Below are 72,089 nucleotides of genomic sequence, written 5' to 3'. Positions count from 1 at the left end.
TTTCACAACATGTGTAAAACACAAAAGACTGAACAACAATTGAGCAATGAGCAATTTATGAAAGCTGGGATGATGAATGGGGAAAAATTCCGGCAAACCGAGCTATTAATAGGCATTACTATCTCTAGAGTTTTCTTACTTATCTAAGCTTATAGAATATCAAGCGAACATCGTTTATAAGCTCAGTTTTGTGATTTATGATGCTGAAGTACTCTGCAGAGGTGATACTAAAAATGACTCAGAGTATTTACTGGCAGCCCTTAATGGTGTAAAATTAAAGGTGTAACACAAAGAAAAATGATGGGAGATAGCTTCTTGTAACTACAATCGTGAAAGTTAATTTTTACCCTGAGTGGTTCATTTTCTATGTCAGAAAGTTTTTTTTTTCCATTCATCCTAAAAAGGAGAAAATTAATGGAAAATTTCTATATCTATTTCAAAAGAAAAAATCTTACTTACTGCAGTCGAACTCGTTTAAAAAACCCGTTTAAGTTCTTGTTTTGGTATTTATTTAGGTTAACATTGCGACACTTGCCGGAAGTAAAGTATATTTAGTAAGATATATAATTAAGGTTTTTATTTGTATTGATGTTTAAGTCGACAACATTTAAACTCACTATATGAAGTTACATAAAGCTTTAAATTGGATTTCTTTAAGGTTAGAAAAAAACTTCGAAACATGTTTTAATATGTAGAAGCTACTTGAAATATTATGTGACTTACTTGAAGTTGAGGAAACAGAAAGTTTCTTCTAATGCGTATTTAAGAAGGGAAAATTAATAAAATATGTCATTTTCTATTTTAAAGGAAACTTGATACGCTACTTAAAAACAGCTTTCGTAGGTTTTTATTTTAGATCATAATTACAACTTTCTTTAAGTATTTGTATTTAGAGACATAATTTAGGTTTTGTACAATAAGTAAATGTTTGCGATCTTTAAGCAGTCATTATTTTCTTCATTTCATGATACAAATCTAGAACAGCACCTGAGTTAAATACTGTAAATATTTTTTTAAATATTTGCCCTAACCATTGCAAAATACAATATAGTGGCAGATCATTTGTTTTATATCAAATTATAGGTTTACAAAGCTCGAAGCTGCATATTATAAAAGTATCAATAATAGGGAACATTAGTTTGTTAAATATATAGACAAGAAATAACTTGGACACTCGTGATATAATATAAATTTAATGGTAGTGAAAATATAACGACAAAACTTAAAAATAGATATTTTTCAATTTTTCAAAGTAACTATTGTTAGCTTTAATACTTTAAACGATTTAATGCTTTTAAACGTGTCACAAATTTTTCGGCTATGAGCTGCAACTAATTTACTGATATTTTATTCCTTTCCTTGGATAAGAATTTCTTAAGAGATGCTCAAGTTTTACAAGTCTTAGCACACATACTTGTCTCCAAGATGAACAAAACATAATAACCCATAGGGATTAAATCTGGGGAATACAGGGACCATTCATGAGTTTCAATGAAGTCCGAAAAATTTGACTTGCTCCTATCTTGAATGCCTTCAGCTCTGTGCGTAGATGTGGAATCCTGTTGGAAGGTCCATCTCTTGTATTTATAGAGATTTTGTGACCAAAGTAAGACAACAACTTCCAAAATGAGTTAGCGATATGATACTTGATTAATCTGAATCTCTTGATCAATGAAAACAAGTTGTGTTTTCCCACTAGCGTATATCCAACCCCAAACCATTATAGATTAGAGACGTTGACGGCATTTAACAATGCAAGAAGGTCTAGCAGACAAGGGTGTGTGCTTAACCTCATAAACTTTTGGAATTTTTCTAGAAATCCTCATGCACGGAATGGGATAAAATATCAGTAAGTGAGTTGTGGCCCATAGCCGAAATATTTTAATTTTGTGACACGTTTAAATGCTCTATTAAAGTTAAAGGTAGCCATATTGAAAATATGTAAATATATTTGAGAAACGTTTCATCTCAAATAAATATTAAAACGAGAAAACCTTAAAGTAAAATAAAATAAATAGTGTCTCCCCAATTTGGCCGACGCATATTCCCCCTCCCCCCGTTCCCTGAGGCCGAGATGGGGACAAACTAAATAAAAAGATGGTTTCGCGATTACAATACTTAAAAATGGCAATTTAGAATACATTCATACTTAGGTTAATTTCATAGTAGCCAAAAAGAGTCAAATTGAACGTTGAAATTTTGACGAAACAAATAGGCGATATACAGATTTATACGAATAGCTTTTACTATACAGCTACAATTTCTTATTGTCTTAAACTGCAATTAAACATTTATTGGCTTCTTCAAAAATAAGCTAAATATGAAGATATTAAGATTAACTGCAACTTTCGAGTATTCTAATCCAAAAATCATATATTTATTTTATTTCCTACATTTTAGTGCAAACCAAGCTTAGAGAAAGCCTTTAAATTTAAAACGCATGATTTTTTTCTACATCATATTTAAATTACAATTGAAATCGCTACAAGAAATTCCGAAATTAGCTCCATCGTCATGTAAGACGTTTACAGCTAAAATGAATCAAGTCGCTCTTGTACTTGATCCACTTTGGCTCTGAACGCCTCTTATAATGAATCTTAATGTTCGTCACAATGAAGATAGCATTCGATAAATATTGTACGTACACTGTAAGGAAGCATAAAATTTTTCTTTCGTAATGTCATCGTAATTTTAATTAATTATACATTTTTTATCCCGCCGCTTTCTTAATGAACAGTATTAGTTTTTAATTAATAAGAAGGCTAAAAAATTACCCACGCGTTGGAAGTAATTTAACTCCCTCATGGGAAAACTACTTGAGCTCTCTGCAAGTATATTATTTTTGCGTGCCATTTTAATCTTTCAGACCAAACTGTTTTTGCACATTTTTTTTGTGCGAAAAAAGACAAATACTTGATTTATGAACAGTAATTTGATACTAATCAGTTAATGATTTTTATTTCCATTAATCTCATAAACTATTAAAGCCCATTTTCATATGAATTTACAACATATCGTTTTTTTATGTAATTTTGCTTAGGAAATTTTGCGTTTGATACATTTTTCATCAGTTCAACTTTTGTTTATTTTTATATGAATGAAATATATATATAAAAGTGATAGATATTGTAATTGAAACATGAGTTGTACTACTTATTAACTCCCCTTTTCCTTATTATATTAAACGTACAGTCAATACTCGATAATTCTAAGCCGTATTAATCAAATATTCCTTTTCTCAAAGTTTTTATTCAGCCTCAAAATTATTTAGTGTTTTTCAATTCAAAGTTGTCTTCCAAATTTGCGCATAGTGTTTCAAAATTAAGTGAAAAAGTGTGGATAGGTTTTTTTTTTTTTTTTTGCTTTTGCTGACGACCCAAATTTTCATTGCCGGCTATCTTTGAAAAACTTAAAATGTTGTCCAAAATTTTTAAAAAAAGTAGGCTTGATTTTCTGGATGACTCAAGTAACCGTGCTTTAACGAGAGAATTTGTCTACGAGCGAAAAAGTAGCTAAAAACTGCTTTAAGAATTGTGGTTTCATAAACAGCAAAGGTAACGAATGACGAATGGGACCATTTTGAAATCTTCCTCTGGGCAAATTTTTTACTGCAGTGCTTAGAAAATTCCGATAGCGTGGCTATGTCGAATTGTGTTCAGAAACTTAATGATATTTTAAGATGATATTTGTGTTTTTTCTATGCAAGCAGTGCAAAATAACTTACTTTTTCGAAGTACTCTGATTAAATATACTCTCAACAGAGATATTTGAATGACACTAAATTTTATCCGAACTATAAGTGTTATAGTCGATCTATAATACACTATTTTTGCGAAATTAAAACAAAAATTATTCTTAAGATGGCCAGGAAAACAACTTCCGATAACTCGAATTACCGATTACCTGAAGGTTTTAGCCGGTCCCTTGGAATTTCGAGTTAATGAGAGTGAATAAAGTGTGGATATTACAGTGATAAATTTTGTAAGTAAAGTATACGTTTGACTGCTTATTAACGTCCATTTTAATATTCATCTCCAACACATACTTTTTTATGTAATTTTGCTAAAGAAATCTTTTTAATACGTGTCTAATCAGCTTTATGTCTGTTTTTATATGAATGAAATACACACATTAAAGTGATAGATATTGTAACTAGAACATGAGTGTGAACTGATTTAATTTATCGATTTAAGTTCGCATGCATCCGGAAAATCTCTGAAATGAACTTAATACTTTGAAAGTGTTTTTCATATTATTATTCTAAACCTCGAAAATTACGTAAAAATATTTTTTTAGAGGGGCTTTAAAGCTTCATTCTTCCTAATTTTTTAGACAAACTCATTGTAATGGGATTTATTTTGCCATTTTAAACGAAGCGTAAGTGCGTTTTATAACACATTTTCACTTTCTTTTTTACGGAATAGCAAGACGCTTAATGAATAATTCAAAGTATCGCTTTGATGTTAAATAAAGGAAAAACTAAATCTGTCGTACATAATGCATAAACATATTACTTAATCATAACAAAGCAACGGAACTCGATTTTCACTTTCCTATGTTTTGTATTTTTCCTGTCTTGGTTATTAATTCAATAAACCACATATTTTAAGACATTGAGCTGTTTTGATGTTTAGATAATGCAATAGTTTTCTCTCTTTACACGTTACGTGTCAGATTATTTGTTATTAGAAATGTCATCCGACCTAAATCTTGAAAATAGAGCAGCTTTTAATAACATTTACCGCAGAAGTGTGGTGATATTTTCTAATAATTTTAGTTTAGGAGTTAGACGAAGAATCTCGCGAAGAAAATGATGTTTCAGAGACGCACATGACGTTAAATTCTCAAAACGTTTAATTTGCACGAAAAATAGAAATTGATTTTCCTTTCAAGAAACATAAATCACAAAGTGAAAATTCCTTAATAAGTGTAACTGCCGTACGCGAAAGAGACTTTATAAGAGATTCAGCTGACAAATAAAAATGCAAAGCTCTTGCTCAATTTCATACATTTTTTAAGAATTATAAAACATATAGGTACACTTGAGTGGTTCAAAAAGTCGATTTCTTTATTTTGGAATCGCATTACCTCTTAAAAGTTGTAGTTCAGTATTCTAAATTGGGAAAAAATAATTTTAAAAAGATCTAAATTGACATCTTTATTCGTGCATGAGGCTGAAATTTAAAAAAAAAAAAAGCTAAAAATTGATTTTTCAAAAAATGATAAAATTAGTGTTTTTTTATATTTTTATAACGCAACAGGCATAATTTGTGAGCATATAGTGTAGTTTGAACCAAAAAAAAATTTTTATAGCTTTTACATAGGATCTTTCGTTTGCGCATAACGCCTTAAACTGGGCTAAAACTCCTGCCCAATCCAAGGCGTATACTCAAACTAAAGATCTTATGTTAAAGCTATAAAATATTTTTTTGGTTCAAACTACGCTATATGCTGACAATTTATGGCTGATGCATTATGAAAAAAAAATAATTTTATTAAATTCTGAAATTTTCACAATTTTTAACTTTTTTTTTTTCTTCAAAATTTCGGCCTTATGCGCGAACTGAAGATTAGGATGGAGTGAAAAAAATCAAAATCTGATAAACGTTAAGCAATAGTGCGGAAACGTTGCCTTTTGTAGAGATATTTAGTCATACGAAAGGATTTCAACAGAAAAAAATATCTTGAGGGTTAGCCCATGCCTTGAAGTTGAGCATTATTGCATAAAAACTGGGAAAAGTTACAATAATTTCATCAAAACTAAAAATTTGATAAATATAATGTAATATCACTTAAGAGTAGGTGTTATGTGTAGATTACACACTGCATAAGATCTTATAATAATAAACTATACTCGAAAGTTCCATATATACCTTGAATTTGACGAATATAGCGTCGGAGTTGACTAACATCGTAAGGCTCCGTATATTGAGGAAAACGTATTAGAAGTTATTATTTGCAAAAAATTGCTTCCATATGAATTAAATCTTACACAGATACGGAAAAAAAAGCAATACAAGCATTTCTTATCCAGTAAAAAAATATATATAATTCTACACTTAGTCAATAACTTTAGCTCAAAAATTAAAAGTTGCCTACGATAGAGATGTTATAAACAAAAATTACAACCTGATTAAGGCTTTAATGCACAAAACTACTCTAATATACAAGAACAAGATAAGAGCCGTTATTAAAACGGAAGAAAAGGGAAATCGACTGAGTTGCCATCGAGCCAACAGAAACTTACAAACATAATTATACGACAGTCACTCTTCCCTAAAAATTAATGACATAGTCAGAAAAAAAATGAGATTTTCATTTTAGGGAACAGGACGGGGAGTGAGAGATGAACCTTCGACTGGTTCAGAATGAGGAGCATCTGGATTCGAATACGGTAAGTAAGGTAACTGTAATAATGCATTGTCTTCTTAGATTCTGTTTTCAGCAACTTTTGTTGGCAATAGGGAAGTATTCGATTTTCTAATTTTATTTTTATATGATAGAGTAACATACATGAACATCATCTGCGAAAACATTTTTACGATACGACTAATACTTTTTTTTTAAATAATTTTTTAAAGTTCACACGCGAGTGACGTCATTTGCTTGTTCACGAAATCAGTCCTTTGACTGACGTCACTGCCGCGCTGTGAGGCGGTGGGGTTGGCTAGGACAAAGAAGTGCTTGGCGATCTTTTGGGGAAGGCGCGGGAAAACAAGAGCCTTCTAACAGCGCGCATAAAAGGGTAGTGAAAATCCTTTGCTGTCTGTAGAGTTTAATGCATTCTGCGATTGTTTTTAATTTAATTTTCTTTGTCATGGCTAGTAGAATCAATTACAAGTATTGCTTCGTTCTTGGATGCGTATCTACATCTAAAAAAACTCCTCACAAGCGATTTGTTATTGTTCCGTCCAGCAGGATCTTCGAAAGAAGTGTTTTCAAGTGTGTTTATTAATTAAAATTTGAAAATATTGCACTGCATTTTAATTAAAAACTATGTCAAGTGAGAAATACAATTTGAAATATATGTTCACAACTGTTCATAAATAAATGTTTAACAAGCATATGATATATTTTTTAAAAAATGCAAGTAAACAAAGGAATTTAAACCCTGCAAATTAAACTTAAATAGAAAGTAATAGATGCATTACTATTAGCATTTTAATAACAATGCAAAAACTATTAATACTTTCTTTTTAACATTCAAACTATCTTCAAATTTTAACTAATACAAATTGATAATTTAAAAATACATTTTCAGTTTATCACCTAGAAGCGTTTCTATATTTACAAGACCTTTCTCACATGCAAAAAGATACTGATTTTATGAAACGAACACCATTTTCAAATTTATTATTTTGATCAAAAGTGCAAAAAAATATTTTTTTCCTTTTTTTGCTAAGTTGCACAAAAACTCAAGGATAATAAACATGCATTAATGGATTTAAAACAATTTTCCACACACACACACACACACACAAAAAGGGAGATCAACTTTTATCGCCAACAAAGCGAAAAATTTTCATGCGAAAACTGCTCTAAAACTTAGTACTGGAATCACTCGCACTAGGGTTGTTACAAAATGCCAGGGCCGATCCTAGCAGGTGTGCAGAGTGTGCACCGCACAAGGGCGGCCAAAGCAAGGGGCGGCCGCTGGCCGCATCATATAGTTCTTTTAATCGAACAAAATTCCTCAAGAATTTCTCACAAGATAATTTATAATAAGTCGAATAAATATGCTGAATTTTAAATGTTCAATTATCAAAGTAAGTGTTGATTTCCTGACAGCATCCCAGTAAGCAAAATATCTTGCCTCAGTATTGCATAAAGGTTGACATGCAAGAAAAATCATCTTGCATTAATTCTGCCTCAATATTGTTATGTTACTCCCTTTATGCTCTCAGGAGGCTGCCACAATATTGACTGACAAGGTGTATGCAGCATAATATCAGGAAAATATCAAGGTAGGCAGCTTTTGTAATATTGCATACGTATTGATATGACAGGATAATATCAAGATGTTGTCATGACAGCATGAAATCAAGGTCTAAGCAAGATGATCTTGCTTTTGTAATCTTGCATACGTATTGATATGACAGGATAATATCAAGATGTTGTCATGACAGCATGAAATCAAGGTCTAGGCAAGATGATCTTGCTTTTGTAATATTGCATACGTATTGATATGACAGGAAACTGTCAGGATACATTGACATGACAGTATGAAATCAGCACGTTTGCAAGCTGTTTTATCCATTTATTTATTTGTATTATTTTCACTTTAAACTCGAGAAATTTCATTTTTTAATTATTTCTGTTATTCTTCAAGATAGTTTTCTAGACTGATAATATTTTCTTAAAGCTGACATCTGATCGGAAATTCATATAAAGGTATTAATAGTACTCGCAATTTAATTTAAAAAATGAAAGTTTCCCTGTTTTGCGTAATACTTGTTTTTTTTTTAAATTCATGCTTCTAATTGTATTATAAAGACATAAAATGCATAGTTAGGAATAATTGTGGAAGTTTTTATAGCATATTTAAGTGTAAAGATAGCAAAATAATAAATAAATAATTAAATAAATACAATAAAGTACATTTTCAAATGGATGTCAGCATTGAAAATATCCCATGGACAAAACATGTGAATTTTTCTTAAAGAATAACATAAATAACCATTGAATAAAATTAATCTTACGTGAGATTGAAGTGATAATACGAAATTCTGGGCTTCGTGTCCTTTGTTTCAAAGTCTAGGGACGAAAAAAGTTATTTTCGGCCATTTCTAACATTGATCGCACATCGTCTGCGATATGACTTGTTTAGTACTATATTATTAAACAAATGCAGTTATCAGTCATTCATAAGTTTTTCCTAAAGCAATACTTTTCCACACTAATAACTAAGCAACCAACTTAACGAAGCCTAAAAGAATGCAACGCCACGTGCAGCTCCTCTGAACCGACTGAATCGCAGGTCGACGCAGGAAGATGTGCCAACAATGCGAGGGACGCTGGGTAGAAAGAACTGTGCGCATGCGCAAGTATCAACGAAGGTCCACCTGTTCTATTGTGTACTAATTACCTTGACGGCGACAGCATGAAATCAATATCATCCTGACGGCGTTAACATGCAATGTTGTTATTGTAAGGTAATATCAATATTGATATTTTAAGATGAATGCAATGTTGCATACGTGTTGTTATTGTAATATTGCTTTTTAGTCTTTATGCAAGCTTTATGCAGTATGAAACACGTCAATATTGACGCCGTCAGTATAATATCAAGATCTGTCAAGGTTGATGCAAGAAATTTTGCTAGTAATAGCATAGTTCAAAAAAAATAGATTGTTAGGGAACATTGTGTTGGTTCATTGTCCATTAATATCTACTCTTTACACACATGCTTCATTTGGGTGCAAAATTTATGACAGAACCGGTAATCAGCATGGATACTGGGGAGGGGAGATCAGGGAAATGGCCCCCTCCTAAAGCATGAAAGGGGGGCCTTCTAAAAGGAACACTCAGAGCCCAGGGCGGCCACTAATGCTTACCCCCCAAGTTTTTATAGACCTAAACACAATGAAGACGTATTTTATATATTATATTTTAAAAAAGCTATACTAATTAGATACTCTCGCAAGCATTTCAAACAACAAATTCTGTTTTCAACAATCGCGGCTGCGTGGAGAGACAGTGGAAAATTGCGACTCCCCTGAGAGTCAAACATATATTAATGAACTAAAATTTTGTAATTTTCCCCCTTTACAGCATTTTTTTCGAATTAAAATCACAGATGACTGCCAGGTTGCAAATCAGGGGTAGAAAATTTAAACGTCGTTCCAAAACGAAGATCCAAAAGGATGCCATGACCTCCTTAACGAGACTAAAGAAGGCTTAAAATGGCGTTTTTAGGACTTAAATTTCGGAAAATTTTGCTGCTTGAACCACCGATCTTAAGGACCCAATTAAATCTCTGGTTCACCCCTTCCAACTTAACTTAATCAAACATAGCCTGAAAATGTTGGCTTTAAAATCCAAAATGTGTTTTCCGAGGACAGCCTTTCTTAATGTCATCAAAAATTGCTTAATGACATTTTTCGTATTTCTTTTTCGAAATTTTTGCGATGGAGAGCCCCAAAATCTATTCCCAAACATTACTACCAAAGATAGTTTCAATTAGCGTCTTTAGAGAGGTCCCTAATCCCACCCCCTCAGTTTGAAATTGAGTTCAATTTCAAAAAACAGTTCGTGAGGGCACATTGAACCCCCGCCCGCTTTTTGTCCCGACGTTATCAAACAATGCCTAAAATACGATTTTGGGACTTCAATTTCTAAAAAACTCTAGAGGAGTCTGGCTTATGTAACTTTTCACGGCGCTAGGGCATATACCCATCAATCGTTGAAGTGAGGTGGGCAAAAGTCTATAGTTGTGTTTTTCAGATATTAATATCGAAAAATATCCGAAAGATCCGCCGAAGCTTCCCAGTTTTGTTAGCGTTACCAAAGATAGCATAAAATTGCGCTTTTAGAAATATACGCTTTGGAGCTCCAAAACCCTTCCTTCTCAAAAATAGCCTAAAATGGATTTTAGTTCCGAAAAATATTTCGGTTTCGGAATTTTTTCACGTTTCCCCTATCGTTTTCAAATATAGCCAAAAATGGGTTTTTGAAACAATAGTGCCGAAAAATTACCGGAGGAAAGCCGCCAGATCTCCTACCGTCAATAAAGACAGCCTAAATTTGTGTTTTAAACTTCAATTTCGAAAAAACTTTCAATGAAAGATAATTGAATCTCCCTCTCTCTAGCAACGTTAACAAAGATAACCCAAAACTGCTTGTTTAAAACTTCAGTTTCGGAAAATTTTCGGGAAGAGCGCCGATCTTTCTTAAGCTACGGTCACAAAAAATAGCTTCGAATTGACTTCAATTTTGAAAGAATTTTAGGAGAGAACTCCAACACTACTTTCCCCGTGAAGTCTCGAAAAAGTTCCTAAAATAGCAATATTTGACGTCAATTTCGAAAATTTCTCCATGCACCTTGAATATATCCGACTCTTTTCTCCTTGCAACCAAACACAACCAAATATTACTAAAACTATTTTTCGTACGCCAATTTCGATAATTTTCTGGGAGCAATCCCCCCTCCCCTGATTCCTCCTATTTCGTCCTTTATCTGATGTCACCGAAAACAGACTATAAAATGCGTTTTTACGACTAGTAAATTTTGTTATTTATTACTTTCTTCAAAGATATAAATTGTACCTAAGAAGTTTCTTACTATAAAACTTTTTTTCCTTTTTATAAGTTCATCATTCTTGGTTTTTTTTTTAATTAGATCTTGATGTAGAAATTTGAAGAAATATTTATATGGACGTCAAAGATTAGTCAAAATATGCAAATTATACTTGAGGGGCGGCACATTAGGTCTTTGCACACGGGCGGCCGACACCCTAGGATCGGCGCTGAAAAAAATGCGCGCCTCATTAAAAGCCGCCAAGTAAGAACTGGAATAGCGCTCTTACATTGTAATTTATATATTCAGATAAAAAAAACATCGACACACAAATGAAAATGATCAATCCTTATAAGGGAAACTAATGCGATTAATATGAACTGCAAACATAGACGGATATGTACGTACAATTTTAAAGAATAACAACGGTGAAACTTTGTTGTCTCACTCCCCGTACTTCTAGGACATTAAATCTCTCGTCCTTTCGAAAAAAGTCAAACCCCATGAATGACTTTACTTAAGGAAGGTTATTGGATTGACCTTTCGTGAATCCTAGCTCTATCATGGAAAAAATGCTGGTTAAAGGCTTTAAAAAGGCTGAAAAAGACAGTGCTATTCACCTCCTGGTAGGCGCAACACGGCATGGAAATGGAGCTCTGATCGGAACAGGGAAATGACGTCAGCTGCTGGCTGCTGACGTTTTAGGCCACACCTCTTTTTTGCGCATCGCTCTTTAAAAAATTCATAAAGAATCAATCGTTGGTTTTAAAAATCCGGCCATGGTGAATTTTTGTGTTTTGTAAGCCTGTCAACAATGTGCAATAGTTAAAATAGGAATATTTGATAGGTTGATACTTCCCTATTCCCCACGAGGAGCCAGAAGTCTGGTTGACACGGTAGATTCGCGTCCATAGGGAAAGCGTACATTGGCGTAATCAGGATTAGACTCTATTAGTTGAACCTCTTGCACTAGTGGATCAAATTTACTTGATTATTTTTCATTAGAATTGGATCTTGCTTCATTAACCAAATAGGCTTTGACCTACCGTTTTCTGTTGTTCTGGGGTTGTTGAACATTCGTTCATGAGGTGTTTAATTAGTTGAGGTGCAAAGAAGAGAACGAATGGAGTGAAGAGCTATATCCAAAACACCTTCCCATTGATCGATTTTCATATTATTAGGTCAAAGTGCAAAGGTTATGGTCTTCCATATGATGCCATTATTTCTCTCTGTTTGCCCGTTTCCATGAGGGTTATAGGGAGTAGTTCTACTGGTAGCTACCCCTTTGAAATTTATGAAATTTCTCAGCTCTTGTAGTAGCTATAAATGCAGCATCTCGGACAGTATGTACGTAAGCAGGAATTCCAAAAATATTGAATAAGTATTTTAGATGCTTTATTACATTCGTTGTAGAAAAGTCAGAGCAAAGAAATGCAAACGGAAATCGGGAATACTCATCCACAATAGTCAAGAGATATTGATATCTATTTTGCTTAGGCAAAGGCCCTTTAAAATAAAATTCAGTCTTTCGAACGGAGCCGTTGCTTTAATTAGGTTTCCTCCATTTCTTTGAAATCTGGGTTTTAATTCTGCACACATATGACAAGAATTAGTGATCTTTCGTATGTCTTCAACTGAAAAAGGTAAGTTTTTCGCTCGTATTCAATGAGTCATTCGAGTAATGCCAGGGTGACAAAGAGCGTTATGCAGTGTTTTAAGGTCACTTATAGGGTTTAAAGACGCATATATTCGAGAAAATGTATCAGCAGCTGCATTTTGACTTTCTAGGCGACAAATTGTGTCAAATTTGTAACAAGCGAGTTCCCATCGAATGATCTTTTCATTTTTGATTTTGCCAGAGTGTTGTTGATTAAACATGAACAAAACTGAGAGCTAATCAGTTATTATCATAAAGTATTTTCCAATAAGATAGTGACGCAAATGTCACAGAGATTCCACTTCGGCAAATGCTTCTTTCTCAATCGAAGAATGCCGTCGTCCTGATTTATTTAATATCCGCAAGAAAAAGCCACTGGTCTGCTAGCCTGACTTGGCATTGATGATATCGCGAAATCAGATGCGTCTGTTTCAACTGTGAAAGTAACGTCAACCTTAATAGCAGCCATAGACGCATTACCCATTCTGTTTTCAATGCTTGAAAGGTTGAAATTGCTTCTTCAAATAGAGGAAAGGGTTTTTTCTGAACTAAAGGTCGTATCCGCTCCGAAAATCTGGAAAGCCACTTGCTGGATTATGAAAACATTCCTAGGGCTTTTTGCAGGGAAGCGCTATCTTTGGGAATTAGTAAATCTAGGAGTGGTTGTAAACGGTTTGGATCAGGCTTATGGTTTTGTCAGAAATTATATAGGCAAGTATCTTGACAGTTCGAACAGAAAAAGAGCTTTTAGCATTGTTCAACCTTAAATTATATTTCTTTAATTGCCGATAAGAAATGTTCCAGGTTTTTGCCGTGATCTTCTTGATTTCTCCCGTAAACTGTGACAGCATCGAATATGGAAAAACGCCATTGAGCTCTTCTTTCTGAATTATCTGATCAACAACCCTTTGAAAGCTGGCGACACAGTTAGTGACCCCCCTAGTAGTACACGAGTAAACTCATAAAGTTTCCCAGAGGCATCAAAGGCTACATACGGGTTATCCGTCTCCAAAATTGGTATTTGATGATAAGCGCTCTTTAGAATTTTTACATTAAATATTACAAATTTCTACACTTTAGAAATTATTTCATCGATTCTTGGAAGCGGGTAAGCATCTAACAAGGTGAACTTATTTATAGTTTGAGAATAATCTAGCACCATTCCAGATTTTTCGTTCATTCCTCTCACAACAAAAGTCTGCGCACGCCATGGAGAGTTACTAGTCTCTATAATTTCTTCACACAGGATTCTTTTAATTTCTGCTTCCATATAAGGATTATCGCATTCGAATGTCGTCTAGGCTTAGTTGCTACAGGCATACAATTCTGGGAGACATTGGCAAAAATCGAAGCGGGTATAACCTTTGCAATGGTTGAATTACAGATTTTAAGTGCTGGTTGAGAGCCACTAAATGTAATTTCAACGGCAGAATGATTTTGAAGTACGTCATGTCCAATTAAAACATTCGAACAAAGATTTTTCATAATTAATATAGAAATATTATCGTAGGCATAGCCTTGCATTTTAATATTCACTTTACCCTGACCAACGACATCAGAAAATAAGGATGAATTCGCCATTGTAATTTTTCCATTGAATGGTAAGATCTGAATGCCACATTTTTTTCCCGAAGGTGTAATCAATGAAACTTACAGAAATTCCAGTATCAATTAGAGCATTCGCACTGATACAATTTATTTCGATTTCATTTCCTAAGACAGTAAAGAGATGCACGAGAGACAGATGCGATACCGTTAATTGAGGCAACAGGGCGTTCTTTAGCTGACAAGAGAGACAAACACATTGAAAATGTCCTATTTTCGAGCAAATAATCCCAAGGCATTTTTAGCAGGACGTAGTATTCTGGAATGGCGATTACCGACGAAAAATAACACTGTCTTTTTTTTTTTTTTTTGATAATGTCGCAGCAGTTGTTGTCGCTGTATTTAAGGCTTCAATTCTTTTAACGTGTGCGTTAGTTGCAGAACCATCTAAAGATGAGGACTGACAAGCAGAAATTTGGTTAAACGTGGTAGAATAATCCGCATCTGAATAATTATCCGCTTGTTCCTTCGCCAGTTCTAAGAAACGAGATTGATTGTAAGCACCTACGAAATATATAAAAGTGTTTTTCAACAGCCGTTGACGAATTTGACTTATTTAATGCAGTGATAAATGAATCTCTGATGTAATCGTTTTTATTTTGATTGGCAGTGATGGCTTCAAAATTGCAGTCTTTGCTCAGTTCTATCAAAGCAGATAAATATTGATCATTAGAGTCTCCTGCCAGTTGTCGCCTTGTCACGAAGTCTACTATCTGCTATGTACAAAAAAACGTTTGGAGAGACATAATTTGTAAGAAGTTGCATTTTACCTGTATCGAAACAGCTTTTATATGCTCTAAGAAGTTGTCAAAAGTAGTTTTCCAATGTGTCCATTGTTTATCTGCCGTTGAGCAGGAAGAATCCAAATTGAGCCTTTCGGGTTTTAAATATTTTTCCATTGTACTAGGGGTAGGATTCAAGAGTTCCGATTACGTTGAGCTGGAAGGATTCATGTCTAGCCTTTCAGGTTTTAAATATTTTTCATTGCTCTAGGCATGGGAGGATAGGCATTCAAGAGTTTTGTGTATTGTTATAAAGAAAAATTTGAACCTAGTGAGGCTTTGACACATAAAACTACACTAATATACAATAACAAGATAAGAGCCGTTATTAAAACGGAAAAAAAAAGAAAATCGACTGAGTTGCCATTGAGCAAACAGAAATTTACAAATATAATTATACGACAAGGGAACAATGGTTAAGTGTAAAAACTTAAAAATGTAAATGAAGCTTGAAACAGCCAACATAATCCACACCTCGAAACAGAAGAAGTTGCTAAATAAATTTTAATATTTTTGAGCCCTCAAACTGTATTTACATTGATTACTATAAAATATAGTTTGGCATACTAGTTGGAACTATTTGTCTCCTGTCTCAATTTTCGGTCTTAGTGTTATATTGTGCCTAATTTCTGGATTCTAATTTTACTCAAATAAAGCCTCTTGGTTACAGAACAAACTATAGCTAGCTCTTCTTTATCTAATTTTGCCTATCGTCTCACTGCTGTAGTGTCACATGTAAGGTTTTGAAAACCATAAAATTCAGTAGGTACGTCATCAAGCTCGATTTATTTCAAAGTTTTATCTGAAATTCCCGTTTTGGAAAGTTGAAGTCAAGTTTTCCCACTTACGCTCATCGATGAGCTCATGGTAGTCTCCAGCTTCGAAATTGAAATTTGATAATGTAAATTTTCAATGTCCAGTCGAATTCTTCAAATTTGTTTTCTTAATCCTACGCAAATCAAGTTCTCTGATGACGATCATCTGCATTCTCCAGTGTTATATGTTTTAGATTCTCAAAGTAACCAGTGTACAGAACAACAATATTGTTGTTGATCGAAACATCATCTGAAAACATGGTTTCCGTCAGAGTACGATGGCAAAAATGAAGAATTCGATTGGACAACAAAAATTTATATTTCCAGATTTCAATTTCGATGCTGAGAGACTACATTGAGCTCGTTGATAGATGGGAGTGGAAAAACTCGAATCCTAAACCTGAAATAAGAATTTCAGATAAAACTTTGAAAGAAATGGTACTTGATGGCGTACCTGTATGATTTACAAAACCTCACGGTATTCTAAAACAATGAGACGAGGGAATTAAGATAATAAGTCCGACTCGGCAGCCAAACTATGCTTGTGTGAAATGTAGTAACAGTTAGAGAGTTAAAAATTATTGAAATTTATTTAGCAACTTCTTTTGCTTCAAGGTGCGACTTATGTGGGATGTTGCAAGCTACATATTTATTTTCAAACTTTTAAACTTAACCTACGATTTTTATCACACATAAATTTTACATTTTGAACCAAAGTTATGCTCTTATGTTCTTTTAGAACCCCTATAACTGGAGAGGCGGACGCATCCGCCATCAAATCCTCCACTATAGGGGCCTTGCGTTTCTTGTCACACGAAAGCTTTCCATTTTGTTATGTGCTAATTAGAAAATTAACTTTTTCTTTCTGTATGTAAGAAATGCTTTTATTACGTTTTTTCTAATATCTATGTAATTAATACGAGAGCACATTTTTACAAATAATGACTTCTGATAATTTTTCTCAAAGTACGGAGCCATACGATGTTGGTAAGTTTTGAAGCTTTATTGTTCAAATTCAAAGCATGTATGAAACTTTAAAATATAGTTAATAATTAAAATGATCACATGCGGTGCGTAATCTACACAAAAAGCCTAGTCTTAAGTGATATTACATCAAATTTATCAAAATTTAATATTTGATGAAATTATTGTAACTTTTCCCAGTTTTTATGCAATAACGCACAACTTCAAGGCGCGGGAGAACCCTCGAGGTATTTTTTTTCTATCGAAATCTATTTGCATGTCTAAATATCTTTACAAAAGGCAACTTTTCCGGCCTATTACCTACCGTTTATCATTTTTTTTCCTCCACCCTATTGAAGATGTCAACTAGTTTTATTATTATTATTATTATTTTTTCCCGAATTGTGGACACCAAACTACAATTTTTGAGAGGTAACGCGATTTCGAAATAAATTAATCGATTTTTTCGAACCACCCTAAGGTACACCAATTATACGGATAACAATAATGTGCAGTTCTTTGAAAAGGGTAAGAGCATTGGAAGTTGCGTACAATATAATTTCAGTAGTTTAATTTTTAAAAAAATGATAAATATTCTTTGTGATAAAATATGGTTTTAATGAAAGTTCAACGCAATGAAGTACGCATCGTCAAAAATTAAAAGCAAAAATCTATTTCAAAGATTCAGTGACATATTCTTTATTAATACCAAATTCCAATAAGGATTTATTACGACTTAATTTGCTTGATGTGTGCTGCAGAAACAGCAGCAACGTTTAAACTTGAGAGTAAATATGACTCTAAAATGCTTGTGTTTTAATCGCAAAAAGGTCCAGTTAGAGTGAACCTATGAAGACACAGAGCAAGTGACTAAAAGTGCAAAGCCAATTAACTTTTAAGATATGTAAATGAATCACCTGCGTATTACAAATATAACACAAAGTTAGTCTAGAACTGAAATAGTAATCCAGACATACTGTAATAAAAAAAACGCAGTTTATCATCAGCCATATTTCCTATGCCAGGTGCTCCCAAAGTGGATGCCGCAGCACCCTTAGGGGTTGTACGAAGAGGCAAAGTGTGCCACGAAGAGTGCATGGTATAAATAGAGATAGACTAGAAAATTCTAATTCTTCAAAGGGGCTATGAATCCGAAAATTTTTGGAACCTTAACCCGACGCAATTGAACTAGGCTATTAATTTTTTGTGTAGATAGTAATACTAAGATATATTCTGCCATGGACAGGCAAAAAACAGTAACAGCAAATGTGTGTGTGTGTGTGTTTTTTTTTTTTTTTTTGCTATTTTGCATTTTTATAACTGTAGCTTTATTGAACAAGCTTACTTATTTGGTTTACGCTAAAATTAAGCACCACAAAAACATCCTATTGCAAGTACTTAATTCAAGACGCGTTTCTTGAAACATCTTGAAAACTTATATCTGCAGATACTGCTTTTTACTTGCACGCAGTAGTATTATGTTCCATAAAGAGTTTGGACTGTACTTTTTAATGTGAATAATGCATCAAAAATATTATTAGTAATGTAATATTACTAATAAATCTTTCTAATTCGTTTCTCTTTGGTGGTAGAAACAACTATATCTTATCATTCTAAAAAAATATACATTCATAATAATAAAATAGTAGCTTATTTCTTATTAAACATAAGTTTTTTTAGAAAGGAATTCTGTCACTCAAAGCAGTTGATATTAAGCCTAAATGGGTTTCAGTAAAAGAAAGTATTTTATTTTTTTAGTGCATGCCAGCGATTTCCTACTTGAAATTTGATTGCTTCTCGTGTTGTTCAATGGGTGCAACATCGAACGTAAAAATAAATCAGCGGTTATAGATAAACGCAATTCAGCGGCCATTAGAGAGTTAAAGCGCGCACTGAGATTCGATTGACGTCAAAAGTTACACGATTGCAGAGTGGAAAGATCACCCTATATTTATTGAAACATCCTGCTTAGCAATTAGAATGAATATAAAATGGCGGCAAAATCTGGCAGACCTCCACTTTCGCATACGCACGAATATAATCATGATTTTCCTTGGCGTTCTCTGTGGTATGTTCCTGGTGTTTGGGGAATCACTATCTGCAACCCTAAAAGGTAAGTCTTTGTTGAAAAAAAATATTGTTTCAGAACATATTATGAGTTAACGCAAAATATTTTTTCTGAACTCTTCAGGAACATCAATCCGTTTTTTTTTTTTTTTTTTTTTTTTTTTGCTTTCTTTTTGATCATACGCAAAGGGTTTGAAGAATAAATATCAGCAACAGGTTACTCTGCCAGTTTTTAGATTACAAAAAGAGGACTCTAATTTTATAATTCTTCGAAGTTCTGCTTAAAATTTTATAGAAAAAGCTTACTTTTAATTTTTTAAAAATAGAATATGTTATTATATGTTAATCCCATTGAAGCAATTGGCAATAAAGAATTGGCAACAAAAAACTAGCTGTTATAGTAAATACTGTTTAGAAATTAAAACACTTGTAATGAAAATATTCTTCAATATGTTTGCACCTCAAAATTAGACTAACGCAAGTTACATTATCACAACTTTTCAGGAGAATGTAAAATCATTTGTCTGGTGTATACAAGATTTCCTTTAGCAAATAATTACGAAACCCATTTTTTCTAGCATTACGTTGTCATGACTCAATGTGGAATAGTATTTTGCATTCAATCCAGTAAGATTCTGATAATCGCAATTTTCCAAATTACGTTAGATTGGCGGTGAGAAAGATATGAAAAATTGAAAAGCAAAAAGATATGTTTTGTGTAAAACGCTTGCCGTCCAAACGCTTGTTAGGCTTTCATTCGATATGTTTTATGTATTATTCTGTATAGCAACACCTACAAGATATAACATTGCTATATCTTGCCACAAAACGGAAAAGGATGTATTCTACTATTTTTACCAATTATCACAAAATTTCTAATTTTAGCAATTATACCCTGTTGTTTCTAGGTGCTTCATGTGTAAAATTTTAGATATATGTAGATAACGATAGATAAATAGCCATTTATAAATTAAACCGATTCGAGTCCTGTCTTTAATGTAAAACTTTAAAGCATAGTAACATTTAAACCCGTCTAGGGGTTATTGATTCTTTTATTTTCTTGAGTAAATGATAAACATGGATAGCTTTTTTCTTAAAAATATTACCTTTTTAGAGTTCTACATTTTATTAATTTCTTATATTAACAGCAATTTTACAAATCTTTTTTTCCGTAGTGAAAATTAATTAATGCGAAATTGATAGTTTTTTTTCCGGATAATGAATTTTAAAAACATTACTCTAATTTTCTTTAGAACTTGTTAACATTTGTCGTTTTACTGTTTAAAGTGTAAAACTGAAAAAAAGAGGATAACTACAGTACAATTTCATTTTAAAGTACTTACTTCTCTTAGGTTGAATTGGAAAAAAAAGCTCGATGTTAGTTTTCTATTTCACATATCGATTTAACTATTTGTCGAGAAAAATAATTCGAGAGTAGAGAGAGATTAAGAGAGAGATAAAAGAGTATTTTTTTCTTTTTTAATACTGTAAAATAAACAATCAACACACGTGTGTGTACGAGTAATAGCTGTTTACCTTTAAATAAGTGCATTCAGATTACGGATTTACTAATTTTGACTATTTATCTGAGTATATATTTTTTAAAATCTTGATAATGTGTAATCTTTTCAATTAACTTAGTACTGATATTTATGCATCTCTCTTATAGCATTAGAACGGAGAAATAGCGATAATCAGCTCAACATGGGAAACAAAAATTACTTGATTTCATATACACCAGCAAGCTTTCACGAATGATTGTATCTAAATAACTATTGCATATACAGTATACTTTTTTAAATTTCATTCTAGAACTCAATACTTGTGGCTTAATTGGTAGGTTTGTAGTTTTGAGTTTCGTTTATTGTAACCCGTCCTTTCTTTTTATCGAAATGGCGAAATGTTTTACCCTACATTTCTCCGACCTTTAAAATTTCCTCCCCCCTTAAATATATTAAAAGATAAGGTTGAGACTGAAAAACAGGGGGAAAGAAATTTCGCGATTAAGAAATGTAGGGGACCCCATCAAAATCATTATGTCCCAAAGTGATCACATTCAGCGGAGACTACAGTAATTAAAGCATTAGCAATTTACTAATGTGTGGAGATTTACTACTGTTGCCCATACTGCATAATACAAATCTAAGTATGTTTCATAAACGAAATGTCATGAACATTTTTGTAGATGAAGAGTTTCATGCCAGTGAAAGAGACCTTCGACGGGAAATTTTCGAGAATTATGACAAGCTCGTTCGTCCAGTTAAGTCGCCTTCTACGAGCATACAATTTTCTGTAAATCTGACTCCATTACAAGTAAAAGAAGTGGTACGTATTACTTTCTATTTTATGTTCCAAAAGGTTTTTAAACTAGTTTGTTTTAATTAATTTGTTTTCTTAATTCGTTTAATTTGTTTGATTAATTACATTGTGTGGCAAAAAAAAAAAAAAAAAAAAATGCCTTCAAAACGTTACTGAGATAATTGTTGCTTATTCTTATTTTAAATGACCCCCTGAATCCAACTATAGCCATCATTTTCCCCCTACACAAACCACTTTCTAGAAATGTCCCCCCCCCCCCGGTGATTTTTTTTTCAGTTTTCGACATTTTTATAGCCATTATTTTTATTTGGAGGTGGAGATAGTGTTATATTAGCCATTGAATCTCTTCAAAGAGGAGCAAAGTTTTTAAAAAAATGAATTTTTAGACCAAGTTGGGTGACTCATAGGGGTATTTCCTTCAAAAATATTTCAAAAATCACCAAAACCAATTTCTTTTCCTAGGAGATTGCTTTACAATTTTTTCTCTTTTTTTAAAAATTAAACCCGAATGGAAGACTCACTCTTATGAGTCATATGTCCGAAAATATTTTCACGCTGTATAAAAAAAGAAAAAAAATCAAGAGGTAATAAACAATGGAGCCGCTGTATTTCCACAAGCATAAATATATGTACATTAATGCTACTTTATGAGCATACCTAAGTTAATTTTTAACCATAAATTTATGTGGGAATGCAAATTGAGTAATACGGGAAACTTCTTTACTGAAGATATGTAATGCAAATCTGACTATGCAATTACAAAGCTCCGAAATAAAAATAAAAGCACAAGTACTACGTAAAATTTTGGTGCTGACAGGAGTGAGGGTTATACTCTAGTTTTGTGCCAAAAAATAAGTGAAACAATCGTAAAACAAACCTTGAAAAAAAATATCGATGTTGATGATTTTTGAAATATTTTAGTGGTAACATCCTCGTGAATTTCTTGAATTGATCTAAATAATCATGCTTTTGTACTTCGCAACTCTCTAGCCCCTCAGAAGAGTGGTCAAGGTTAATTTTATACTCTCTTCTCGTCCAAATAAAAATAATGGCTATAAGACTGCCGAAAACTGAAAAAAAATGGTAGGTTCAATTTGCAAAAGATGGGACGTGAAGGGGGGAAACGGTTGTCATACTTGGATTCAGGAGGTCATTTTACGTAAGTATCAAAATGAATTATGTCAGAAAACATTCGATTTTTTTTTTTTTTTTTTTTTTTTTTTTTGCCGCGCGTGTTATTGAAACAATATGAGATTATGAGTTATTGTGTTTAAACTTAAAGATTTGATCAGAAGTAGCGCAAATCTAGAAGAATTGCCGCACCACTTGTATTCTTTTTCTTTTCTTGCTCAAGGGCAGTCAGACAGGCACAGGCTGAATAGAGTCCCAATCACAATTAGATTTCTTAACCAGTGTATAGAGCAAGTGCAAATTCGATGTTTTCTTTTAACTGAACTAACAAAACGTACAGTTGTTACACAGATTTCCATTAAAATTTCGTCGCTCATTTTATTTTATTATAAAAACTCTATTTGCTGTTAAAAATATTGGTGAAAATTTCATCTCTAGTAAACAACAAACTATTTTAACTCAAACTACTTTATGTTTGAAATCTATTGAACTTATAGTTTTAAGGTTATTATTTGGTGTTATAAATAAATTGCAAATCTCAAAACAGGAACTTTATCATTTGTACTAACATTAGGGGAGAAGGGGGCTAATGTGGACAAGGGGTTAGTGTGGATATCTGGAATAACTCTGTTATTTGTTTTTCAAAATTTCAAAAAAATAAGGAGTTAAATATAATGTATTTTGTGTCATTTGCCTGATTACATTAATTTTGACAAGTATGCATTCAGTTACAAAGGATTTTATGTCCTGTTTTTTCATATTTTAGGTTTCATTTACAAATAAAATAGATTCTTGTAAGGTTATGAGTATTTTTACAAATGATTTTATATATTTATTTATCATATTAAATTTTGAGGTTTTATTCTTTATGAATTGCTTCATAAACTGATTTATTGAAAATGATAAAATGATGATATTTAAAAAGGATTCGGTGTGTTTTTGCACATTTTGAAGTCTTTTTTTTTTTAAACTAAATGAGTGTGTTTATTGAAAGATGCTAAATTAATTTACCAAGGAATTCTGTCATTTTCACACATTTTTAATTATTATTTGTTTATAATTCAAATTACCAACGATGATTTTTGCAAGTGATGTTCTTGGCAGAAATTGGGCACATGAGCTGCCCATTAATTTCCAGAAACTTTCTGAATTGTTTTTTCGGTGCATGTTCTGCTCTGTATCTCACATGTAACAATCAATGTTGATATATTTAGTAATAGTGTAAAGAAGAAAAATATTTCTCTTCTGCAAATAAAATAGCCTTTTTTCATCTAAATAAAAGTGATAGCTTTCAAACATTTTAATTTGTCTTTTAAATAGTCTCTTTATTTTAAGACAATTCATAGCTACGAATTAATATCTTAAACCTTTATTATTAATTAAAATATGCTTTGTTAAGGTTAACATTGGCTAGTAATATTCTATGAAGTTAAAACTTATTTATTTATCATTTTAAATTCACTGTTTGCATTGCTTTATTAGTATTCTAGCTTGTCCGAGAGCATCAATGCAGCGTTGACCCGTTCCTTCCAACTATCCCTCAATTTCAATGGAGATTTCTTTAAAGAGAAAATCATAGTCTTAATTATATTTTCGCCGCAGATGACATTTTTTGAAGAAGCAGTGTTATTATTCTGACGGAAATACCTTCCGTAACAAATTAAGCACTTGGGTAGTTGAACTGGGTAAAAAAAAAAAAAATTGAGATCCGTATTCGTATCTGCGGATCTTGACACTAATGATCCGTATCTGCGGATCTACTTTTTTGATGATCCGGCACATCACTATTTAGTATACTTTTTTTCACAAAAATGCTAAATTTGTCCACACTAGCCCAATTTTCCCCCATTAGGTTCCTTTTCATTTTATTTTTAGGAATTTAAACAGCTATTTATCGCTTTGGATTTATGGAATTTTACTTTGTTATAAAATATATTAATTTGTTTTAGGATGAATACAATCAGTTTATTGTACTGGACAGCTGGATGGTTATGGTAATACAGATTTTGTTTTAACATTGTAGTTATGTATCTTTAAAATTTTCTTAAAGATTACTTTTCTGTATTTTTAAATATTAATATTTATGCACTGCATATAAAAAGAAATATTTTTTAAGTTTACTGTAAAAAAGGATGTATTTCATTACGAATTGAAAGTACAATATTCAAATAAAAACGGTTAAACTTCTCAAAATGAAATAAGCAACATGAAACTTTAACGAAGGTGGCCACACTTGAGCATCGATACTCAAAAACAAATACTGAATGAAATAATTTTATTGAACAAGAAATCTGTAGAAACCTCGGTTGCTTAGAAATAGGTCAAACATATGATGTAGTTGAAGAATTCGAAACGAACAACAGAATGAAGAATTTCTCTAATTTGAAGTTATGCTTTCAAAACAGAAAATGTACACCGAAAACAAAGCATTAGCTGATGTAAAAGAAACTTAACGACAAATATAGCTCTTACTTTAAAATCTTTTTTAAAAATGGAAAATTTAGAGTATAAAAACTAAAATTTTAATCTTGAGTTTAAATGTTACAAAATTATTATCATTACAAATTACATCTTAGATAATAAACTTCATAAAAAAAACAATTAAGATAAATACCCCGAAAACAGGGGGCATTTTAAAAAGCAGAATTTGAGAAAGTCAAAGTTTTAACTGATTTAATCTGAAACTATGACATATGCATACGATTTATGATGTTACGCTCACTGATAGGTTTTATAGTTTAAGTCAAAAGTATAAAGTTTATTTGAAGAGATTTTAAAACCGGAATGCTCTGAACCGCAACTTTTCCGGATTTAGGAATTTTCCGAATCTTGGATTCCGACTCCAAAAAAAAAAAAAAAAAAAAAAGAGAGAGAAAAACTCTCCTGTTATGCGGTACTTGTAATGCTTTTCCTGGTTTCGATAATGTTTAAGCGAAATTTCTTTTATTTTGTACATATATATGAATGCATTCATTATGCTAAAGCAAAAGCTGGGGACAATTTGTTGCCCCGTATAATCCACGGATGTTGTTTTTTATTATCATACTGATCGTCCATACAATACAAAAATCACATTTTTACGGGAAAAAATACTGTACTTTTGTCCGATAGGCTTTTTATTGCATACTTATGAGAAGAAAAAGGAAGTGTAGTAAACCGAAAGCGGATGTAAAAAGATTACTGCACAATTACAGCACAACTTATTTATGCATAACACATGCAAGCATAAGCATCGAGAAGACGTTTAATTAACGCTGAACTGAAAACATGGTGTTTTCAACAAGTAAATGCCGTGCGTTAATAATTTTGAACTTTTAAAACTGAAAGAAAAAATGAAAAAAAAATTGAATTTCGATTTTTTACAAATCATTTAAAGAAAAAGTTTCAGATTTCGGGTTTCCGAAAGTGGGGTCTCGTACTGTATTTTCAAATGATGAATTTTTAATGATGAAGCACTTTTGATTATTTTTATGCACCACCAATCACCTTTTAGGTATCGCAGCTTGCCTCCAGACAAATGTACAAAATGTAAGCACAAAAAAAAAAAAAAAAAAAACATGATAAGTATGGATTTCAAATTCATACTTAATACGTTTTTTCATATTATTGAGAGGAACTAACCATTATTGTCACCACTGAACGATGAATGCTTACAGAAAAATTTCCCTTTTTGAAATTTTAATTAGAATTTATGGAATTTGCGTTAATTTCCTGAATTTATTTAAGTTGCAATGCATTGATATATGAAACGTGGTTTTATTTTTTTAACACATCTGTACAATTGAAAAAAAATATTTATTGCTCAAAAATAAAAACGAAAATATTTATGACAATTTCTACAAGAGGACGGATAATATACTTAAAAATAAAGTACTGGATAAGGTAAATTAACTATTTAAAAATGTACCTTTTTTTTAAATTTATGCACTATAAGTAACAAAAAACAACACGTATCTAAACTGGAATTCACAAGAGAATCTACTCTTACGATTTTTATTTCTAGTGCTTATTTATGTATCTATTCATTCTTGAGTGCCTTTGTATTTAATCGAAATATGTTTTTTTATAAAATAGAAATGGACTGATGACTATTTGAAATGGGACTTGGCTGATTACAACATATCCGTTCTTCGACTGCCAGCTTCTGAAGTCTGGAAACCAGATTTATCTCTATACTCTGCGTAAGATTTTATATCGTTCCTTTTCAACTCCTCCGGATTGACTGTTCGTCTTCTAGGCAGAGTCTTGGTCTGTTAAAGAAAATTAATTTACAAAAAAAAAAAAAAAAAATCTAGGATTTAACGTAATTATTTTTTTATCCTTATGTCAAAATTGTTTCCACAACGTTAATACACTTTGAAATGTGCACGTTTCAAAGTTTTAAAAGATTTTAAGTTTCGTGTCAAGCACTAGCACAACCAGAATTTATTTTCTTGGGATCGAAGATTTACTCATAAGTCTTTACATAGCTATGAACTTTCTTATTAGGAATCACAATAGGTGTTAAATCCAAAGGTCTTTAGAGGTTGTGCCTCGAACCTCTCCCCTCTGTCGAGGCATTCCTGGGTTTTTTTTTTTTTTTCTTTCATAGACATAATTTTCAGTTTACGATGTTAGCACTACCTACATTTCTTTACCTATCGTTGAACCGAAGGGGGGAAACTTGATGAGATGAGGATCAAAATAAGGGGGAAAAAAAACGTATATTTATCTTTTTTTAAAAAAACTTTGTGTAAAATTTCATTATCAGTGCGAGGCTGTATGAACAGCAAGTAATTTAGGCTAAGCAGTAGTTGTAGTTGAACAAATTCGTTAAAGTTCAATGGCCTGTTAAAATATAAATTTATCACTTTTTTTTTTTCAAATTTGTCTTAAGGTCACCTAAAAAAACAAAATCTGAAAAGTAGTCTGTCAATTGTAAAAAAAAAAAAGCAACATATCATGTCTTAGAGATGAATATTATTTAACATAAAAAAGTTTTTATATGCTACGTTCCGAGGGTTAGTAATAAAAGAGTTATAATTTAGAAGATTCTTCATTATAGATAATCCAAAAAAACGTTTTTTAAGGGATGCAAGTTAAAACTAGTTGGTTGTAAAAATATATTTGACTTCTTTAGTTTATAGTTCAGCTGAAAATAATGATAGTTAAGTTGCAAATGTACGCATAGATTTTTATTTTTGCCTTGCAAGTTTTAAAGCAACGTTATAAATCTTGAGTTAGGCGTGAAATCGAAATAGTTGCAATCATTTGTAAAAATGTGGTACTACTCTATTTGCTTTTGCAAGTACCATTGAGTATAAAATTGTACTAATTCTTAAGCTACGCAATTTTTGAAAATGTTGCAGAATCAAAACTTGTTTAGACCATTTTTTGGCAAAACAAGGAATCTCGATTAACAGCTTTGGGTTATTATTTTGCAAGAAATACACTACAGCTGAAAAACTTAAACAATATCCCAGTGCATGCTAGCATAAGTAAATCTGTTTTTTCCCCCCATTACTCAAAGCTATATTACTACTAGCGGTACCCGCGCGGCTTTGCCCGTAGTAGAAAATTAAAAGGTCATTTAGTTCGGCTGTATGTTTACAATTAACGTCTACATTACTTTACGTTTTTTTTTTCTTTCATTATATTTTCGTATTTTTAGCATATTCAAAAAACTTAGCATGTAGCTTAACAGAAACTGGCCTCAGAAATATTTTAAAACAATAAGGAAGACATAAGAATCCAAAAACTTACCAACAAAGAAATTTGAAAAACATTATTGCAATCTCAAAACTACTTAAATAGATATTCATTAAATTACCGCCCATTAGCCAGGGCTCAAGCAGAAATACGTGAAATACACCGCCAGCTCAGTCATTTCCATCCGAGGACTGCAGTTTCGTGCTTATTTACTACAGTTAATTATAATTTACTGAATATACCTTGCCTCGCGTTCAATCTTCGAGTTGAACCGAACCATTGCTTCGGTCACTCGTCTGGTCTGCTAATTCTATATTAGCTACCAGTTTGTTTCGCACTCTTGGCTTCCTTAAGAGGTTTTCCATCTCCAGCTCAGTCACTGTCCTGTGCCGGGCTGATGAGTGCTAATAAGCACGAAACTGCAGTCCTCGGCTGGAAATGACTGAGCTGGCGGTGTATTTCACGTATTTCTGCTTTAGCCCTGGCTAATGGGTGGTAATTTACTGAATATACCTTGCCTCGCGTTCAATCTTCAAATAGAACCGAACCATTGATTCGGTCACTCGTCTGGTCTGCTAATTCTATATAGCTACCAGTTTGTTTCGCACTCTTGGCTTCCTTAAGAGGTTTTCCATCTCCAGCTCAGTCACTTTCCTATGCCGGGCTGATGAGTGCTAATAAGCACGAAACTGCAGTCCTCGGCTGGAAATGACTGAGCTGATGGTGTATTTCACGTATTTCTGCTTTAGCCCTGGCTAATGGGCAGTAATTTACTGAATGTACCTTGCCTCGCGTTCAGTCTTCGAGTAGAACCGAACCACTGCTTCGGTCACTCGTCTGGTCTGCTAATTCTATATTAGCTACCAGTTTGTTTCGCACTCTTGGTTTCCTTAAGAGGTTTTCCATCTCCAGCTCAGTCACTTTCCTATGCCGGGCTGATGAGTGCTAATAAGCACGAAATTGCAGTCCTTAGCCAGAAATGACTGAGCTGGCGGTGTATTTCACGTACTTAAATAGAGACTATATGAAAGGAAATAAATATTACAAAAATATATAAATACTATTTATGTTATTACCGCTTAAAATATAGTTTATATGCAATCAATTGAAAGTGCGAAAACGCTCCTTACAGATATTTAGCATTCAATTATCTTTTGAGTAAAGATTTCTTACACAGTTGGTTTGGCTTAGGAAGAATCTAGGAAAGAGAAACGCATATAGGGGACAACAGTATTTCCTAAACATATCATTTAATCATAGATAAGTTTCTTTAAAATTATTATTATAGTCAATTATTATGCTTAGGATCAACAAACGTTCTCATGTAAAATCTTCCCCGTGTCTGAGTTTTGATGCTCGCTTCTTACACACGGAATAATTCTCGATAGAAACTGGTCTTGAAGATCCAGTAAATGAACATTATTGCCCAAACTGCTTAATAATATATATCTATTATTCTTTCGTTAATTGTTGCAACTTCGTGCATAAAAAGCAATCACAGTATTTGTGATTGCTAAACCGCGACTTATGTCGTAGTATTCTGAGATTTCTTAAGAAAATGTTCAGAGTTTAAGTGAGAACGAATATAGTTTCTCTTAGTTGCACAAATAAGGTCGCAGAAAGAGTTGGCATGTTATTTTAAATCATAGTATATAACAGCAATATGTACTGCACTAAGTGTAGATAAGAGTTGTTTTTTTTTTTTTTTCAGCACTCCAGATACTTCGCTCTTCCCTATTACACAAACCCAAGTACTAGTATACAACAATGGAGACGTGCTATGGGTTCCACCGTACACGATCAAGTCAAGATGTCCAATGTCATCCCTGAAAAAGAACCATAAAGGCATCATCGAATGCTGTATTAAATTTGGTTCCTGGACGTACAGTGAAAATGAGCTGGACTTGCAATTGCAAGCAAAAAAGGCAAGTAATATAGTGGGTATACCGCTGTACCTGACTTTAACCTACTTTTTCTTTTATATGTCGAATGCAACTGCACCATGTTACAAAACAATGTAAGATACAGTTGGAAAAAAAAAATGTTAATTGCGATATTCGGCTAACTGAAGTTATTTGATTAGTTTGGTTAAAAAAATTATTTTTAACATTAATGACCAATACGGGACAGAAACTCTACTTTAAAGTACACAATAAGCAATCTTTCAAAGAACTGAATCAGCAGTGTTTTGGTAATTAGGACCGGCTACCGTTTTTAAGTTGCAAGGTTTTAAAGGACTTATGCCCTTTCTGCAATAAATGTCCTGAAAGACTGGTTTAGAGTGATGAAAATGTAAATCAAATGAAACAGATTTGTTTCAAACTGAGTTATGATGAGAAAAAATAATATAACAAAGTGACAAAAATAATTAGTGAAGTCCGTATTCATAAATTCATTATCTTAAGCAGATACAGCGTGCATTTTCTTCTTTCTCTCGCCTTGTTTTAGTGAAGTTATACAGTCTGGTGAAAAAATAATACAAAAATACAAAAACTAATAAACTGAGATAAAAAGCAAAAGTTTCACCCCATGTGTATAAAACTATATTCATATTTATTTCATCCTCCACGGAAATATTTTTTTCTATCCTTCTCTTGTCTAGTTTTGTGTACCAAGTTCGATGTACATAATAGTGTGACTATGTTCACAACTGCACTGACAAATAATTTTGATGTTTGTTATGTCTTCCAACAATATGAAAATTTCCCCTTTATACTCAATATTGGCAAAGATATATCAGCCGACAAGAGTTACTAAGCAATATTCTCTTGAAAACAGTCAATAAAATAGCTAGCCTGAAACCACTCCTTTGATGTTCTATCTAATATTTAGGCATCATGAATGTTGATAATTGAAAACATTTGTCGCCCGGTAGATTCTTTTTCCAAACTCTTAATTTGGGAGATAAGTCCTCTTAAAAAATAAAGACCACCTGTTTTAACAGTTACAGATTTCATTGTTTTCAATAGATGTGATGGTGAATCTTGGTGTAATTTCAGAATTTCAAATGGTAATAATCTGTCACATTTGTTTAACATTCGTTTTGATGTCCTAAAATCCTGATCGCAAATGACAAACAAGGACAAATTGTCCTCTCAGAGGAAAGTCATCAGCAATCTTGTCAAATTTCTTCAGTGATGTTTTCAGAAAACGTCTCCTACAGTGTTGTTCTTATTTACCAGCACATATATCACTGAAAGCATACAGTTTTTTTCGCAGTTCCTGTAGTGATGTTAATAAAAAAACCTTGAGAAAATAACGAACTTCATTCCAATTTCGTGATTTTGAATCCCCCCCCCCTAACCCCCGAGCTGACGAACCTAACATTACCGAAATTATGCTAGATCAAAGGAGTATATTGTTTTTACTATATTACGCAAAAAAATCTAGTTCTTCTATGATCTAGCCATTGCGTCTTACTATTTCTTCTTTTTGCTCTAAACGAAAAATGTGACCCCTAAGTAAAGTTCTTTGTTGTACAAAGATTGACTTCCCTGCTACACTAGTCGATGTCTCTACATACAAATATGGAAAAACCACAGCTAACTCAATTTCGGAAAAAATGTGACTTATGCCCTTTCTGAAATAAACGATTCACGTAGGGGAAACCCAGACAACATGAATACCTTAAGCTTTTCTTGATTATTATCGTTTAGTTGTAACTGGGAAAGTTTAAACAAATGTTTACAATTAGTCCTCATTTAATGAACTTGCGTAATGCAATAACAGTTGTCCTTAATATTAATTAAACTATTGAATATAAGGCCATTTTTCAGCAATGACATGAATATCCACTTTGCTCAACACCCCGAGTAAAGTTTATTCGATACTAGAGCAAAGAGAACTACAGCATTATTTGTCATGAAACTTCTTCTTCTTCATCGGCACAACAGCCTGGTGCAGGCCAAGGCTTTCTCCGTCTGCTTCCTCCAGGCAGTACGACACGTTGCCAGGTTTCTCCACCTGTTCACTCCCAAAATTTTAAGGTCCTTCTCAACACTATCCAGCCACCTTGTTGCTGGTCTTCCCCTTCTCCTTGTACCCTCAATCTTCGAAAAAGTTAGCTTTTTAATCGAATCCAGATCTGCACGCTTAAATACGTGCCCCAGCCATCTGATTCTATTGGCTTTAATTACTCTTAAGATGTTGGGTTGTCTGTATTTACGGTATACTTCAAAGTTATATAAACTTCTCCAAGCTTCATTTTCTTTTACTCCTCCAAAAATTGCCCGAAGGATCTTCCTTTCAAAAATGAGAAGTCTGTTTTCCTCTGTTTTATTAATTGCCCATGTCTCACTACCGTATAAAGTGATCGGTCTTATGAGGGTTTTGTATAGGTTTATTTTTGTATTAATGGAAAGGAGCTTAGATTTTAATTGGCTCTTTAAGCCAAAGTAGCATCTATTTGCCATCAAAATTCGATTTCCAATTTCAACTTTAAACTCATTCTTACTGGTAATAAATGCACCCAAGTATTTAAACTGGGTGACTCCTTCAAAAGTATAGTTTCCAATATTAAACGGCTGCACATCATGTATTCTAGTGCTCGCAACCAAAAACTTAGTTTTTTCCTCATTTACAGCCAAGCCCAACTCCTTGGCAGCGCTCTCAAGGGCAACAAATGCCTCGATCACATCCTGTTTTCTTCGCCCAACGATGTCGATATCGTCCGCGTATGCCAATATCTGTATAGTTCTTTGCAGGATTGTGCCTCTAGTGTTGATACCTGAGTCTCGTATAACCTTTTCAAGGGCTAAATTTAACAAGATGCAAGACAGAGAGTCTTCTTGTCTGAGGCCTTTCTCTGTATAGAAGACCTCCGATACTTCGGACATGGTCTTAGTTCTGCATTTCACGCTTCGCAAAGTCATTTTGACAAGATTGATAAGCTTAGGAGGGATACCGAATTCGTACATCGCCTCGAACAATTTATTCCTGTTGATACAATCATATGCTGCCTTGAAGTCAATGAACAGATAGTAGGTATCAATTCCGTACTCCTTGATCCTTTCCAGGATTTGTCTTATAGAGTGAATATGGTCTATGGTAGACTTCCCCTCCAGGAAGCCACATTGATATTTTCCTACAGCTTTTGAAACATACGGAAGAAGTCTACGAAATAGGATGTTGGAAAAAATCCTAAAAGCCACATTCAGAAGTGTGATACCACGGTAGTTGCGACAGTCCAGCCTGTCTCCTTTTTTGTGGATGGTGAGAATTGAACCCTCTTCCCACTCAATGGGCATCTGTTCCTGGTTCCACAAATCATTAATGATCTTTAAAAGCTCATTGTTCAACTCCGGTGCATTGACAATAAATAGTTCGGCTTTAATGCCATTTGGGCCAGGGGCCCTGTTTCTATTAAGATTTTTTAAGGTATACTCCAATTCCCTTAAGGTAGGTACAGGCATATCTTGTGTTTGTCTAAGAGTACTAGGTGCTTCAAAGGTAACAATTTCATCAACCGGGCTGTCATTACCAAACAGCACCTCTTTAAAATGTTCTCTCCATCTAATCATTGTTTCTGTGTTATTACAAGTCAATTCACCATTTCTCTTTCTGATAGTTGTAGTTCTAGAGTTAAAATCTTTCCTAATATCATTAAGCAATTGATAAAATTTTTGTGCTTCTCTCTGGGTCTTCATATTTTCTATATCTTTGTATTTGTTTTCCATAAAGATTCTTTTATTTTTCTTATGCATCTTTTTTTCTTCCCTTCTCAACTCCTTATATGATTCAGCTGAATTTTTAGTAGAATGTCTTCCAATCATAACTCTGTAAGCTTGTTTTTTTCTATTAGTCAGTTCTTCACACTCCTCATGATACCAGCCATTTTCCCTTTTATTTTTCTTAAGCTCTGGTATGGTCACATTCGCTGCATTGTTAATCACCGTGACGACATCCTTCCATTAGTGTCTTTCATTTTCTACATATTCTCTACTTGTAAAACTTTCCTTTAAACAATTTCTATATCTCTTTAGGGTTTCAGGGTTCTTTAATTCATTGTAATCTAATTTCTTAACCTCCTTGCGCTCCCTCCTTGTGAATAACCTGCTAATCTTAGCTCTCACTTTAGACATCACCAAAAAATGGTCAGAGTCCACATTTGCCCCTCTATAACTGCGCACATCAATTAGACTACTTCGATGTCTTTTGTCCATCAGAATATGATCTATCTGATTAAATGTCAGGCCATCTGGGGCTCTCCAAGTGAGCTTATGCACATTTTTATGAGGAAATATAGTTCCTAAAACAACTTGATCATTTGCAGAAGCAAAATCTGCTAGTCTTGTGCCATTATCGTTGAAATTATCATGAAGGCTATTATTTCCTATAAACTCCTTCAAGCTATGATCTTTCCCAATCTTGGCATTAAAATCTCCAACCACTATTTTGATGTCATTTGAATGACATCCAGAGAAGACATTTTCCAGCCTGTCATAAAAACCATCCTTCTCAACATTATGTTTTTCCTCCGTAGGTGCATTTACACAAATAATACTAATATTGTGTAGCTTTCCCCTCAATCTTAATTTACATATCCGTTCATTCACCGGCACAAAGTCCACTATTCTCTCTCTCTCTCTCTTAACTTTTTGGACACAACAAAACCCGTGCCAAACTGATGTTGCGAGTCATGACAGCTGTAATAAAAGCTATAATTCCTCTTTTCCAGAATACCATGTCCTAACCATCTCATATCCTGCACTGCCAAAAGATCAATATTATAAGAAGTAAACACTTCTATTAGGTTCTTCAGTGCTCCACCCCTATATATTGTACGTAAATTCCATGTCCCAATTTTCAAATCCATATTCATTCCATGTCGTCTCCGTCGATTCCGTCCGGATTTAGCTTCTTGAGATTTCTGAACAAGATTTGTTTTCCGGGGTGAGGTTGTTGGCCTCGCGCCCAGCCCCCAACCTGGAGGACCAGGTGTTCCTTTTAGTCTGGCACCTACCCTTCGACCTGTCCGACTTGGGAGACCCTACCAGTAGCAAAGCTACCGCCGGCATAGCTTTCCGGGTCATCGGTGCACGCAAGCTCCACCACAGGCAGAAACCTTCAAGGCAGAAACACCATCGGGGAGTTGTCATGAAACTAAACATTAAAAATAAAATAACCATCAAAAATTGAAGGAACATATTCAAAAAACATTTTTTTTTTGCTGCAATACTAATTATTGTAGTTATTACAAACAAAAAAAAATGAACTTAAAAATGAAATAAACGTCGAAAACATAGTAGAAAACAATTTTTTGCTACAATGCTAATCAGGGGATGGATACAGGATTTCATTTTAGGGGGGTCATGTTCAAGAATGTAGTCTTACCTGCGACAACTTTCTGAAACATAGGTTTCTTCAAGTGTCAACAAAAGCACAAAATCAGTCATTATTTGGTTGCAAACTTAATTAGTTTTAACTATTGTAAATTAAATACTTAAATTATTATTAATTAAATTTAATTAATAATAATTCAATACATTAAAATCACCTAATTAAGTTGCATTAAAACCTGTTTAGACCACATTATTCACACAGCCAACATAATACAATAAATAAATACCACGAAAATCTAATAAATATTAACTGTTTTATGAACATGATACATTTAGGTATTGATTAAACATTAGCATGATATTCGACACAGGACACACATACATCTTGTATGCAGAAAAATACAATGAACTTCACTAAATAATAGTAAGAAATACGTCGAAAATTTTCTTTAAAATTACATATTTCATGAATATATTTCGGACATTGATGAATATTGATGAATACTCACCGATTCTTTTCGATTGTCGAAAAATCAGAGGCGAATGAAGACGTCGCAGTCTCAGAGTCTGATACAAGAACTCCGGATATGTTTCCATCGGTTTTGGGTTCATCAGTTTTTTTTAACTTTTCAAAAAAGACAATAATGTTCTGTGACTCGAACGCTTCATTATTTTGGTTACAAGAAGTTCTTTTTCTAACAAACGCGGCTTCTTTCAGCATAGATTCCGTCTACTACGATGGGCTAATTACGAAAACCCTCGTATAACGAGGTTTCGGACGAACACGATACTAAATTTTTACATTTCTTGCCCGACACTAAGTCCAAAACACTGATTTATTTTAACTATTTACTGCTCATTTAAAAATAAACTCGGCACGAACAAAAACGAAACTATCTAAAAATCACAACAGAAAAGAATAGTCTACAGAGACTTTACATAAAAAATTTTGACACATTATAATAACTATCGGCGATTAAATTTATTCTATAAAAAACGTTCGGGCGGCAGAATTTTTTTTTTCTTCATTATACTGGCGCCTTAAGACAGCTGCTGCGACGAAGAGACTGTCTCAAGCAGAGTTAATTTATTACCTACATATAAATAGAAAACAGACATGTAATTCCCCCCTCCCCCCAAAAAAAAGGAAATCCAAAAATGATTTACTTTCTCTTGTGGTTTCGGTCAGGTTTTCTTTTCTTTCATTTTCAAGCAGTCATTTTCCCTACTCAAATGCAATGAACCTGATAACAGATTAAGAAGTGCTGTCACAGATGAAGGGGGGGCACGACTCCCACCTGCCCCTCTCACTTTCTTTGTAACCACCACTTCATGCCCAAACAAATTGGATTCAAAAAGATATTTACTATTGCCCATGGTTTCGACATTTTTTTATAATTGACCTGTGACCCCCCACCCCACCCTTGTATCCGCATCTGATGCTAATTATTTTGGTTATTACAAACAAAGAAATTCAACTTAAAAATAAAATAAACATCAAAAATTAAAAGAACATATTAAAACATTTTTGCTACAATACTAATTATTGCAGTTATTACTATGACAAACGAGGAAATTAAACTAAAAAAAAATCAACATCCAAAATTATAGGAGCATATTTGTAAAAAAAAAAAAAAAAAAAAAAAAAAACATTTTCCTGCTACAATACTAATTATTGCAGTTATCACAAACAAAATCATCACCATTTTCAAATGCTGAACAGTCTTCATCACACCACTGAGTACAAATACGACTTTTTTTTCCAGTTTTCCGTTGGGTGATCATCTTCAATGTAAATTTTATCGCAGAAAATGCACATTACATCATTAAATTTCTTTACTTACTTCTTCTTATTATTCTCTTTTTCAGTCCTATGTTTTGTTGCAGAGATTTTTGATTTACAGTCTTTTTGATTGTTTTCTGGGAAGCTTTAATCAAAACATCATCTAATGATTTCATGTTTCTTTCTTGCTTTTTCAAATTTTTGTTTCTGATCTTCCTTTACTGGAATACTTGTCAGGAGTATAGATATTTATATCTTTCGTTTACGTGTTGTTGTGTTGCTATTGGTTTAGCAGGCTGAGGTTTAGGTCGTAAAACTGTAGAACTATAGTATTTCTTGGAATACCAAGGTCTGGGTGAAGTGGCGCGATCATAATTGCCTTAGATTTCTTTTGCTGTTTCAGACTCCATGGGAGTATGAGAACTGTCTGCAATGTTAGCATTGTCTTGAGATCTTAAAATTGAAGGACTTCCAGAATCGGATGAAGTGACTTGTCATGACCGGCTAAAGTGAATATGGTATTCACTTTGCCCTTTAGGTACATTTTTGAGGTTATCCCAAATTACTAAAGAACCAGAGCATCTAAACTCGTCGTCTACGGATAGTTGAAAGCTACATAATCATGCACCAAATCCCACTCAAGAACAAGTGACAAATAGTATTAAAGTAATAAACGAAACACCTTGGTTGCTTATTAAATAGATAGGATCAGCGAGAACACGCCTCTTACTACTAAGAGCTTTCCGGCTGATTCTACCTATTACAAGATATGCAGCCAACCGTCTTGTCTAGTGTCAGAGGAGTCTGACGCCAACAGCGAGGTCCCGGGCTCGAATCCTGGTTCGAGCATGGATGTACTTTCTCTCTCCTGTCCTTTTCCCTTCTTCGTGTGAATGTGTTGTTACTCTGTGAATGGTGGCCTGCCCTATAAACGAGTCCTTATGACATGCGTGTACTGTGGAAGTCGGACTTCACACCAAATTACGGTACAGTTGGAAAAGTGAAGCAGCACATCCCAAATTTACATCCTAACTGGCATAAGACAACAATAACGACAGCAACAAAGAATGCAAATGATGTTTCCGTCTCAAAATAATCCGCATCTTTCCGAGGTAAGGCCTTATCTTACTCGCCAGTGATCAATGAGTTTTTCATCTTGAAATGGTTCTCTACATCCTTAACAGTCATTACAGAATTCAAAAATGAAAAAGCGTCTAATTAAAATATGCTTCACATTAAAAAGATACTCTTTTATGCGTAGGTTGATGTTTCTAACTTCCTTGACATCCATCCTGAGTGGAAGTTAGTTCACGTGCTATCTGAGAGAAAGAATAAAAAGTACCCATGCTGTGTCGAAAAGTATCCTTCTGTTGAGTTCAACATCACCATGCGTCGTAGATCGCCGTATCTTATTGAGAAGAAAATATTTGAATAAATGGACTGTTCGTGATGATCTTGTTGTGAGTATTCTTCTCTAAGAATATCTTTTTAAATGATGGTTTAAAAAAAAAAGACTATTTCTTCATAAAATAGATTTATTCTTAGGTAACCGGTTGCTTCTATGACGCTTCGTGTTCATTAATCTTTGTATGTGTTAAGAAGCCAGTAATGTGCTAGCACTATAAAATAAGTATTCTTTTATGCTAGTTTTAAGTTTTGTAATTTAAATTTGTTAACTTTATAAAGCTGAAAATGTGCTACATTTTTTTTTTTTTTTGCAAAGTGCTATTTTCTCTATAAGTCTCATTTTTCAATTATTTATTTTTGGATTGTCCATTGAAAACTTCTTTAATTGTCTGATTTATTTTTAGAATAGTTTGATGTCTTCAAACACATTTTTCTATTCTGTATAGTCGAGAAATTCTTTTCTCTTAAAGTTCGAAATGTAAGGGATTTTTAAATGCCTTGAATTTTAACTCTTACAGAGCAAGGAGTCAAAATTATGGACTGAAGAGATGTTAAAAAGACCAAATGCCGAATTGATACCAAAATATCAATTAAGCTCCATTTTTTTAGCTTCTTGTGAGCATTTAAGCAAAGCAGCAATTTGACTTTAGATTTTTTTTTTTTTTTAATTTCTCTGAAAATCGTAGTTTATATGCACTTGTCGTTCTGTAAAGAGAACTCTAAGAAATAAAAAACCTAAATAAACAAAATAAAATAACAATATTAAGTGATGATTTATTGTTTGTTTAGAGATTTTTCTTTTCTTTTTCAATTGTAAATCTCACTATCAAATTAATGCAATTGAGAGAAAGCTTTAGAGCTACTATTAAATAGGATAACAGCACCAGTCATAGGCATGCTTAAGACATCGTTTTTAATTAACTAAATTTTCTGACCCTTTTAATGAGTTTTGACTTTTTGAATTATTTTTCTCACATGCAAAAACATCTTATCTATTGTTTGGCTGCTTCTGGACCCTCTGTCTTAATTAATTCTAGTTTTATTTGCATAATTTTGGAAAAACGTCAAAGTAACAGACATCAAAAAATCTGATGATACTCACCAACAGAGAAGATGGGGAAAAGATGAGTAAAGAAAAAAATCCCTTTTTCCCTTCAAAATGTGTAAAAAAATATTTTTTTTATTTTTAGAACTAAAGACTCATTAAATTCAAATGAACATAAAACACCTGCAGACCGCGTGGTGGCTTCCTCAATGCCTCGTAAATACCAACTGACTCATAAAATTCACTCTAATAACACTAAATGGTTGCGTCATATACATGGACAACAGCAACATCAGTTTTACCAGCCGACAATTCTTATTATATAAATCCAAACTTATGACTGCCTGTTACTGGTTACCTTACCCTATATACCATGAGAAAAAAAACAAGTTTGTATTCCTAGATTGTTGTTTTTTCTTACTGCATAAACTTTTTCAACTGGAATAAACTAAAATTGAATTATTATTGCTTTCTTATTCTAAATTTATTGTTTCCAATGTTCGTAAAATATGTATAGCAAGTTTCAGTTACTTATGACTATTAGAAGGAATTCTAAGTAGATCGAAATAGCGTAACTATGATTATAACCAACCTGTGGTTCTTTTTGGAAATGATCAAGACCAAAAATATTGACCAACAGCTCTTAAACGACATCCTGCATATTTTTCACGCTTAAATGCAGTAAATACTCGTATGTTTTGGAAAACTAAGTCAAAACTGAATAGTATGCATTCATTTGTAATGCGGTAATTAGCATTTTATTTAATTATATATTCAAAAAATAGTAGGTAGTACATTACGACATGAGAACACTTTCGTTCATTTTACGCTCTAAAATTGCTGAAAAACCTTTATTTCTTGTTTGCGAGATACTGTTTATGTTTATGACTCTTTATTAGTTTCAGCATCAAAATGTATCAAAAAATATAATAATGAAATAATAAAAAAAATTAAAAACAACTGATAAAACAAAGCACAGTTTCATTTTCGAGTAAAAGATAATACTATAGTATTATCATCATGAATGTAGTTTTAAATAAAGTTTCTTTAAGTCAAAGTAATGAAATGTAACAAAAATAAATTAACTAAAACATAAACATTATTAATGTAAGATTTTTGGTTGTTAGAAATGTAGTTTGTCCGAAACATAATTAAAAAAGATTTATGGTACACACGTTATATGTGCCTAAAGTACAATATTTCTTGATTAAGAGCAAGATAAATGATCTTGCACAAGCAGCTCTAATTTCAAAAGCTTTTAGTTGCTAAAGGGATGCTATACATGTTTTCGAAACTATAGACGAAAAAATAAATAATTTAGGGTACGAAATAAAAAAGAGTTTGTCCTCTTATTGTTTAAAACTTTCAGACGACAGATGTATAAAACGAAAATCTTTTGGTAATTAAGTTCTTAAATGAATGTATTGCTCTATGGAAAGTTTAGAGAACTTGTACGTGCTCATACTACACCACTTACAATTACCACTATTACTACCAAGTGAAGATCAGCTAATTATTTTTAATATAATAATTGTTTTGATAGTTATTAAATTTATGCGGAAAGTACTACCTGTATTCACAACTCCAACAAACTATAGGGTGCATTGCAGCCACTGTCTAATGGTGGATGAAAAAGGTTAAACAAACAAATGCTGTAACTTTCAATTTGCTTTGACGCTTAGTGAATGTCAGTAATATTTCATCGTGTTAGGGGGATGCTTTCTTTTCTATTCTGAAATTTCATCACACCACAAAGTCTCTGAAACCCCAAAGAAAACACATTTACCCCAAAGAAAGCACGTGGAATGGAATGTTATACCTTTTTCGGTAGTATTGTTAATCACCGGATGGTAGCGTATTCGAGCTCTGGAGTTGCGAATAGTATATGAACTTTCCGGTCCCACGCCCTTTACTTGTATGCAAGCATACTACTGCAGTTATGTTTTGCGTAGTTAACTCATTAAATTCAATAGAAAGATAGCTTAACCTCTTTCCACATTACCTAAAGTTTTTTAAATTACATTGGCCAAATTAAAAAGTCTAAAACCTTGCAAACAAAAATATATCTATACTAGAAGTCGCCCGTCATGGTATGACGGGTGAAAATTGTTTCTACATTTGAACAAAACAATTACCTGTTAGGTGATATTTTGATAGTTCAAATTTTAACTCTAACACCAGTGGATTAACCCTAAACTTTAGTAGATAGCGTCAATTTGCATCTCCAGAGCTCGAATACGCTACCTTGCTGTGATTTACAATACTACCGAAAAAGGTAAAACAATCCATTCCACATGTTTTCTTTGGGATAAATTACAGGCTTCAGATAGTTTATAGTGTAATGTAATTTCAGAACCATAGACAAGAAAGCTTCCTACAAACACTATGATAAATTACTATCATTCACTAATCTTCAAAGCAAGTTATGAGTTACAGCATTTGTTTACCTTTTTCATCCGCCATTAGACAGTGGCTGAAGCGCCCCCTATAGTTTATTGGAGTTGCGAATTGTTTTGGTTCCTTCTTTTTCCTAAAATGACAGTCTTACCAGTAAAACTGTTAAGTCGCCTGATCGAGTTCAGACTTGTCACAATAAAGCATTTTCATGTATATCAAGCATTACCGACACATATTATCAAATTATCACTCCGTGGCTCGAGGTTCATTGTTGAAACACGCGGGTTACTTTATCATCGGCCATTATTTATATGAGGATATACGGAACACCAAACAACTTTACTTCAAACAGAGTTCACAGTTTGATTTGAGTTCTTCCTACCTTTATCTTGACTTAGAAATTCAGCATTCGAAGAGGAATCACTTCTAACTCAAGCTCCGATCGTGTTCATCAGAATTTAAAGTGAATTAAAATGTATTGTACAAAAATTTCAACAAATGGTATAGTCTAAGAAACTATCATTAAGTAAAATTCTCAAATAACACTTTAAAATTTGTGGTGAAAGTGTTTTAAATATTTCATTTAAAAAGAAGGTAAACTAGGCTCAGAAGATGTAACATGTAGACACAGAAATGTTTTACCCCTTCTGTAGTCCAAATAAAAAAGCGCCAAAAACTTTCAAACTGCGTTCTTTTTTCCCCCAAAGTAAAAAAATATAGACATATTTCTAAATAATAAACTGATAAGTGCGTTAAATTTTTGTTTTTGTACTCAAGGTTGTTTTATGCTTCCAATGATTTACATTTCAAAGAATTGCAATTCATAATTTATAATGTTTATTGCTAAAACAAATGTTTTTTTTTTTTTTTTTTTCCCAGAATCACGACACTTCTAGAAGTAGAAAGATTCCTTGTAAGGATATAACTTCTCTGTGTGAAATCGCAAAATTGTACTGCTATTGAAATAAAGGATATAAAAACTTTTTATAATGTATTCCTATTTATTTAATGAAGAAAAAATATGTTTATGAAATGCATCAAGAAGTTTCAAGATCTCCATGATGAGGAAAGGCTCAAAACAGTTAATAAACAGTTGTGTTGAAATGAGTTTTTTTTTTTTTTTTTTTTTTTTTTTTTTTTTTTGTAAGCGACTACTTTCAGTCAGACTTTTTAATCAATCAAGTTTCAAATATGCAGAAGACAATGTTATGTTTTACACATATTACCGAAATGTATAAACCTTTTACTGAAGGTAATGTCTCCTTGAGAACTCTTTGTATAATCCTCGACTTAACTGCTGAAAATAAGCCATTACCGATTTATTAGTTAAATATAAGTAAATACATTCATAAGGTATACCACTGAAGTTATTTAAAATGTGCCATTAATTACTTGCTCTTATCATACATTCACAAAAGTTGATTTTAGTGAATTTAATGGCGCAGAATGCCTTAAGTTGCTTAACTGCGCCATTTTTATCAAGATACTAACTAAGCACGTGGTTTTTAGGCCTAACTAATACAAACTACAAACATATGCATCCTGGTTTACGAGAGTTCATGACGAACGTTATTTAGAAACAGGATTTTAAAAGAAAGATGTCCAAACCCTAATAATCTCGATTTCCTATTTAAAAAAAGCGTGTCATAAAGTTCAAACAGCGCCGTATACAGGGGGGGGGGGGATCTTAAGCCCCCCCCCCCCAAAAAAAGTTTAGTTTGACATTTAAATGTTTGTTTGAATTTAAAAAATTTTAAAAAATATTCTTTCAAAACTCAGATGTCTTTCACATGCATATTAATAGCATAAAACGCTTTCATAACAGATAACCTGACGACTTCAACATTAGTACAAATAGCACATGAAAGTTTTAAGCCCTCTCCAAAATTATTCTGGTTACGGCCCTGAGTTCAACATATTCAATTTGAAACATACTTTTAGTATTCATTTAATTCAGGTGAAATCATAACAGAAATGAGTTTTAAAAAAAGGTTAAACAGGATGCTTAGTAAGATTATATTTACGTCAACCTAAATACAACGAAAAGTAAAATTGTGTTGCCATATCAATGAAAGTAATGCTAAAAATAAAATAGGACGAGCGCATATTTATGTCTAAGATACAGTAATTTAGCCATTGCAACTTTTTTTCTCTGCTTTGTGACTCATTACTTCAATTTTGTGAGTCAGAACACGTACAATTTTGAGATCATGCTTGCTTTTTTCCGACAAAAGATTTCTTACTAAGCTTGCTAATCTTGAAATTAAGCATACTGTTCACAAAACAAGCATATAAATCAAAACATTTGAAGATTTTTTTTTAGAAAATTATTTTTACTCCCCCAATTAACAAATGATTGATTGAAAAAGCCAAATGAAAAATAAAATACATATTCGGTGATCCAAGATAATAGGAACTTTGCTGCATGTAATAAAGAAAAGTATTCCTACAGTATTTTTTTTTTTTTTAATCAAAGACATTTTTTTTTGCAAATTTAATCATTTGAGAAACTTTGCCAATTCTAGACTTAATTTTATTCAAAATGATCTAAGTATTGAGAAAACTATTGAAATTTGTAAAGCAAATAATAGTGAATAAATAATATTGCATGAAAACTTTAAAAGTTGATGATGAAATCTTGAAACATAAATACATAGCTTTTTATTCCAGGGTTTAATGCAAATGAAGCTCAAAAAAAAAAACCTCACCATTATTCAGCAAAATTAAACTAAATGTTTTCGGCACAACTTCAGGAAATCCCACAAATGGATACACCCATCAACTAGAATGTCATACCTTGTCTAATTATCCTTTAATTCGAATCTGGATCAACCTCCTCCATTAGTAATCCTACAGAAATAGTTCTAGTGTTCTTTTGCGGTACCGTTAACAATAGTTAGTAATTTATCTTTGAGAACAACAAAATGGAACTTGTCAGGAGGCTTAGTTTAACTGTAATTTGTTCGTTACGTAAGTGGATCATGGATAAGACGACTTAAGCAAAAACAATTCTTAAGTAACCTCACTTTTATTCTTTTAACTAGACAGGATTTTTGAGATATTTTTGTAAAATATATTTTGTTACATTACTCTCTTAAAAGCGCATTAACAAAATGACAATCACTAAACTATTACTGATAAAAAATGAGGAAATAAAAGAGAAAAAGGACGTTTAGTTAAAAGAAATATTACTATTATACTAAAAGAAGTATGCACACTTGAAAGTGAAAATCTACCAAAATAACCATTTTTTACTGTACCGTAAACACGGGTTACTTTAGCCCAGATTTTTAACTTTTCTCATTCTTTTCTTAATAATTTTATAACTATTCATATTTCAAAACTGTGGAAACTTGTTTTACACGTGAAGACATCTCTTAATGTAATTTTGAATCGTGATGAGTTTATTTCCAAGTATTTTTAGTCTTTCTTAGTACTTTTCATTTTGGTCAATGTTACCCTAGCATTTGGGTTACTTTGACCCAAAATGGAATTCTCTATTTAAAATCACTGCATAACTAACTAGACTCAAAGAAATACGTGTGTTCATTTGAAAAATTATTTATTTGAATGAAAAATACATTTAAAATAAGTTTGAGTCATACATTTTTGTTTTAAGGAAAATTATTATTTAATATGTGTGTGCATGTCTAGCTATTGTCTCAGAAATTACCGATGGTAAACAGTCATCTTTTCATCAGTTTTGGAGGTTGAATAATGGTATCAAAACAACACCATTTGTAAAACAAAGGATAAAATTTTCGGTCACTCTCAAAACTTTTTGGTTCATTCCATGCTCTCAACATTTGCTCCTTCCTGTGTCGCAGGAACCTGAAATGTTTGGAAACCTGAGCTGATTCCATTCTACAATAATAAAATTACATAAACTTTCCAACAAATTTAACAATATTTCTAAGAAGTAAACGCAGCTGGGTGAGCCTTTTTTTAAACCTCTTGCAACTTTTAATTCATCTTCATCTTTCATAATGAAAGTCATGTAACTGAGTCCTGATAAATTAAATCTAAAATATCTATTTATCCATTGCCAAGAATTCCAGGTTTTTTCTTGTGTTTTTCTTGTTGAGAGTCTTTATTTTAACTGTTCTTTTCTTTTCCAAATCTCTCTGATATCTTTTTTTAAGTTTTTTTAACAGGCCAAAGTAGGTCGCAATTTTTAGGTAAAGATTTACGTTGTTATTGTCATTTTTTTTTTTACCTAAACAGAAATGAGAAGTAAAACTACACTACGGCATGGAGTATTAAATTGCGTTCGTAAATAGGTAGGGGAGACCGGGCCAAGATGACGAATGTCTTAATTTTTCTGTTTTCCACTTGGTAACAGCATGAACTGGATACTACTGGCTCTCCTATCAGCTGTTCGTTCAGCAATAGTATAGAGACGCTGAAATTGCCTTATTTGTGTAAGTTCTGAAGCTTTAATTGCTTACCGCTGCCACGTTATAACTTTTACGCATGTGTAAATAAGCTCTGCTACAGATAACCTATATTATGTCTCTTTAGTATTTATCAGTAATTTAGTTTAAATACTACCTATTACCATGAGCAAATGTCAATTAATCGCCTTCCTTTATTACAATGAAGACGAATCTTTTCAAACAGAAAGTCCGAGGCACGATGACGGGCAGAAACACGGGACAAGATGACGAGCTCGTCTTCTTGCCCCATGTTTCGGAATTTATTGATCTATGTTGTCCATTCTATTAAATGCTGTAAACGCTTATTTGTCTCAACTCTTATTTGTCTTGTAAACGCTTATATTGCGCTTCTATCTCTTCGGGGGCTAAGGGAAGCATCGGATCAAGGGAGGTGTCGTTCGAAAGTGGTCGATCAGAAGTTATTTCTAAACTCGTTGACCAAATGACTGGTTGACTGAATGAAATCAAGCATATAACTTTCTGCTCTGTTGATTATTGACAATCATAAATCTCACATATTTTGAAGGTTATCTTATATTGCAGAGAAAAAAAAATATCTTGGTTGGATTGCTGCTCCACACATCGCATCGTCTCTAGCCCCTTGATAAGTCATTTTTCTGCCAATTAATTTTTAATTGTGTCTACGTCTATTGTTAGCTGCACAACTTAACACTTCAATATTACGGCATTACGCTTAATTTGATGCTTTGTAAGATGTAAAAACAGTTACCATTTGTTAAACAAGGTAGCATATTAAAAAGATAAAATATGTTCAATATTTTGCAGTGTTGTCATCTTGCCCCAAGGCCAAAGTCATCTTGCCTCACTACTGGGGTAAGATGACGATTTGTTAAGCTTATGAAAAAATAAAAATATCCTTCATTCTTTTTATATAAAAAATTAAATAGTAATATATTTAATGCTACAAAGGATTACTCTAACAGCTCATGTAAAATTATTTTTACTATCCTTAAAAATAAATTAGTAATCAACAAAAATTGTTGACACGGTCATCTTGCCCCGGTCTCCCCTACTTAAAAAACATTTAGCTGATGTAGAACTGCTTCTACATGGAGGAGTTTCAGAGGTTATAAAAGCACATGTTAGCACAAGGAATGCAGAACAACTAGTACTGTTTCTGGAGCAGAGCTATAAAATTGCTTGGTATACATAATTGAAGGCTTAAGGATAATCTCTAGTGGAATCTGTCAAAATATGTTGAAGCAATTGCGCCCTGAAGGTTTACATATGATGTTGTATCTTTTTATCCATTTGGGCCGAAGAAGGACACTAGAGCCAAAGTAGCTCGCGTTTACGGTGTTAAAATACACTATCCTGGTAACTTTCAAACAATGATAAATTACTTAAAATACACCGCCAGGTCAGCTATTCCATCCGAGGACTGCAGTTTCGTGCTTTTTAGCACTCATCAGCCCGGAATAGGAATCCCATGAGCTGGAGGTGAAAAAACCTCTTAAGGGAGCCAAGAGAGTCAAACAAACTGGTAGCTAATGCAGAATTAGCAAACCAGATGAGCGACCGCAGCAATGGTGCGGTTCAACTCAAATATTGATGGCAAAGCTTGGTATTTTGTAGTAAGTTACCGGTCTAAGGGCGGTAACTTACTACAACCTTAGGGCGGTAACTTACTACAAAATACCATGCTTTGCCATCAATCTTTGAGTTGAACCGCACCATTGCTGCGGTCGCTCATCTGGTTTGCTAATTCTACATTAGCTACCAGTTTGTTTGGCTCTCTTGGCTCCCTTAAGAGGTTTTTCGCCTCCAGCTCATCTGATTCCTATTCCGGGCTGATGAGTGCTAAAAAGCACGAAACTGCAGTCCTCGGATGGAATAGCTGAGCTGGCGGTGTATTTTAAGTATTTCTGCCTTGGCCCTGGCTTTAGGGCAGTAACTTACTACAAAATAATGATAAGTTATTTACAATGTTTAAAATATTTCTTGAATTACAATGGTCTTCCTTGAGATGTTGCCATTGCTGACAACTTGTTTCCAAATTTTTAAACTCTATTTCTGGAGAATCACCTTCTTGCCGTATGCTGCTTTTTTTCCAAGCATGATTACACAACAGCTAAATAATCCATCATTTCATAAATATTTCATTACTGCTCTAGTCTGTATAGTTACCTGGATATTTTCTGCCTCAATATGAGCGGTTAGGTGAAAAGTAAGAATTAAATTGTTTTTTTAACGGAAAACTTTGTTAGAAATCTTGGTTTTTTGCCTTTCCGTAGTAAACGAAATCATCTTGAAAGACTATTTTCTCTAATATCTTTATTAAGGCAGATGACATAAAGAATAATATTAGGAATGCTTTTCTGACAAAAAAAAAACTGTGTGTTTAGACAAATTATATTTTAAAATACCTTGATTCAAAAAAAATGCTAATTAGCTCATTCAATCAATTAGTCAATTAAATATTAATATTTTTAATGCTAAAATATACATTATTACTGTTTAACCACGGATTGCATGGAATTTTCAAACGTATAGATAAGACTAATCTATGTGAATAAGGGGGAAAAGTAAAAATTTGATGCGCGTATTCCACTCATTTGAATGAGACTCTGCTTCTGCAAAAGCTGACATCGGTAAAAAAAGATTTGTCCATTTCCAGCTGTAAAACGTTCCGGCTATAAATCTGCATAGCAAGCTATTATTTTATTAAAAACTAGCCGCCTTCGGCGACCAGCTGATCCGCCTTTTTACGCGATTCGCCTTTTTGCGCCTAAGGCGGCTGCTTAGAAAATTTAGCGAAGGTATTAATCAATGTTTTTCTTTATATATCAATATTGTCATTCGCCTTTTTACGCCAATGCTGCCGCCTTCAGCGGCTGCTTAAATAAGTTTCGTAGCGGTATCAATCAATCTATATCCATCTATATCATTAGCATTTTGAATAATATATTTTCTAGACCTATCTCTAGTTTCATCGTTTGGAATACTTTTAAAGGAGGGGAGGGGAGACACAAACGGCGTACTCTTCATACAAATTTTGTCGAAAAATAACAAAAATCACTCCCACTTTTATCTGAAAGCATTGTTTTTTCAAAGTCATGGTGTGTGGGGGGGGGGCATCGACACCCCGTTGAAGTCTTTTAAATGACGGGCATGTCTTTTTCTTGCTGTCCATCTACTATATCGACCTTTATATTTGTCTATCTATCTATCTGTCTATCTATACGATCTATGCATATCTACCTCTGACAGTAATGAACAATCTTTTTTTTATTTATATAAGTATAAATTCGAAAAAAAAAAAACACTTTTTGTCCACTCAATCTCTATCTTCTCTGTATCTACCTAACCAAAACCGCCAATCCGTAACAAAAACAGATCATACAAAAAATCGCGGACTTTATTTATTTAATTAAAAGAGCCCGAAAAAAAAAGTTCCGCGTAGTGTGCAAAAAGTAACGCTTGCAAAAAAATTTAAAACTAAAAAAAAAAAAAAAGTGAAGAGAAGGCAAACGATTTCAGTTGGATCACGTGATGAGGTAAGCTCGGAACTCAGCCGGCAAGCGAACAGCTCGCGTTGCGTTCTGCATTAAAAAAAGATGTAAAAAAAAACTATCGCGTATTTTAAAAAACTTTTTTCTTCTGAAGGGGGCAGAATGTTTTTACTATTACCAACTAAAATTTTAGAATTGAGGGTCCAATACTTTTTGCAGGATGGGTTTCGAAAAAAACTAAACCCAGAAAAAATGCAAATTAAAGGTTTTTTCAAAAATCTATAAAAAATACAAAAATTGCTTTATCTTCAAACCTTTTTCATTTATCACATTTAAAACTAAATTTCCTACACTACAGTACAAAAAATATTCGTCTGACGTGATTGGTTCGGGATCTGTGAGATTAAAAGGGCTGAAGAGTGCTAAAAATCGCATAAAACATTAAATATTTTTTTTTCTAATTAAAATATCAAAAATCGAAGCGCGAGGTGCATATTTTCGGCAAAAACTGCACCTGTATACCAAATTTCATCTTTCTAGGTCTTACTGTTTTCTTGGGATGCGCGCCACAAACACACACACACACACACAAATATCTTATTTTATTGTATGCATAGAAGATAGATTTATTGCAAAACCATAAGTGGATCTATTCGAAAGATTGTCTTTCCATACAATCCGTGGTCAGACAGTATATGAATTACACATATATCATTCACCTACTGTTTAAAATAGGACTTTTAGATGGAAATTTTTTCTTAAAAAATCTATCCAAGGCTAACTTATAATAAAAAAAAATGAAACGAATTCATATCGAAAAACTCTTGAGAAAATTGGCAGTATTTTAGAATGTTCTGAGGAATTAAACTACAAACGTCATCTTATATCCATAAAAAAATAATGACAAAAGTTTAAAAACTTGCAAAACTGAACAGATCATTGATTGCCTGTCAGACAATACTCTGGGTGATGACCAGCTCATTCACGTGCTTATGCATACTTATGAAAAGCGAATCCAGTCTGGTTTCTCTTCCTTCATCACCCTATCTACCTCTGCATACTATTGTTTCACTTACATACACCAAATTATAACACTGTATACAACGGTTCCCATCTTTTCTTTGCTTGAGAGTCACGACTCACGTTAATATAAATCTCGTAGGCCGGACCAAATACCAAATTTAAGTACATAATATTTGTTTTCAAAGATAACGTGCGAAAACACGAGATAGGATAAGGAGTTAAAATCCAATAATTGTTTGCATTATTACTATATGCTTATGGTATCAATATGAAGTTCTCATATGTGTTATAGAAACCAATATTTTTGCTTATTTGACTCCAAATTTGCAGTTCATCATTTTTAAGTAGGTGAAGAGTGGGTCTAGTGCGACACGAAAATGCATTTGCATTTTTTATTCTTAAAAAACACAGACATTAAACTCTTTCGTACTTCTTTTTTTTTTGCTTTCGTAGGTACAACCAGAAATAACATTGTTTCTGCATCGAAATACAATCATATATTTATGATACGCAAATAATACATGAAAAGCAGAAAATCTCAATAAATGGACTGAACATGCACTTTTATATACTTAAAGTATAAAACCAGTTAAATACACATTTACTTAGTGAAAAATCAGAAAATATTTAGAACACACGATACGAGTAACGATACGAGTATATTTGACAAATTGATATAACATAAATAATTTATGTTGCCACAAAGCACGCAAACATATATCAAGCAAGATTCAGAAATTAAATATTAGTTTAACTCATGCTATCGAATTTTAATACTCCAGATTCAATATTTGGCATTTGTTTCCCTTTCGGGCTAACTGTACCGTTTTAATTATACTTTCCTTGCATTTTGATTTAATATAAAAGCTTAACATAATATTCATTTCGAATTGTACTGCAGATGTTTCTAAATGCAATTTATTAAACTGATTTAAGAGCTAAACTATGATTTTGATTTAAAAATAGCTGTTTTAATTGATAATATTCGATAATTCACATAATTTGTTTAAGGTGATGATTTTATTTTAATAATCAGCAGTTAACAGAAGCGACAAAGATCACTCACATCTGTTTTAATTCATCTAATGCTCGAAATAAATACCTTTAACTACTTTTAAAATGTAGGGGAGACTGTTGTACCTTGACCATGGTGTACCTTGCACCATGTCCTGTAATCAGCTAGCGCTTTTACCTCGTGAGAAATCACGGTACTGTGTCAGCCATGACCGTCTCTTCACTTGCCAGAGTGAGTTGTAGGTTGAAACTGCAGCTTTTATGTTGACAGTGATTGTTTTGTGATTTGTGCAAACAAAAGTAAATAATTCCAGTGTTACTTAAATGAAATTGGACTTTTAAAGACTAGTGTTACCCAACTGATTGACCATTATATTTGTTGCCTATCTCTCGGTAAGTGTGTACATTTAGTCTTTACTTTTTATTGAGCTGTTAGGTTAGGGTAGCCACTTTTGTGTAAACATGCACCCTCGTGTACCTTGAAACCAAGCTCCATCTTATACCTTGAAATACTGGATCAAGGTACAATAGGTGCAATAGGTTGTAGTGATTGTTTTTTTTTCTCAGGTAGGATTTTATCATGTCTCGAATTAAAACTGGAATCAAGAGGGATCCAGTAGATGTTGAGGCATTACAAAATGCTATTGAAGCAGTAAGAAGTAATGATACTGACAAAAAAAAAAAGATTTTTAGAAAGGTCGAAAAAGTATTCAAAGTGAGCAGGTCAACCATTACTAGGCATTTTAGAAAGTTGAATGAAAGTGGGTCCAATAAACTTGAATACAACGTAAGTTCTGCAGTTAAGCAAGTACAAGAGATCTGTCTCAAGTTACAGGAGCATCATGTACTATGATCCAAATTACATAAAATTTGTGAAAAATGTACATAGATAGAAAAATATTTTTTTATAACACGAAATATTTTTTTTACCTATGCAAAAAGGCTTGAAGTTAAGTTTTAATAACTAAAAACCATAAAAATCACACATTCTTTTTTTGAAAACCAAAAAGTTTTAGAATTGGTCCAAGGTACAACAGTCTCCCCTAGTGTTTCACACGTAATCACTTCAAAATACAAAGTTATTTAAATTGGAAAATATTCACTTTACTATTTATTACTTAAATGATTTTATAAATGTATTTCATCTGGTTTATACTGTAAGTAAAAAAAATGTTAAACTTGTGATATTAGTTATTATCTTAGTCAATTTGCAATCGCTAAAGGACGAAACGCCCGAATAACTAAAATAATTAAATTTGTAAATTTGGAGGGAAAAAAACAGTTTACTGTATCGGGAGTATCGAAATCTCCTGAAAATTGCTTCCTCTAAACTTTGATTTTGTTCTTTTTTAGCCTACTTTCCCAGTAAAAGTCAGAAAAAGAAGAAAAAAGCATAAAAGAAGGCGTAATGCATCTTAAAAATATCGCAAAAAACAAAAAAAAAAGTCAAAAATAAATAAAATAATTAAATAAATATTGAAAAATTAAAAATTGGAAAGTAGGGTATTGAGATGGGGAAAAATGTCTGTCGGTCTGTCTGTCCCCCCCCCCCTCATAACTTTTAAATGAATCGTCCGATTCGAACAAACTTTTTTTTGTTCGAAAGATCTCGGCGAGGACACCTCATTCCCATATTTCACTTTTTTATTTGAACTATTTTTTGTTCAATTTTGAACAGTTCAAAAAACTTAACATTATCGCCTACTGGGAAATTCAAGGCAATTCCGAACTGTGAGGCGAATTTGCTTAAAAAGCGTTTGATGAAAAACTTGTATATAAAATATCTTTTTGATTTGAACAATTTTCCGTTCAATTTTGAACAGTTCAAATCCCTTAACATTAGCGCCTACGGGGAAACTGAAAGTCAATGTAGATTCCGTACTTGAAGGCGGATTTACTTCAAACAAAATTTGTTGGAATTAGCTCTTGACGCCAGACTTCGACTCCGAGAATTGAGGGGCACATGACTCCGACTCCTGTTCTCGACAATTAATCGGACTCCGACTCCCCGACTTCGACTCTGACTTCGTAGCCTTGGCAAAAATTTATACACGGAGGACAAATGACTGACTCCGATTCTTAGATATTCGACTCCGACTCCTTTATCCCAAAATGAGATTGACTCCGACTTCGACTCCGCAGCTATGGTTCTGACTGTGAAATAATTATTGTTGATTTGACTTGTTTTTATTTTTACGCTAAAGTTTTAATTTAGGTATTCAGTTTTCGGCGAATAAGCTCGAAGTCATTTATGTTTCTACATAAAGATATGCGCAGACGATTTTTTTTTTTTTTTTTTTTTGACAATGAAAATAATTTCTTTAAGTTGACATTTTATTGTTTTTATTTATTTTGGTAAGTGCATTAATTCATTTAAAAAATTGTTTTTGGCAACAGGGGAAAAAGAAACGATATTATTATTATTTTGATATGATGTATTTATTTTAATGAGCTTATGATTTTTAATTATAATTTTTTCGTTTTGAAAGCTGTTAAAGATTTTTTTATTGGAAAAAAGTGTATTAGCCGCTCTGTTTAAAAATTGCTGCTTTTTTTTTTTTTTTTTTTTTTTTGAGCAATCACGATTGCTTATTGCTTTTATTTGACTGTTTTTGATGTCCTATCATTTTATTTTCTCACCGCCACCCTCCGCACCATCACCGTGGACCGGCTGCCTCCTCACGATGCTGCTCCTATAGCGAAAGCCGTCTCCAGGTTGCATCCATGTCCTACACACATGCGCATACATACACAACTACACACACACACGCGCACATACACACACACACAAACACATACACCTATACACACATACACCTACACACACATACACACACAAACACATACACCTATACACACATACACCTACACACACATACACACACAAACACATACACCTATACACACATACACCTACACACACATACACACACAAACACATACACACACGCATACATACACACACATACACACAACTACCCACACATTCATGCCTGCACACAGACACAAACACATATGCCTACACACACATACACATACCCCTCCACACACACGTACACAAACCCCCCTCCACACACACATTCATGCACAGAACTACCCATACACTTATGCCAGCACACAGACACAAACACATATACACATAACCCGTACACACACCCCCCCCCCACACACACACAAACACACATGCCTACATACACACACTCGTTATTGCGAAAAACATAATTTGAATTCAAGATGTCAAAATTCAAATTATTTTTTTCTTTAACGCATCGATTTTTTTAGATGAGTGAGGAATATTTTATTCCTAGAAATCAGCTTAAAGTATTTTTAAAATATGTTTGAAAAAATTCCGCGATTTTAGTTATTTTTGAGTATATTGATCAGGTACTAGAAAGTAGTATGGGTATACGGGAAAGTAGGCTCGTTTAATTCTAGACAGAACTTCTTGTTATTTCAAGTTTGAGAAACACTTTTACATAAATTGAGTGAAACGAACAGATGAAAAATATTTTACCACACTTAAAACTTCAAATTGTTCGAAAGCATGGAAAATTTTCGTAGAAATACAGATGCCCGTTAAATTATCTGTAATTGCTACTTTTAGCAAAACTGCGGACGTGGCTCAATGGTTGGTCGCGGAAGATCTCCAGAATCAAAACTAGAAGTACAGATTTAAAAAAAAAACGGAAGGTTTTTTTTTTCTTTTTTCTGACGAACGTTAAACTTGTTTTATTTAAAAACGAATCTTTGATCTGTTATCATTGTTTTTATTTAAAAGTACAATTTCAATCAAGTTTTTTCTTTTGCGCTGAATAACTTTATAACTCATTCTGTTTGTCTTTTAAGCTATCTTTCTACTTATATATATATATATATATATATATATATATATATATGTTGCAGTTACTGTTAGTTCAAACTAGCAACATATTTTTTGTTTCTTAGTTGCAATGAATTATAGAAAATTCTCTTACAACCAAAACTAAAGAACAATTCCCCATTAGTAATGTTTGAAATGCATTCATCTCCGTGCATTTCTACCAAATCTGCATAGCAAGCTATTGTTTTATTAGAAATTCATTGCAAAACCATAAGTGGATTTATTTGAAAGATCGAGATTAAGATTACTTTAAAAAAAAAAAGCTTTTTGCAAAATGCGTAGTAAACAAATGAATAAAATTTGTTTTTTAAACGATCTTTTAAGCATTTTGAAAGTGGTTCCGGACAAGAATATTGTAAATACTATAAAACACTAATGTACCTTTAAAAGTCAAATCTATATTATTAAATATATGGAGACATATCTTTATTCTTATATACAATGTAAATTAAAGTATGCTGCGTGCGTTTCACGCAGGGATAAGAGCGTCAAAGCAAGTTTTATACATTTGATTTGTTGTAGTCTTATACTACACTGTTGTATGTGTTTATTAGTAGTTTAAGCGTCACAGCAAGTTAAAATCGACATCGAAATATCATTGTTTTCGCAGGTACTCGCATTCTTCTCAAATATTTCACAGTATTTAGTTTGTTTTGCTTTTTTTGTTGAAAAATAGTACTACAACGTTTAACCACGTTCTTAATTTGCATGATCATCGACTAAACAATCCGCCACAGAAGAAAACATAAAATGAAGTTAAGACAAGTAACTAAAATTAAAAATTATTAAAAAAAACGACTGAGTCGCAAATGTAGAATCAAGAGGGAAAATTGAAAAACCTTGTACTATTACAAATCAATTATTTGTTGCTTTTTATTTGTTGGCAAATAGAAAGTGGCGGCTGATAAAAAATTTCAATCATTGCATTTAATATATTTGTCGGTCAACAATGAATTCGGTTACTAATCGCGTGATGGCTTAGCCATGTTTAAAATATGCTTTTAAAAAACGTTATAATTCCAATTCTATATATAACATGAAAGTTCTCAACTCCTTCTATCAGCCGCAGAAAAAAATACTCCTTATTTTGGTACTAAATTTTTAAATTTGTAAATATGTTTTAACTGCGGGAGTCGCGAAAAACCTTTTAGAGGTTTTTAATTAATATCTTCGTTAGTTAATGTCATTCAAAGCCGCAACCTAGCTATGAACACTCTCGATCAACTCTCCTCTCGAACAAAAAAATGTTTTCGAAATCGGTCCATCCGTTTAGGCGCTAGAGTGCCACAGATAGATACATAGATATAACAAACACGTCAAACTTACATGTATAAACCCCTTTCTTTGTGTGTCGGGGATTAAAAACTAGTCAAAGTTCCTCCCAGTAAGACGTAATTTCAAAATCTGACATATTTGTTTGCTTTGAGAAAGTAAACTTGACATTTTCAATCTGTCACAATTTTGAACATACATTAGTAAATGCTACTTTGAAAACCATTTCATAATTTTCAAGTGCGTATGAAGTCAAATATTGATTTAATACAGTAAACTTCCACATGTTTTGGAAGGCTATCATTTAAATATTTATGTGCGTCATTACTTCGTTAAATTCCAACATCAATGTATTTCCCTCGAGGGAAAAATGGTAGTAATCAGACATAAATTATGTGTCTGAAAAAAATGCATCCCGTACTTATAAGAGCTAAAAGCGAATGACTTGAATACTTTTCCCGAGCAAGAGCAATTTATTTTATTTAGCATTTGAGAAAAAATCTCGACCAATTAAAATCTAAAAATTCTGAAACATTTTTAGCATAACTGAACAAGTTTTATGTTTTACGTTCTTTAAATACATATTTTATCTTTCTTGAAATCCAAGAATAAGTTTGCATTTTGTTTAACAGGAGAGATTTTGAGTATCATAAGGAAAAGGTTACTTTAAACTAAAAGCTATTTCAACATTTATTAATGATTGACAAATAATAAGGATCTTTACAATTACCAAAAAAATTTAATAATTGACAAAGAAAAATATAAACTTTGTACGCCAGTTGTTCCTCGTGAATTATACACAAATTTCAACACATAAAAGCATTCTCCTGTCTTCACAAATTTAGACAACATGTTCAATAAAATAAATTCACACTCATATGTACAAACCTCTGTTTCAAAGCATTATCAATTCTACGTCATGCAATCTTTGTCATTGAAATTTTTACTTAATTTTAGTTATTTCAAACACCTCCTTCAATGTCCTCATTTATGACATTTCAATATTCACACTTATATTATTCATACATATTTTTATTTATTTGTCTTCCTGATCAGTTTTCAAAACATACAATAATATTAAGATAATAATAAGTCTGTTGATCGTAAAAATGAGATGGTATTTGGAAACTCTGGAATAGAAAAACAAAAGCATAAAAACAAAGTGTTTGTAGTAATGATCTAGTTTGCATTAGGTTTAATGAGCCGAAAATGTGATAATAGGGTATCAGTTAAGCACCTTTAAGCTTCATGACCCAAAAAAGTGCAATTATTCTTATTTTTCTACGAGCTCGTAAAATCTGCTCGATTGCTTCAACAACCATGCTGGAAAGCTCGACACAGTAGAGTTTCTTCACGCCTCCGAAGTTTATTTTATGAGTTGATTTTTGATTATTTTTGTAGTTCTGCGTCCATATAAGGTTAATTTTAGAAGAAGAGCTTTGAAAAAAACTAATAAATCTTAAGTGTACTCTCAGTACGTAAATGATTTTGAAAATAAATGAGAAATATTTCAAACCTTTTTTTTTCTGCAATAATGTAAAATCAAATAATAAAATGCTTTTAGACAATCAAAAAATTCCTGTTTTGTAAACATAAAGAAAGTTTAAGAGAAGTATTTTAGTCAGAAATATACTTAAAGAAATCCAAAACTATTCAAGGCCATACTTAAAATACACCACCACCTCAGTTATTCCATCCGAGGACTGCAGTTTCGCTCTTTTTAGCACTCATCAGCCCGGAATAGGAATCACATGAGCTGGAGGCGAAAAACCTCTTAAGGGAGCCAAGAGAGCCGAACAAACTGGTAGCTAATGCAGAATTAGCAAATCAGATGAGCGACCTCAGCAATGGGCGGTTCAACTCATAGATTGATGGCAAAGCATGGTATTTTGTAGTAAGTTACTACAAAGTTTTACTTTCTTGAATTACTTTCTTGAATATTTTGTAATTTACTACAAAATATTCAAGACCATCAATACACAGAACGTAAAACTATAAATTTTCCAGGCAAGGTTCATATTTATTTAATAAATAAAGTAAACATTTTAAAAAATTGAAAAAATTCAGTTACGTAATTAAGGTACTTTAGTTGTAAATAATATCAAATGTTATAGTTATAAGGGTAGCTTAAAAACGCTTTCCTTAAATTATTTTATTCCGCAGTTTTTAATGGTCCCGTTTTGAAAGAAGCACTCTTTTTTCCTGGGGGGGGGGGGGAAACGAGCATTTTTCAGTTGAGCATTTGAAATTTGAAAAACATAGCATTTTTTATAAATGACTTCTATTTTTATTTATGAATTGAAAAATATTTAGTATAATACACTCATTGCACATCATGCACTAGCTTTTCTAGCGGTGGTGTCCCCCGGTGTAAAAATTTTAAATCATGTTCCAAAAAAATTCAGTAGGCTTCTTATTCTCCTGATATGGCTCATTGCGACTTTTGGCTTTTTCCCAACTTTAAGAATCGATTCAAAGGTAGGATATTTCAGACATTAATGGGGTTTATTACTGCTGCAGCAGCCGAGCTATACTCCTTTCCGAAATAGGCCTTCCCGAAATGTTTCCAACCATGGCAGCCTAAAGACCCAAAGGAAGTGAGATAAGGTTTCCAACGCTCCACGTTTTCTAGTCCCATTTTTTCAGTCAAAGGTCGGATACTTTGCTAAAAGCACTCGTTTAGCAGCTTAATAAATTTGATGTTTTTTAGTTATACTTGCTTTGAAAATATGCTTTTACAGAATTTTTATGTGTGTTTTTCGTAAATTTCATACTGTTTTTCAATATTAATAAAAATTATAAAAGCATACAATTATTTGTTTAGTTAGTTAGTTAGCTATTTGCTTCACCAACTGCCATAATTGGTATTATTTTGGTAGGGCGACGTGTTTCTATCTGATTTTCAGCACGATCCTTCAGAATTTTAAACTCGGATATTAGCTTCATACATACATGTTTCCATGTTTTGTGTTAGCATTGTTGTTGTATAATTGTTTTCTCTAAATATGAATGGGAGGACCTGGAGGCAATGCAAATTTTCTTTTAACTTTTTTTTCTGCTTCAAACTTTTGATATTTTAACTCTGCACTTTATTTTGACCATTTTTAGAACTGGAAGTACGTATTTAGAACCAATAGTTTCAAAAAAAAAACTTTCTTCAGCTGGAGTCCAGGACATCCCCTATTTTTTTAGACTTACTAATAGTATTATTCTGTAAAAGTTTTAGCTTCTTACTCGAATTTTAAGACGGTGCTCAATGGCCCCTCAATTTAACATTAGCCGTAGCGTAAAAAATGTCACAAATTTAGAAACATTTAATTTCCCCAGCTGTTTTTTTTTTGTAAATAATTATTTTAGTGCAATGTTTATGCATAATACTCGTGTATATTATAATATGTAGCGTTGTTTTTTATTTCAATGTATTTTTAACCCCCTTCCCCATTGTGATGAAGTTTGGGGGAGGGGGTTGAGCACCCTCTTACAGTTGAAAAAGGAAGCTAAAATTCTTTTAGTGTATTGCTATCCACAAGTATAAAAATATTAAGGGGTGTCCTGATATCTAGGAGAAACTATTTTTTACATGTATTTTTTAACCACCCTACTATGCATGTTAAACGCTGTTACAGATAATTTATGAATCGTTACTCGTTCTTGATGTCAAATATACCATACCACTCATTTCAAAGATATGTTTCATGATGTTTCATGCTATTTTGATATAAATCTAAATATAGTGCCAAATTTATTTCCAAAGATATTTTATGCCATCGAGTTGAAGAGTTGAAACAGTATCATTGCACACTGCCTAATAACTGCACATAATGATGAGAAACAAATTATAATTTCAAAATGCAGTGTTGTATAATTTAGAAATGCTAATACGTTAGGTATACACGAGAATGTCAAGATAATTCACCTTGGTGTGAAAGCAGATAAATGTTAGCCATACTGTCCGACTAATAACTTCTGTCACAAAATTTGATTTTGATGCTGCATCTCTTAATCTCTCTCACAGCTGATTTATGCATGTTACTAATCCTTGTTTGATTTAGCATTAAACGCGAGAGTTGTTTACAATTCAGCACGTTTTCAAAGCGTTAATTCCTAGTGACAAATGTAAGGCATTAAAATTCAAAATTGCTGAACAATAAATTCATGAATAAGCAAAGCTGAAACAGATTTTACTAAGGTGGTTTTTCACTACTGCATTTAAACTATCTAGATAAACTAACTGTCTTATACCATAAATCAGTCGATTTATTTTATCAGTTCATTTTTCCTATTTTAGTAATCTTATGCATCATATCTATCAAGGCTATTAGTTTGTTTAAAAAACGATCTTAATCCTCATATATATAATAGCCAATTTACTGATTGAGTAACACTCCTGACAACATCAACTCATCAATAAAACTCACACCATGGTATGATAACTTGATAATGATTTTTGGTAATGTTTGAAATGTCGGGGAATGCTTTATATTGATAAAGCTGAACTAGATCCGGTAAATTCACTGTTTTACTGGTAAGACTTATTTTAGGCGAATGAACAAACGAAAAAGTGGTCAACAATGAACGCTACCTACTGGAGTTTAGGGTTTATCCACTGGAGTTAGGGTTAAAATTTCAACTACCAAAACATCATTAAACAGGCAATTGTTTCTTTCACTCGTTATACGTTGACGTGTGATTTCCTAATTGATAAAAATATTCGAAAAAGTTCGAAACGGTAAAAATGCTTGCATAACTGTGTGTTTTGGAAAGTTTACAGAATAATTGTTTTAAGTCTCCAACTCAGGGGCTTGTTCAAGTATGCCACTGTTTTTTATCATTTACTAACTGTGTTGTCCACCATTGGCACAATCTACCTCGAAAATAAAAAGAATTGTGTCAAGTCACGCATGTTCAACAAAACTAGAAGGCTTCAGGCTTAAATAAATTGTAAAAGACTAGACCGAAACTGACGACATAAACTGTGGATTTCTATAAGGAACGAGCACACATACATCTAGATATATACGAAGGGTCACGGGGGAAAATGACCATTGTCTACCATGCACAAATTTTCCTCAGGGCGTTTTAAATGCTTTAAATCTCGAATCATTTCCAAGTTAGCCTCATTCTTCCATGTTAAAACTCAGTCACTATGGGGTCACTATACAAAAAACATAGGTTTTTGAAGTTGGAATTCATGAAAAAAAAAATTTCAATTTTTTTAAAAGTTACTTTATATTGTTCCTTTTCGGCACCTTTTTACTCTTTTATAGTTAGTCATTCTTTATTGGTTATTTTGTAACTTTCTTTTGTAGTTAAAATTTTGGATGTTAACGGAGTGTAACGGATCGAGTAAAAATGTATTTTAAATGTTATTTTTCAACTTTCCATTTAAATAAACATTACATCTTGTATGAGGAGTAAGATTTGAACTGATTAAAATGTATACATCTTTCTTAAAATGGATTTTAAAAAAAAGTTGTATGCTCCATTTCTGATTGTACATCCTCCATTACATCTATACTGTAACGAAGGATACAGAAACGGAGGATACAAATACTTATGTTTTGCTATGATCAATGTGCTGATTTAGGGTTAACGCAACATGTTATTTAGAATTTACTTTTAAAAAAAGTTATTCAATTTTAACTATAAAAAAAATTTTTGTACACAAACGATTCTTTCATTTTTAACTTAAGAACGGAGGATACACAAAGTTAAGGACCTATTTGACTGTTGCATTCTCATGCCTTATTGAAATTATACTAAAACCCTGTAGCTATACTTAAGATACTAGCAAAAGACTAGACTCCATAGTAAAATGTATGATGAATTAGTTGCCTTAAATTTCTTCATTTAAGGCAACTAATTCATCATACCTTTCTTTAAGAAGTTAGAATTCTGCCAACATTTCGCAATTATCTGCATGACTAATGCCCTCAATTTTTAAAGACGCATCAATACTATTGCATAAACGGGTGAATGCAGATCTAATCACTTTACGCTTTTACAATAAACAAGCCATGATTTAAGCAAAAATATTCAATGCAATTCTTAGCAAATAATTTTTTTCAATATTATACCTGTTCTCTTCACTTTCCGTCAAATATCAATACTATGAGTCCTGTACACTTTGCTTTTTCCAAATTTTTATAACTACAAGTCCTGTCACGGACGCCAAATGTTGCATTCTCATGCCTTATTGAAATTATACTAAAAATCTGTAGCTATACTTAAGATACTTGCAAAAGACTGGACTCCATACTTATATGGTTGACAGGATAATAATTTTATTTGCTCTTTTCACATTGCAAACTCTGCTCTCCAAATCCAATGTTGCATTCTCATGCCTTATTGAAATTATACTAAAAACCTGTAGCTATACTTAAAAATACTTGCAAAAGACCAGACTTCATAGTTATATGATTAACAGTATAATAATTTTATTTGCTCTTTCAACATTGCAAACTCTGCTCTCCCCAAATCTTCCGAACAAGCCATTTTAAACCAAAGCTATTGTTGCCTTGACAACAGGGATGCCGACACACGCGACTCAAAACATAACTTTATATAAACTATTTGCAAGGCTTAATATCCTCCCACCTTAAGTTGGCGAGAGACAACTTAACTATCAAAAGTTATAAAGTTAAAAATTTAAGAGGAAGTCCAAAAGTTCAGAAATAATTAAGTTATTACAAATTAAGTCGGTCTGGAGGTTTTATCAGTCTTCCGAAACTCGAAACTTTGGCATCATCCTTCATCAAACAGTTGCCCTTTCTAAACTCATCAAAATTTGGCGGAATTTCCAACGGAAAAATCCTCTGAATCGGTCGAAGCAACTGTCCTTTGCTCGTTTGTAGACGCACTACTCTTGATACGCCATCCTTTCCCGGTATCAGCTCTTGTACACGACCTAAAGGCCAATCAATACATTTTGTACTATCACTCGCAATTAAAACAATGTCTCCAACTTTAATTTTCATATTGTGTTTACTATTATCACGTTTTTGAACTAGAAACCCTAAATACTCTGAACGAAATATTTTTCTCAAATCCACCATTAAATTTTGACGATACTTTAATCTTCTGTTCAGAGTAGTCTTGTCAGCGTGATCTAAATCAGGAACACCCAGTTGTCGAAAATCCTGTAAAAATGAATTGGGTGACAATGGGATTATTTGCCTGATACGTGTGTAAGTGGCCGAGAGTTGATTATCCATTCTGCGTCACATAAAATAGTTGTCATTTCTTCATAAGAAAGAAAAGCCTTTCCTAAAATCTTTTTTTAAAATTTGTTTCATGACACCGATCAACCTTTCCCAAAAACCACCCCACCAGGCAGCCATTGGAGGGTTAAACAGCCATTTAATTTTCTTTGTTGTACTATATTCTGCAAGTTTGCTCCAGTCGACCAGTTTTAAGTGATTTGCAACTCCAACAAAGTTGCTTCCGTTATCACAGTATACTGTAGAAGGTCTTCCTCTTCCTGATATAAATCTTCGAAAACTCTGAAGAAATGCTTCGGTGGACATTGACGACAGAAGTTCTAAATGTACTGCAATTCATTTAGTTGCCTTAAACGAAGAAATTTTCAATATAATAGCTTTGGTTTAAAATGGTTTGTTCGGAAGATTTGGAGAGCAGAGTTTGCAATGTGAAAAGAGCAAATGAAATTATTATCCAGTTAACCATATAACTATGGAGTCCAGTCTTTTGCAAGTATCTTAAGTATAGCTACAGGTTTTTAGTATAATTTCAATAAGACATGAGAATGCAACATTGACTTCAAAGAGAATAATGCTGAAATTCTTACACACTAAATTCTTTAGCTTAACCAATGAACATCCAGAGTTAAAAAGGGTTAACTTGTGATTCTAAACCTCTGTAATGAGCTGCCAGTACTGCCGTTATAGGAAATTCTATTACTTAATTAAATCCTGAAATGAGGGTACAAGAAATACTGTGACTTTGATTCAAAAGATTTATGAATGCTATATATATATTTTTATTTTACAACATAATTCTTCTAACCTATTAAAAAAACAAAATGATTTATATTTCACTGTTGAATATGTTATATTTCTTTGTATTGAGTAAATAAATGAAAAAGTATATGGGAAGAAATGTGTTGGGACATGCAACGGAGGCATACAAATATCCCTCCTTTCAGTAAAAAAAAAATTTAACATTTTTCCTAAGATCATTAATTTGTATTGATCATTTTCAAAATGTGTTATATTTTTCTAAATCTCTCAAAAAAGTGCTTAAAAATAAATATTTTTGAAACTAACCACCCTGGACCGAAAAAAGCGCGTTTTTTTGTAAATTGACCCTATGATATTTCTCGCCTGAATAGTATTTTCTTATTAATAGTACTCCAATAGGTTAAGATTATTTTAATAGGTTAAGAGTATAGGTTCTAGAGTATTTTAGAAAAATATACTTAGATCGTTTCCCTCCGTAGCCCTTCATATAGGGTGACCCGTAATTAACGCGTTAAAAAGAAATGTCAATCTCTCGAAAACTGTTTTGCGTATCAAGTCTAATAATGGTGGTTACATTTTGTGTGTTGGCGGATTATTGTTTTTATGCATTCTCAAACAGTGACCTTTTTTTTTTCAGTGAAAATGTCGAGATAAGCGTTTTTGAGCGTATTTTCATTGTTTGAACGTATTTTTCGAACAACAACAGCCCAGTTGTGACTCAAAGAAAGTTTTTGACTGAGTGAAAGCTTAAGACGATGAACAGACTTTTACTTCTGAATGATACTTTGAAACTTTGAGAAAGCAGTTCATTCCCGTAATTGAAACTGAACCGGATTTCGAAAGCATATGACTCATGTAAGACGGCGCACAACATCGCCATATCAATGAAGTGTTTGATCCGCTTAAAGAACACTTTAATGAGCAGATTTTGGCTTTAGGGTGCCCAAAATCGAAATATGTGGGCATTGATTGGGCACTATATTCTCCAGACCTGAACCCCAGCAAATCATTTTTGTGGGGTTACATCAAAAACAAAGTTTGCGCTGGAAACCATCGAAGACCTGAAAAATAAGATTCGGGCATTTATTGAAAGAATTGGAAATTCGCCCCTGAGTGAGTTATGCAGAATTTCGTTGTTCGTTTCCACCATGTCATAGCTAGAGATGGAAGACACATCGAACTTGTATTAAACGTATTCTCATGTGTTGGACATTGTTTTTAAAACAGTATTTTTTGAGAAATTATTGTTTCGCATCAGCGTGTTAATTGCTGGCCACCCTATATATGGAGAGAAAGATACATTTTTTTACTGAAAAATTCAAGTTTATCTTCTTTTAATTTTATAAAGCATATGGCTTCTAAACTAACATTAATTTGGCGAAATATAAAGCGGTTAATTTTTTTGACAAAATGATCATCATGTAAATATTTCTAGTTTTAAATAAATATGAGAGATAAACTTTATTATTCACAAATGGGATGATGAGCTTCGACGGTCAAAACAACTCTATTGGTAGACATATCATTCGTAGTTCATTCGCTTCTTATATTGAGCATCGATTTGGAAACATGTGGATTCATTTAGAATTTAAACCAGACCAGCACTGTTTTTAACGATTCCTTGATACTTAAGTATTTGTTCTATGCATATTCATTAGAAAAAAAATCATTACTTGGGGGAAACCACCCCTGACTGTCTAACTACCTTGAATAGAGTGCGTAACATCCTGAGCGGAATATGAATTAGAAATTAAATGTCGTTGCAAATAAGTTCATGTCTGTATCATGTCACATGAGCATTTTTAAAAGAAAGTACAGGCTGCTTTCTGTCATACGAATGGTAAACATATGTCCGTTTTCAAACCCAAACCAACATCATTAAGGATATCATTCATTTAGCGGTGCAGATCTATTTATTCCGTGATGCAACATTCGCATTATTTCTTACAAAATGCAAAAAAAAAGAACAACATGCAAGTTAAACTTGTACAGAAATTATTCAAAGAATAACAGTTGATAACGATGCAAATAGGGTTTTTTTTTTTTTTTTTTTTTTTTTGAAAATTGGAATCTTGGCAAAATGGCTAAATTTTGAACAATAACTTTTTTTTTCTCTCAATATCAGCTGGGTTGAAACACATTAGCTCGAAAAATTTTCCGTCAAAAAGTATCGAACCAACAGGAAAATTGCCAAGGATTCTGGTTATTGAAACCTAAAGTGTTTTGAACTAATTTAGAATATATAATGTTCATTTTTTCCGAAACTTTCTATGCGCTAGCACTTTACCGATTTACAAAACATTTTGAAAAATTTGATATATTTCAAATAGAAAAATATGCAACATCCGGAGAACATTCCATTACTTTCGGTAAATGTAGACACGATACTTATGCCCTTTATAAGGGATCTTAATTTCTTTGGCTGCAGCGAAGTCATCATTTGTTTGCTTGTTTTTTGCTTTATATTATAGAAAGGTAAGTCTAGGGACAAATCATATTACATTTTTAAAAAAAAAATTATTTAATTTAAATTATAATAAAAAAAATTTAAAAAGTCAAGACATTTTTTCTTCAGAAAATAAACGTTAAAAAATACTTATTTTTTTCCTGTTTTCTTTATTTTGTTTTCTTTTTTTTTTTTTTTTTTTTTTTTGCATGTTTTAAAATATGGGAACGAGTTTTGTTCTAAAAGTGAGCCGAGAGTACCAAAACCAAGGGCAAATGTAGTAAGGGTTTTTTTCCTCGTTAATAGATGATTATTTTATTTTGTATTTATTATTTTTTTTAATAATTTTTTTTTAGTTTATTTAGTGCAAAAAGTTAGGTTATTTACCACGCAGAATCATTAAAATCGCCCACCGATAGATAATGAAAAGTAAATATACACGCAAATTAAACTAGTTTTTTTTTCTTCAAACATAAGGTACAAAACGAAAATACGCCTAATCTTTAATGTATATTTCATTTTTCAGTCATAGTTTTGGCCTTAAATAACTAGTCATAATAATGCCTTTTAACTTCATTGGATATTTTTTCAAAAATTTGATCCCATTGAACCTTTTAATTTGCCTAGAACTTTATTTTTGAGAAGAAGAAAATGTGACTATCTAACTTTCTTTTATTATTGCAATCAGATACTAGCATATTTAGAGAACTAAAACATCATGCACTGAAATAAAACAATCTTCACTAAACGGTATTGATAGCAGCATGCACTTTAACATCCAAAATAATTTAGGCCTCAGAAATTATTCAAATAGTTTAAACTTCCCTTTGTAATGCAATAAAATAAACAGACAAAAAAGCTGAAACGATTGCTTGTCTGTTTCAAATGAAGCACAATTAATCTATGTCTGATTGATAATCGGTGAACCATACAAATTTCTCCGTTTTCTTCTGAGCAATACAAGGCGCCTCATGTCTTGAAAGAATCTATTTATTTACAATATCTATCGTCAGCCATTTCATTTAGCTATTGATATCTTTGTTGCTTCGGCTGCATGCAACCTTTATACTTGAATAGATTTCTATCAATTTCTCAAGAGTTAAATAAACTTCGTCTTTGTCAGGAGACAGTAAAAATCATTTGTTAATTGGCGGTGGGTATTTCAGGAATAATACAAAAGCAAATAAGGAAATTGGAAACATAAATTAGGCATTGAGAAGCAAAGGGATGTAAGTGGACATTTTCAAGTTTTGAGTAAAACACGTTTAAAGATAAGATCCTAGGTAGACTTTCATTGAAATGTTTTTCTAAATCATGCAGTATAACAGAACCTACCAGGGCTAGTAGTACCACTTCTTACCCCAAGACAGAAGAAAGGTTTACCTACCTTTGTAATCTCCAAATTTTTCATTTTGTCACTTACACCCCTTTGCTTCTCACTGTCTTATATGCACTCATATTAATCAGTGTCAATTGAGAACAGCAGCTTCGAGAGCCAGTAGTTGGTTTAATAGGCCATTGTATAAAGTTTTGTCTAATTCGAATGTATTACAATAGGGTATACAGATCAGTTTATGAACATAACAGCTCGTTTTTTCTTAAAATCTATTTATTCTTTTATTTTTGAAATTATACTTTCAAATAAAAAAAAAACCCGCCTTCAAAAAACACCTAGGAACTAAAAAGCAAAAAATACATGATTACACTTACATACTATTTCCTACTCAAACCTACCGAATTATAAAATAAACACTGATTTTAATTACTATACGATTAATTATTTTAGATACTTAACTAATTATATACAATCTTTTAATTTTTAATAACCTTTTGAAATCGGGGCCTCTTATAAACTACTACCTAACGTAACTGACAACACACCGAATCCTGAATTAAACACTAATTTAACTAAACGCGAAATTAGTCTCTAAAACTAAACCTACTCAGTTACGTTAGGTAGTAATTTGTAGGAGGCCCCGACTTCAAAAGGTTATTTAAAATTAAGAGAGGTGTATATAATTAGCTAGGTATTTAAAATAAGTCATCGCATAGTAATTAAAATCAGTGTTTATTTTATAATTCGGTGTTTAGTTTGGTTGATTTTTGTACTGGAATTGTAAAATAAACTTGAATTCTAGGTTTGGGTAGGAAATAATACGTAAGTGTGATCATTCTTTTTTTCTTTTTATTTCCTAGGTGTTTTTTAAAGGCGGTTTTTTATTTAAAAGTAATTTATATGTTAGCATATTTTAATTGTTAGCATTCAAAAGTCTAAATATTATATGAAACAATACGTAAAAATTCGATATTCAATGAAATACCTTTCTGTCCACGCTTGACTCGTTTCAAATAACAAAAAAATAAATCTAATAAAGGTACCATAACAAACCAAAACACTAAGTATAACGACCGATTATTTTTAAATTATAGTAATATAAAGTCTGGATGTCATTAAACGCGACAGCATAAATCACAAATGTATATTTATTAGACTTGTAAATGCACCGAACAAACAAGCGAATACTGCGATATGTCAATTTCATCTCATTTCCGCAGACTGGTATGTTTAAGTTATCGTAATAAGGTATCACGTTCTGTCTTAGTATCTGTTGAAATGGAGTCAATCAAACAGTGCCTATTGACATCATTTTCTAAGTACGATTCAAAGCTGAATAACGAGGACTGTGAATTAGTGTTTCAAATGGATAGCACAGATAACGTCATTTACAAGTGTACATTAAACTGCAAATGTGTTGTAGGAAAGTGCAAATGAGTTGTTAATTTTAAAATCATGATTTTAAAAATTAACGCTTTATCTAAGAGTTGTTAAATCGTTAAGTGATAAAATATATGACTTTGGTTATTTTTACATGTTTAATAAAAATATGTAAAAATAATCATCATATATATGTAAACCTGTACAGTTGACTTCCGCTACAACGCGATTCGACTTACGCAAAACGGCTCTAACGCGAATTTTTCACAAGTAACGAATTTTAGAGTTTACGCGAATTTTTAGTTCACAACACGAATTTTTTGGAAGGAAGTATCGGCTTCGTCATTGGCTACTAAATATTGATTTCGAGAATGTTATTATATATCCCTTTGAGCATCACTGAGAGCGTGACAGCGAAAGTTCTCACACCAAATTATTCTAAAAGTTGAAATATATTGGCACCTTACTGATACCTTCATCTAAAGTTAGTGAATATGGGAAGAAAAAAAAAGGTTTCTGATAAATAAAAAAGGGGGGAGGGGCTAAGATTCTCGATATGCTACAACTACAAATTAAACAAACAAAAAAAAAAAAGTCGGCGGTAGCACTAGGGGTATTGCACTATGGGTAGCGCGGCAATAAGTATGAGTGAATCTTCCATAAGTACAATTAAAAGTCAAAACAAAAGAATATCCTTAAAATTTCATAACTTAGTTTCAGTACTGAAGCTTGCACAGCAGTCTAGCAAAGTAAATATTAAAATTGAAGCTGCTCTTGTATTGTGGATTAAATAGATCAGGAGGAGGGGCTGTTGCCACAAATTGAAACGTTATAAAAGCAACCGTATTTAAAAATGTTTTTGATAAGTATAACGATCTTATCATGGAGCATAAATCATTATTTCAATTTTTAACTCGTAAATATTGTAACTGTATTATAGTACAGCATTTTTTCCCTTCATACTGTGCGTGCCGTGTTGTTTTATTTTATGTCTTATCCTCCCATTGATCATTCATTTTATGCACCTTGTATTTCATGTTAAACAGTTTTTATTTTTTAAATACATTAAAAATTCATTTCTTTGTGTAGGAAACTGTAGTGTATGGTTGAGGAATGCTTTAAAGCAGTTTGAGGGTGTTTATAAGTGTCTAAAAGAATTTGGTGTGCTTCTAAAAAAAATCAAAGCATATGTTTTTCCATAACGCGAAATTTCGACTTACGCGAGGAGTCTTAGAACGCATCCCTCGCGTAAGTCGGGACTCGACTGTATTCACATAGATCAAAACATAAATTTCTGAGTAAGTTAAAGCTTACTTTTCTTGCATAGCCTTATGCGTTTCATTGGTAACGTTATATTAACTTGCTGCATTAAGTTCGTGTAGTGAAAAAGGAAACATATGTATTATAAAAATATAGAATTTCCAATGCATTTTTTCTCGATACTCTTTTTTTAATTTATTGTTCTTTTCTTTTATGCCAGACAAAATTACTGCAAAATGGGCAAAAATATCACTTTAGTAATCTGTGTTCTTATGGTATAAGTGGAACATTAAAAAATGCTTCAACTAAAAAATCTCTATGAAAATACTACGTTTTGCCAAAATTACCCACTTAAAACATTTTTTTTTAATCTTCTGTTTCAAAGAAAATTTCTACTTCAAAATCTCCGTAATTG

At 32.6% G+C, this 72,089-nt stretch overlaps 1 protein-coding gene across 1 annotated transcript; it reads left to right on the top strand.

The window, feature by feature from the left end:
• The first annotated feature begins 19,015 nt into the window (after positions 1–19,015).
• On the top strand, positions 19,016–43,282 carry LOC129216030 (neuronal acetylcholine receptor subunit alpha-7-like). The gene is made up of 7 exons (XM_054850173.1): positions 19,016–19,171; positions 21,311–21,450; positions 24,525–24,569; positions 26,650–26,756; positions 29,975–30,188; positions 38,588–38,786; positions 43,055–43,282. Exons 1-6 carry the CDS (start codon positions 19,039–19,041, stop codon positions 38,759–38,761), a joined length of 813 nt encoding a protein of 270 aa, XP_054706148.1. The 5' UTR covers positions 19,016–19,038; the 3' UTR covers positions 38,762–38,786; positions 43,055–43,282.
• Positions 43,283–72,089: the final 28,807 nt, after the last annotated feature.

This window comes from Uloborus diversus, chromosome 2 (genome assembly GCF_026930045.1).
Source record: "Uloborus diversus isolate 005 chromosome 2, Udiv.v.3.1, whole genome shotgun sequence".
NCBI lineage: Eukaryota > Metazoa > Arthropoda > Arachnida > Araneae > Uloboridae > Uloborus > Uloborus diversus.
This window is presented reverse-complemented; position numbering and strand designations above follow the sequence as displayed.

Excerpts from the sequence above, each read along its gene's own strand:
- LOC129216030 (XM_054850173.1), top strand. The coding sequence starts at position 19,039 with ATGAATATAAAATGGCGGCAAAATCTGGCAGACCTCCACTTTCGCATA. Across the intron at positions 24,570-26,649 it reads TGGACAGCTGGATGGTTATG|AAATGGACTGATGACTATTT; the intron begins GTAATACAGATT and ends TTTATAAAATAG. Across the intron at positions 26,757-29,974 it reads GATTTATCTCTATACTCTGC|CACTCCAGATACTTCGCTCT; the intron begins GTAAGATTTTAT and ends TTTTTTTTTCAG.